The sequence below is a fragment of the Arvicola amphibius genome, chromosome 13, assembly GCF_903992535.2.
Source record: "Arvicola amphibius chromosome 13, mArvAmp1.2, whole genome shotgun sequence".
Taxonomy (NCBI): Eukaryota; Metazoa; Chordata; class Mammalia; order Rodentia; family Cricetidae; genus Arvicola; species Arvicola amphibius.
In genome coordinates, this window is record NC_052059.1 from 45,024,162 (window position 1) to 45,081,711 (window position 57,550).

Genomic DNA, 57,550 nt, shown 5'->3' on the forward strand with positions numbered 1-57,550 from the left:
TTTTTCCCAGACCAGTCACATGATCTGAACTAACTTTTGCAACTTTGTCATGGTAGAAGACAGGTAACTGCAGGTGTGATTAGGCAGGGTTCTCTAGAGGAACTATGGTGTGTGTGCTGTGTGTGTGGTGTGTTTGCATGAATGCTAGCAATAAAGGGGATTTATTAGATTTGATTACACGATGAGTATAGGATGAGGAGAAAGAGAGACAAGAGACAAGGAGAGGAGGGGAGGGGAGAGAAATGAGTATGAATCCTTGTTTGAAAGAAATACCATGGTTTTTCGGCTTTGGGCAACGGTGCAACTTTCTTCTACCGTCCTGAATCTGGGTTCATCTGACACCCACCTCCACCATGCGGCCCAGATTCAACCCCGACGTCAAGGTTGTGTACCTGAGGCGCACCTGAGGTGAGGTCGGCACCACATCTGCCTTGGTCCCCAAGATCGGGTCCCTGGGTCTGTCTCTGAAAAAAGTTGGTGACATTGCCAAGGCAACCGGTGACTGGAAAGGCCTGAGGATTACAGTGAAACTGACCATCCAGAAAAGCAGGCCGATTGAGGTGGTGCCCACTGCCTCTGCTCTGCTCATCAAAGCCCTCAAGGAGCCACCAAGAGTCAGGAAGAAGCAGAGGGACATTAAACACAGTGGAAATATCACTTTCAATGAGATCGTCAACCCTAAAAGTCAGATACGACACAGGACTTGAGCCAGAGAGCTTTCTGGAATTATTAAAGAGATCCTGGGTACTGCACAGTCTGTGGGCTGCAATGTGGATGGTCGTCACCTTCATGACATCAGTGACGCAGTGGAATGCCCAGCTTGTTATGAATCAACAAGAGAAAAAAAAATCTGATAACCAATTTTAAAAAAAGACGAAGAAGAAGAAAGAAAAAAGAAATACCATGATCAGAGGTCAAGAAGATATTTCATAGCACCACCTAGTGGAAGGAAGACTACATAACAACATTCGTTGACCACCAAGGCTGTTCTTCCAGCTTTTGCTAGAACAACCTGATCTTCACATTTTCCCCTTATTATTATTGTTGTGTGTATACGTGGATGGGGTATGTGTATGCTCTTGTACCATGGCACAAGGGATGGACACATGTACGAGACAGTCCTGTATGACGGGGGGTAGGGGGAGGCAGTGTAAGGTTTTTTTGTTTTGTTTTGTTTTAAATTTTAGAAAGTGTTCCTTAGGCAAAGTGTCCCTAGAATCCACTGTTAAAGTGACAGCAAACAGCTAAGAGCTGACGTTGTATTTGTGCAGAATTCCTAAAGACCACAGTCACAAAGCCAAAGCCAGTTCTTGGTTGTAGCAGACCACTTGGGTGCTGTGTGCTGTGTTAGGGGAGGGCTGTGGCACTGTGGCAGAGTGCTTGTCTGGCATTCCAGGGGTCCATCCTCAATACTGAACACCAAATCGAAACCAAGACCCCCTGCCCTACCCTACAACTATGCTGGGTTATTATTTGGAGGAAAGTATGTTCTTTTAAATTGAACAAATTATAAAAACATAAATATTTTAGGGACCAAAAGTTCTGAGTTCATTCTTTCTTAGAATTTCATTTCTCTGAGACTTCAATCATGTAGAATACCAGGAATTGTATTTTAGCATTTTAGCTGGGGATTAGGTTTTCAGTGTATGAACTTTGGGGACATATTCAAGTCAGAGTAGAAAAATGGCTGGCCAGAGGGGTTTAGAAAATTCTATTCTACCATAACCAGAATAAAAAGATTCCACAAAACTGAGTAGAGTTCATTAAATGTTTAAGAGTCAGAATCTTTTTTTGGTTCTAAAATCTGGGTAATAGTTTATGGTGAGGGAATATAAACTCTTTAAGAAAAGAAAATGCTCAGGCTGGTTCCTGGGGTTCAAGGCCTGGGCAAGACAAAGCAAAGCAAAGACAGGGCGGGCAATCTTTTCAGAACGATCTAGGGCAACAAGGACAAAAAGTGGAATTCTCACAGCCAGTGGTAAACCTGAGCTAGTTGGGATTTAAAAAAAAATACAGTAAGGGCCAGTGATATGGCTCAGAGGGAAAAGGCACCAAGCTCGAAGACTCGAGTTCCATCCCTGAGACCTACATGGTAGAAAGAACCAACTCTCCCGAGTGGTCTGTAATCTCCGAGTGTATTCTGTGATGTGTGCACACACCCACACTCACATCAATGTAATCCAAAAATTATAATTCAATAAACATCAGCCCTTTGCTAAGAACACCAAAGATGTCCCTTTTGTCTTTCGGGAACTTTGTCACACATCAATGTGTCCCTTTCCTGTCAGTCAGGGTCACTTGAATTCCCAGCTCCCAACAAAACAACATGATGCCTAGGACATTTATCAGCTGAGTGGCTGGACAGGAAGGAAGCCCTCTCCTTCACCCTCCATTTGGCTGAGTTTATTGTTTAAACAAAGAGTGTGCCTTTGAAACCTATCAACACTGTACTCAGTACGGAGCTCTCTGAACTTTTCTGGGGGTAGAAACCCCTAAGGCCTGATTTGTTGTTGTTGTTTGTTTCAGTCTCTGACATGTTACAGACCCAAGCTGTTGATGGAAGTGTTCAAGTGGCCGTGGAAGTGTGGAGCCCAGTGTGATCCCCTTGCAGACAGGATTGGGAGGGGAGGGTGAAGATCAAAGACCAGAGTGGCCTTGCAGCAGGCCTCAGCCACTCCTAATGGCTCTTTTCATAGAAAGAGGGGAGGCAGAAGGTTGAGGCCATCAGACCCCAGACATGGTGAGCTGGCGAAGACTCTCTGTGGTATTGTGTTTCCAAATTGCCTGCCTAAGTTGTGCTTGGGGATTAGCAGGGCAGCCCTTTGTCTTTTGATGGCATTTCTGAAAGAGGATTTGCTGACAGGTCGGGCAGGAACTTCTGGACTCCTTGGCCAGCGTGAGCCACAACTCCCCACCCTCCATGCAAACTCTTAGCCTTTCAGGATCTAGAAGAACAAAGCAAACGATGAAGCAATAAAAACAAGCAAAGTATAATTGAAAGTCATAGGACAAATAGAAGAATACTAAAACCAAGCAAAAACCCAAGGCTCTGTGCTGTGATTTGTTAGCGATGTTAAAGGTTTTGGATCTGGCACCTCCCTTCTACCCAAATGAGTGACAGACACATCTTTACTTACATAGACATTTCTGGGTATTTATCTTTTCATTCGTTTGTTTGTTTTCAAGACAGGGTTTCTCTGTACAGCCTTGGCCTTCCTGGAACTTGCACTGTAGACCAGACTGGCTTTGAACTCACAGAGATCCACCAGCCTCTCGAGTGCAGCGACTGAAGGTGCACGCCCTCACCACCCAGCTGATTTCTGTTATTTACCTTTAAGCACCAAGCACTGTGTTTAGTGCATGGTCTCAAAACGGGTTGTCTGTTTTCACAGTCTATGCTATTCTTCCCAGCAAAGGCTTGGGCACCCTGCTTTAGGCTGTTCTCCCCACTCCTATTCCCTTTGCTTTTCCCTTACACCCTTTCAGACAAACGCCTTAGGCTTTTTTATCTGTAGCTGCCATCAACCAACCATCTGTCTCGATGTCTATTTTAAGTATGGCTCAGGCCCACCCTCCGCCTTCAAGAAAATCTGTTTATATAATTCTAAGAACGGCTGAAAGAGGTTTAGCTTCTAATTCGATTTTTTTCTGGCAGTTGGTGGTTGGAACTGCAGTTCTCTGAGGAAGCCACATGTGTGGCGAAGATCCGTCAGACGGACTGACTGACTCCAGATCTCCGTTGCAGATTCAGAGGCGGAATTATCCTGTACTCTTTAGCACCCTAGTCTTCTCGCTAGCCTCTTACTACCAACCTCCACATCTTTGTGACTGTTGGGTAAATCTTTGGGAATGCACTGTTAACCTTCACCAACCCTACAGTTAATACAACTGGAAGAGTCAAAGTTAACCTGTAAGCGCCACTGGCCCAATGGTAAGGTAACTTCCTGGAATGCTGGGGGCTGTAGTTCCTGGGAAATAACAAGCACATGCACGTATGTGCGTGCATGCGGGCGTGTGTATGTGCCTTCACTCCCCTAAACAAGTTTGTTTGACCCATTTGCACGGGATATGCTTGATCACATGTGGGTAGGGAGAATATTGGAAAAAAATACGTCGGAATGTATGCTTGTCCCTGATTAGGATCTGATGGGAAATACAATGAATTGTGGGGTTTGCCTTTTCAAGTCCCTGCAAAGAGTGGGTAACTTGAGGCCATTTCCTGGGAACCCAGGGGGGGACCTGGCCAGAGTCCATGAATCTGGTATTTAAATAAAGTTTACTTCAACTTTGGCTCAAAATTGTGGAACTGGTTTTCCTCTCAAGAACCCTAGGATTAACAATAACATCTGAATCTTTCAGGAGAGGTTTTCCCATCCTGCTGTAACCTGTGTATCTGATGTTGCCACCAACATACAGTTCAAATACACTGACTTGTGACTTTTGTTCTCTAACTATAAAAGGTTATGAGATCACTTCAACAACATAAGGTATCGTCCAGAGTAACCCGAATCCATGCTTCCAGGCTATAGCTGCTCATGTTTAGCTCACAGCACACTCAGAGCAAGTGATTCATTCTAATTTCACTTCTGTTGCTATGATAAAATACCCTGACAAAAAGCAACCCTGGGGAGGGAAAGAGTTGATTTGGCTTGCAATTCTGGGTCACAGGTCAACCACTGAGGGCAAGTCAAGGCAGGCACTTAAGCAGCTAGACACATCACACTGCCAGCCAAGAGCAGAGAGAAACTAATGCACCCCATACCACCTGCGTGCTTTTGTTCTCAGCTAGCTTGCTCCTCTTTATACTGTTCTATACCCAGACTTAGGGAATGGTGCTGCCCACTACGGGCTGGATTTTACTTCATCAACTAGCAAGACAATGTCCTACAGCCATGCCAACCTGATGTAGGCAATTCCACAATTGATACTCTCTTGGTGATCCTAGGTCATAGCAAGTTGACATTTAAAATCAGCCAGTGGCTGGAGAGATGGCTCCACTGGTAAAGGCTGGGCTCATAACCAAAACCTAACCAGCACAGTAGTATTTTGCATCCCTGTTAGCAACAGTAATATTAAAAATTCTCTAGGAATAGCGCCCTGTTGGTTTTTCTTGTCACCTGGGAAGAGGGTGACAATTCTATGGAAGAATTGCCTTGATTAGATTGGCCTGTGGCCATGTCGTTGAGAGACTGTTTGGATTGATGCTCAGTGTGGAAGGGCTCAACCCACTGTGGGTGGTACCACCTCTGGGCAGGTGGTTCTGGGCAGTATAAGAATGCCAGCTGAGCACAAGCCAGAGAGCAGGGCAGTAAGGAACAGTCCTCCAAGGTTTCTGCTTCGATTCCTGCCCTGACTTCCCTCAAGAATGGACTGTGACCTGTACAGGTGTAAGCTGAAACAGATTCTTTTCGCCCCAGAGTTGCTTTTGGTCATTGGGTTTTCCATGGCAACAGAAAGCGAACTAGAACACTTAGAACCCCGAAGTGGTAGGGTGGAAACTCACTCCATTGGCAAACCTGAGGGGACAGCCAGAGCCCACTGGGCATCTCTTAGAAAGGATACAGTGAAAGCTGGATCCATACAAGGAACTGAAAAGGCATTGGCTGTTACTAATATGGATACCAACTAATAATAAAATCAACCCAGTGAAGAACAAAATTATCTATTTTTAATTTGGTGCTAATCAGGCTTCTAACTCAAAAGGCACAAATTCAGTCTTGAAAATGGTCTCTGTGATGCTCCAAAATCGTGGCTGTATTGATAGCTTTGCTGACAGGGCAGCTGGAAATTACACTGTTTGTCAAAAACTATGATAGATACTGGAAAAAGCCAGGCTGTCTTGTAGACATGGTTTTGGGGGCTCTCTCAGTGTCTGTGTAGTTTGGTGGAGAGGTCTGTTGTCTGGGCAGACAGTTAACCATGTCTGAGGTAACTGTTGCTCAGGTCAAGGCTTTACTTTCAGATGTCCAAGATTGCATGAACCATGGCCTCCAACACCATGTTATGTGCCCAAGCCAACACTCTTCCATTTTGACTTTTCGTTGACAATACATACTAGTTATTTTTTTTAAAAGAAAGATTACCTATATGTATATATACCACATGTGTGCAGTGCCCATGGAGGTCAGAGGAGGCTGTGATTCCCTGGAATTAGAGTTACAGACAGCTGAAGGTGATAAGCACTGAACTCGGATGCTTGGCCAAAGCAGCAAATGCTCTTCACTACTGAGTCATCTCTCCAGCTCTCCAGTCATTTCTTTTTATTGTCTATATGTAAATAGACATGTCAAAATGGAAACCTTACTTTCGTGTGTGTATGTACATGTGTGCCCATGTGGGGGAAGATCAGCCTCCCATATTGTCCCTCAGATGCTGTCCACCTTATTGTTTGAAGCGGGATCTCTTACTGGCCTAGTTTCCCAGGCGGGGCTGGCAAGCTCCAGGGATCTGCCTGTCTCTGCATGTCATGCTGGAGTTAAAGCATGTGCCACCATGTCTGGCTTTTTCACATGGTTTCTGGAGATTGAGTTCAGGTCCTCATGACTGCATGGCAAAGCACTTTACCAACTGAGCTCTCTCTCCAGACCATAGAGACCTTACACATAGCCACCTCAGTCTGGTTTAACATTGCATGTTTGTACGAATCGCTTCTTGTGAAACCTGATTTCTGTGCTACAGAACACAGTGCCTGCAACCCTTAGAGTTGTTCCTTGCTGTAAGTTCAACAGGACAAGAACAAAGTGTGTGCAGATTCAGCTTATTTTGCTGAATTTATTCATTTGAACAAGATACAGACATCAGAGAGAAGTCTATTTAAATCACAGTGGGACAAACACATACGGCTCTGGTTCAGTGGATGAGCCTCTATTTTCAACATCCATCCATGCCCATGTGTGCGACAGGAGGCTACCTAACCTGGAGAGTAGACGTACACATGTTTCCCCAAATAGTAATTCTTACTCTGAAAGAAAAACTGTCATTTAAAAAACAAACAAACAAATAGCAAACAAAACACTTAAAGGTGTTCCCTTAGGTTTGTAATCCCTAAGTGTAAACTCAATCACAAAGCATTCTCCCAGGTTGGTCAGATCACTTAGAGCAGTGGTTCTCAGCCTGTGGGTCAAGATTCCTTCGAGGGTTGAACAACCCTTTCATAGGGGCCGCCTAAGACCACCCACACATCAGATATTAACTTTATGATTTGGAACAGTAGCAAAATTATAGTTACCAATAATTTTATGGTTGGGCATGCAGTGGCAGTGCACGCCTTTAATTCCAGCTCTGAAGGCAAGGCAGGTAGATCTCAGTGGATTCGAAGCCTGCCCGGTCTACCAAGTGAGTTCCAGGCCAGTCAGGACTATTACACAGAGAAACTCTGTCTCGAAAAAGGGTTGTAACATTAGAAAGGTTGAGAACCAGTGATCTAGAGGGCTACTCAACACTGGACGGAGCACTGAAATAAATGATTTATATAAAGGCAAGACTTGAAAGTATAAGTGGTGGGTTTTTTTTTTTTTTTTGGTTTCTTGTTGATACATGCTTCTCATAAGGAACACTATCCTATGTTGTATGTTGGCCTGGGTTAAAATGAGTTGTCTGTTCAACAGCTAGTTACACTATGGCCCACCGTGGTGGGTACCAGTGAAGCATGACCTACCTTCAGGGTGGTCAAGCTGAGACTTATGATCCTTGCTGCATAAGCCACCAGCTTCTCCACTGCCTATGCCTAAGATGGAAGAAAGCTGAAGCCAGAGGTTTGGGGATAACCTGGATAGTGCAGATCTGTTTGCCTTTTTCTGTGCAGTGCCCCAAATCTGTGAACACCCCCCGAGTGGTTTTAAATATAGCTTTGAATAGGCTATGGTAGGTGTGTGTTTGCTGCTGGGTCTTTTAGGTGTTGATGAAGAGTTTGATGAAGTTTCCTAGCAACTTCCCAGCTCAGTGTTGTCTGCTTTCTACTCCAGACACACAGTTCTGGCTTCCTGGACAGCTACCAAGTGACAGGAATCCTTATCCCAAATCACCTTTATCTTCAGCTGTCTCTCTGTCTCTCTGTCTCCCTCCCTCTTTCTCTGTCATCTTCAGAGAAGTACTGGGTGGCCTTCTGCACGGTATCAACAGCCGTGTGAAGCTGCAGGCCACCTCCGAGCAGGGATTGCTCTGACTCAGACTCCCTTGGTGCCACATGAGCTTTCTAAAGAGCTTTGTTGTTTTTATATTTGGGGAAGAGTAGTTTTCCTGATTTGGTAAAGTGGACCCTGGGAGTAATCTCCATGTGAGGAAGTGAGATGGATCTAAGCAGGTATTTTAAGACTGATGTGTGTTCACTTCCCATGTGGGAATTGATGGTAACTCACAACACCGCAGCTCCCTTGGAGGAGCAGGTTGAGAGCCACAGTTGGAATCTGCAATGTCTCCAAAAGCTCCTGTGTTAGGGGCTGGTCCCTGGCTCTGTGTTAGGGGACGCAGAGGAACTTTTAAGATGGGGTTTGGTCAGGATTCTCTCAGGTCACTAGGGGTGTGCCCCTGAAGGGGAGCGTGGGACTCCAGCCCCCTCTCCTCAACCTTTGCTCTTGGCTGACCAAGACCACCCCACCCCCCTTTGCTCTTGGTTGAGAAGCCAGTGGCTCTGCTCTAATCCTTGCTCCTTCCTGCCATAGCGCGATGTCTCAGCACCAGCCCCAAACAGCGCCAAATGACCACACAGAAACCCTGGAAGCTGTGAGATAAAGAAAACCTTTTCTCTTCGCAAACTGACTGTCTCAGAAGTTTGTTATGGTAACAGGAAACCCACATGGCAATAGTCAGCAAACTTTTCTATAAATGACACTGTAAATATTTCAGACTGTGGCGGCCACATCTACACTTCGCCATTACAAGATGGCGCCGAGTGCTGAAGTAAACAAGTATGTGGCGCGAACTTCTCGCGCCACATCTGCCTAGCAACAGGTTTCCACCAATCCTTTTCTGCCTCGTCACCTTATCAGTAGACACGCCCCGTCCTCCTGTATATAAGCCGCCACCCAGCCCGGCTCGGGGGCCCCCTGCTTCCAGCTCTCCCTCAACCAAGCAGCGCTTCAATAAAGTGTGATCAGAGAAGGATCCTGTGTCGGTGGTGATCTTTCCCTGCTGGTCGGGGCTCGCTCGCTGCAGCTGGTGCCGAAACCCGGGAACTTCGGCGGACACACGCGGGGGGCCGAAGAGGATTCAGAACTCTACACACGAAGCGGTCGGCGCCGGTAAGTATCCTCAGATATGCTTCTTGGAGGAATTAGTCCTTTGTGGTTTGCACTAGCAGTGGTTGTTTTTGCTGTAGTGGTTTATGCCTTTTGCATTTTTATCCGTTGTCATAGACCAGGAGAGGAGTGTCGCTGCTGCAACATCTAAAGCGAAAGTAAGTCCGTGGCAGATAATGCGACTTTTCTGCCCTTTTGTAAGCCTCTTGTAGAAAAGTAAGCAAAGATGGGCAGCGATCAGTCTGTCTCCGGTGCATGCGATTTTGTAGATCCTATACAGCGGTTACTACAGGAGAGAGGATTGAAAATCTCGAAATCCACCATAAAGGTGATTGTCGGGGATATTGATCGCACGGCGCCGTGGTTTGCGGTGTCTGGGGATCTAAATCTGCATTGCTGGAGAAAGCTAGGCAAAGATTTGGAGGCAGCAAAGGAACAGGGGCAATTAAAGAAGGGAACTTATCCTTTTTGGAGATTAGTACACTCCTGCTTGAAAGACGGAAGAAATGTAGAGGAGTTAAGAGAAGGAAGGAAAATGCTGGCAAGACACCAGGACAGCCTTTCAGAAGCAGGTTCAAAGACAGAGGAGGATACTGAAGAAAAGTGCACGGTAATAAGGAACAAAAAAGGGGAAAAGAAAGATATAAAAGAAAAGGAGGATCCTAAGATAAATAAACCTTCAGCACCTCCCCTGTATCCGGTGCTGGATGAATTCGCAGCCTTGCGGCTGGCTGAAGAGGAGCTGGTAGAGGCAGAGGAGGAGAGCTTAGAGGAGGAAGATGCACATTATGAGGAGGAGAGATATGGGCCAGCTCTAAAAGTGCTCACTAGAGAGCTTCCCCCTCCTTACGTGCAGCCCAGGAGTAGCTGCCATTTCATCGACAGGGGCACTCTTGCGCAGTTAGCTGTGCATTATCCACCTTCAGTGGTGGTATTTCCTGTTTTTGAGGATCAAAATCAACAAAGATATCATGAGCCAGTCCCTTATAAAGAGTTAAAAGATTTAGTGGAAGCGGCAAAGACTTATGGAGCTAATGCGCAGTATACCCGCACATTACTGACTCGGTTGACCACCAGAGCTATGACACCAACAGATTGGTGGGAAATTGCTAGAGCATGCCTTTCTACAGGTCAATATCTAGATTATAGATCTATAGTGGTAGAAGCTGCTCACACTCAGGCTCGAGTAAATGCGCAAACGCCAAATCGAGCTCCCTGGAATGCAGACATGTTATTAGGGCAAGGGCAATGGACGGCTAATCAAACAGCCTATCCAGTGGAGGTTTATCAACAAATTAATGAAATTTATACAAGAGCATGGAAAATGATACCAAAAAGAGGTGAAGTAACGGGCAATCTTACGAAGATTATTCAAGGCCCTACTGAACCATTTTCGGAGTTCGTAGCTCGCATGATGGAAGCCGCAGGGAAGGTGTTTGGTGAAGCCGAAGAAGCCATGCCTTTGATTCAGCAGTTAGTGTTTGAACAGGCTACTAAAGAATGTAAGAGAGCCATCATGCCGTGGAAAAATAAAGGACTGGATGCTTGGCTTAAGGCCTGCCGAGAGATAGGCGGCCCTCTAACTAATGCTGGTCTAGCGGCTGCTATGCTAGCAGTCTCCAGGGGGCAGGGAAGATCAGGTACCTGCTTTAATTGCGGGAAGCCGGGGCATGTACGGAAAAAATTGCCCCCAAGGCACACATAAAAAGAGCCAAGGTCAGAGACAGCCGGGCACATGCCCGCGGTGCAAAAAGGGAAAACACTGGGCGAATGAGTGTCGATCCGTAAAGGATATCAATGGACAGCCCATACCCAATGCCACATCAGCCATGTCAAAAAACGGGCAGAAGGGCCCACTACCCCAGGGCCCGAGAATTTATGGGGCAATTCAGGAGCCAAACATGAGACCACCCCAGTCATCAGAAGGGCCACCACAGGCTCCGCAGGGTTGGACCTCCGTGCCACCACCGGATTGGTACTGACTCAGAGTATGGGTGTTCAAGCTATAGACACAGATATGTCAGGACCTCTGGAGGAAGGAACAGTGGGACTAGTCTTAGGAAGATCCTCCAGTACTCTTAGAGGGTTATTAGTGCTACCTGGAGTGATCGACCCTGACTACAAAGGCATTATTAAGGTAATGTGTCATTCTCCGTTTGGCATCATTTCGATTGCACCCGGAGATCGTATCGCACAATTGTTAATTCTTCGATCAGACCATGAAAAATTTCCTGCTTGTGAGAAAGAGAGGGGCGAGCGAGGGTTCGGCTCCTCTGGGGTTGAGCTAGCATGCTTGTCTATAGGACTTGATGATCGCCCCATGTGTACCCTAGAAGTAGAAGGAAAGCTCTTTACGGGCCTGTTGGATACCGGAGCGGACAGAAGTGTGATGCGTAAACAGGATTGGCCGAAGAGGTGGCCGTTACAGACGGCTGCACAAACCTTACAGGGTCTAGGATACCAAAATACTCCAGATATGAGTGCTAAGCAATTGCATTGGAGGATGGAACACAGTCAAGGCATTTTTCAGCCTTTTGTCATAGACCTTCCTTTAAATTTATGGGGAAGGGATGTACAACAACAATTAAAATTGATAATTACCAATGATTATTCTCAAGTGAGTAAAGATATCATGAAGGCACAAGGCTTTGTACCAGGAAAAGGGCTGGGGGCTCGCCTTCAAGGACGAAGTGACCCCGTGTTGCCCACTCCCAAATCTGATCGGAAGGGCTTGGGTTTTTCCTAGGGGCCACTGATGATGCGTTACGCATCCCCTGGGGCACAGATACACCCGTTTGGGTGCCTCAGTGGCCCCTGTCTATGGAAAAGCTCCAGGCCGCACACATATTAGTTAAAGAACAACTTCAGCTTGGTCATATTGAACCTTCTGTGTCTCCTTGGAATTCCCCTATTTTCATCATAAAAAAGAAGTCAGGAAAATGGAGGCTGCTGCATGACCTTAGAGCAGTTAATGCACAGATGCAACTCATGGGATCTGTCCAAAGAGGGTTGCCTCTTTTAAGTGCTTTACCAAGAGATTGGCCTGTTTTTGCCATAGATGTTAAGGATTGCTTCTTTTCTATACCCTTGCATGTTTTAGATAAACATCGTTTTGCATTTACTGTTCCCTCTATAAATCATGAACAGCCTGATGAACGCTATCAATGGAAGGTTTTACCACAGGGTATGGCCAACAGTCCCACCATGTGCCAGTTATACGTGGATCAGGCGTTACAACCAGTGAGACGTAGTTTTCCCAAAGTTAGGCTGATCCATTACATGGATGATATCCTATTGGCAGCAAAACAAGAGCATATGCTAGAACGGGCATTAGTTGCCCTGGAGGCATCCTTAAAACAAAAGGGGCTGATTATTGCCGCCGATAAGATTCAAAAGACAAGTATTATAGAGTTTTTAGGAGCCCGTGTTACCCCAAAACAGATTTTTCCACAGAAAATTTGCATTCGTACATCACATTTACGCACTTTAAATGATTTTCAAAAGTTGCTCGGAGATATAAATTGGCTGAGAGGATATCTCCCCATTACCCGTGAAGCTTTGCAGCCATTGTTCTCAATATTAGAAGGAAATCCTGATGTAACGTCACCTAGAGAGCTTACACCCAAAGGAAAAGAAGCATTAAAGATAGTGGAAAAGGCCATAGAACAAGCGCAGGTTCTTCGGTTTGATCCAGAACAACCATTATTGCTTTGCATTCTGCGCACTGTTGGTCATCCTACTGGAGTATTGTGGCAGACAGGCCCGATTTGGTGGATACATGGTCATACACTTGGTTCGCGCACGTTAAGCTATTATCCTGATTTAGTGGCACAACAGGCATTATTGGGAGTGAGGTTCAGCTTGACCTCCTTTGGAAAAATGCCAGAGAAGTTAATATTGCCCTATACCAAAGATCAAATTGAGGTTTTGACAGGGACTACTGATGATTGGGCCGTATTGATTTCCTCATATTCAGGCGTTATTGATAATCATTATCTGTCTGATAAATTGCTGTCCTTTATGGCACAGAATGTTGTATATTTTCCAAAGATTACCAGTGCTTCTCCTTTGAATAATGGCTTGACTATTTTTACTGATGGGTCCAAAACTGGAATTGGAGCCTATATGGTATATGGCTCCCCGCCTGTTACTCTGAAATTTCGCTCTGGAGCACCCCAAGTCGTGGAGTGTCAAGTAGTGTTGGAGGTCTTTAAGGCCTTTCCCCATCAGCCTTTTAATTTGTATTCTGATTCATGCTATGTAGTTAATGCTGTAAAACATCTGGAAGTGGCTGCATATGTTAAACCTAGTAGCATGGTTGCATCTTTGTTATTACAAATTCAGAGTTGTATAGTTCAACGTGCTAAACCATTTTTTATCGGTCATATTAGAGCTCATTCCGGTCTTCCTGGACCTATGACTGAAGCTAATGATATGGTTGATAGGGCTACCAGGGAAATGGCTTTAGTTGCCCTGGATCCTATGCAATCGGCTGAACAATTTCATAGAAAGTTTCATGTGCCTGCAAATACCCTTCGCCTTAAGTTTAATATTACTCGCGACCAAGCACGTGAGATAGTTAAACAATGTTCCTCCTGTGTGGTTTTTCATCATCCGCCTCATATTGGGGTTAATCCACGTGGGTTAAAGCCACTTACCCTTTGGCAGATGGATGTTACTCATGTTTCAGAATTTGGCAAACAAAAATATTTGCATGTTTCTGTGGACACTTGTTCAGGTGTTATACATGCCACCCCGTTATGTGGTGAAAAGGTCCTTAACGTAAAGACCCATTGCCTAGAAGCCTGGGCTGCTTGGGGCAAGCCTTATTCTTTAAAAACTGATAATGGCCCGGCATATGCCTCTAAAAGTTTTCAACAGTTCTGCTCTATTTTTGAAATTAATCATATTACTGGTTTGCCCTATAATCCACAAGGACAAGGCATCGTGGAAAGGGCTAACCGCACCATTAAGGAATTGCTTCAAAAACAAAAAGGGGGAATAGCCGAGGGCGCATCCCCGCGAGATAGAATATCTCTCGCTCTCTTTACATTTAATTTTTTGACCTTGGATTCCAATGGCCGTTCAGCCGCGGAAAGACATATGGACCACAGACACAGAAATACAGAATTAGTAAAATGGAAGGATGTAATTGATAATAAATGGTATGGACCGGACCCTGTGATACAGAGGTCCAGGGGAGCTGTTTGTGTCTTTCCTCAGAATCGGCCAGACCCGGTGTGGATCCCTACCAGACTGACAAGAATCGTGACAACACTGGAACAGCCTGACGAAGAGCAAGGAGATGTTGCTGCTCCTGATCCTGTTGGTGAACCTGCCGGTTCCAGTTGAATCTGAAGAATCTTATTTCTGGGCTGTGGCCCGTACATGGCCCATTCCAATTCCTGTTCACAATGAGTCCACAATATTGCCACAATTTTTTGTTGATAGTTGCCAATTGAACTTAGTTTGCAAAAAGGTGGATGCACAGGAACAAAAATTTAATCAAACTGTAGTGCCCCTAGCAGGAACTTTATGTTTTACCACAAATCAGAGCACTTCTATCTCAGACTGCATCTTGCTAGATGCCATGAATCTTACTGTAGCTAGAGATCCATTTTTAGAAGATACCCCCAATTTTTTGAGAAAAGCCATTAGCGTAGCCCTGCCTCAGGTTAGATCTGGAGCTAAATCTGGATCTGGCTCCTATTCCGGTTCCAATGATACTGTTAATGTTACCACTTATGGGATCAGTTGCAACCTTACAACGCCCAATTGGGTACAGGTTAGCAAGATTAATAATAGTGATTCACAGGTTGGCAATAGTAATCATACTAGTAATAATATTTTTTCTTGGTCTGTCCCTAGATGCTCTGGTAATGATTTGAGCTATCCCCCTGAATTTGTGGATTGCAGAGGACGATATGATAAGTTTTACAATAATTCTGGATGGGTTCTTAGGAATCTTAACCATTTTAAGGTTAAAAGAAAACTTATGATAAAGGTTGGATCACCCTTTACTCCGTGGATACTTATGAATTCCAGAGGAGCTATAACTGAGTTGTCTCCATTTGCTACATTTGTTCGCTCTGGAATAATTATGTTAAATAATTATACAGGGATTATGAATCACACTTCTAAAGAAATTAATATAACTAGTGTAGAGAAAAAACATAATACTACTCTACGGCAAACCAGAGTTTGCCTGGATCCTCCCTTTGTCTGGCTTTTGTTTAATACTACAGGGAGTTCAAATAATACTGCAGTTGATTGCAAGAAGGATAATTGCTCTCTGTCACAATGTTGGAATTTCTGCCATTCAGGTGCGATTGTTATGCGCATCCCTACCTTTGTGTTTTTGCCTGTAAAAGCCAATCCTAAGAACTTCCCATTAGCCACCCTGGTTCGCCGGAAAAGGGATTTTGGCATTACAGCAACTATTGTGACGGCTATTGCAGTGTCTGCTGCGGCGGCTGTTACTGCAGGAGTAGCTATGGCCAATCAAGTTCAGACAGTTACTATTATCAATTCCGTGGTTCAAAAAACCTCGGACGCTATGTATATACAAGAAAAGATTAACCATCAATTAATGTCAGGTATTTTATTGTTAAATAAGAGAGTTGATTTGGTGGAAAGAAATATGTTAGAAATGTTTGATATAGTTACCTTTGGTTGTGTGGATCGTACTAAGCACTTGTGTGTTACCCCCTATACTGCTACCCTTAATGAATCCCGAGCGATTTCTCAATATCTAAATGGCAATTGGACAAGGGAATTGGAACAATTGCAAGCCAATTTTAGTTTGAAGATTTTGGCTTTGAATCAAACCCAGGCGACTATGGTTTCGCTGGGGGAATTTACAGATTGGCTGGTAGATACCTTTTCATATATTAAGGAATGGGCAGGGGTTGGCGTGCTAGGATTAATATTAACTTCGGGAGTGATATTGGCGTTGTTTCTGATTCTAAGGCTGATTCGGGTAAGGAAACGGGAAAAGGTGGCCATTGCACGTGCCCTCGCAGCCTTGGAGGCCGGCAACTCCCCCCAAGCTTGGATCAGCATCTTACAGGACTCCTGACCCTAATCCCTGCTTTTGCACCCGAAGGCCATTGAGCCATTGCACTCGGAAAGAGGGATCGATGAGGTTCCCCTGAATCTGGGGATGTGTTGTCCTGGACAGGAGGTTTTGCACCTAAGAGTGCACTGAGTAGATCCACTCAGGAGATCATGACCTTATGCATATGGGTAGTCCCGCTTATTTTTCCCATCCCTGAGAAAAACGGGACATGTCTACATTTTCAGGGTAAGGTCCTCTGACCTCAGCCTTGACTGTCTTTTAAATGTCATAAAATTAAAAGGGGGGAACTGTGGCGGCCACATCTACACTTCGCCATTACAAGATGGCGCCGAGTGCTGAAGTAAACAAGTATGTGGCGCGAACTTCTCGCCCCAGCCCGGCTCGGGGGGGCCCCCTGCTTCCAGCTCTCCCTCAACCAAGCAGCGCTTCAATAAAGTGTGATCAGAGAAGGATCCTGTGTCGGTGGTGATCTTTCCCTGCTGGTCGGGGCTCGCTCGCCGCATCAGACCTTCCAAGGCCATGTAGAGTCTCTCTTGCACATTCTTTAACTTGTTCTGGTGGTGGGGATAGGATCTATGTAGCCCAGGCTGCCTTGAAATCTTCATTCCTTTGCCTTAGCCTCCCTGTGCTGGGATTACAAGTGTGTGCCACTTTGCCTAACCTTTTCTTTTTCTATTTTTTAAAATCCTTTTCTTTTTTGAAATAGTGATGGCCTGGAACTCCCAATGTAGATCAGGCTAGCCCTGAACACAGAGATTTGCCTGCTCCTGCCTCCTGAGGAATTAACATCAAGTTCAACTAAAGCAATCCTTTCAAAAGTCTTAGCTCGAAAGTCTTCTAGATTTCCAATAGTTGCTAGGTCTTGCTCTGGGAGCCACCACAGAAACATGGGTGGTGTGGCCTTGGGAACCCTATGCTGGGGTTGGGGTTGGGGGCTGGGGATGTGGGGTGTTACTTTGGAAAGTAAGGTTGGTCATTGCAGCAGGGATCCTGTTATAGGCTGAGAATGCCTACTTCCATCCTGTCCCCAGACTGCAGGAGCAGGACCAGACCAACACCCTCTACGTGAGGACTGGCTACGTAGGGGTAGAAGTCCTGAGGAAGGCAGATTTTAGTAAGTTCTTATACTGGCTTTTCCTTGCCTTGATTTTAAAGGCAAATCCCCCCAATTCGAGGCATTTATGGATTTTCATCATACAGATTATGCAGCCTCACCGTTCCTACGGCCCAGCAGTGGGAGAGGGGTGCAGACTGAAGTCTAACACACTCCTCTTTAGCACCAACGCCACAGATAGTTCACAGGGCACCGCCCCCTGCAGGAGCTCAAGGAAAAGATGCCAGTGTGATGACTGCTAGAAGCCCAGTGGCGGGCTCACCTGTGCTGGGCCTGAAGCTGCCGCTGCCCAGCTCTTCAGAAAGCGGCCCTCTCAAATATTCATTCCGGGGCAAGTCCTCTGGGGCACGATCCTCACAGGGACTGCTCAGCACCACACCGTCTACCTCTCCGCTAGGGCTTCATCTAGAACAGTCACTCTGCAGAGATGAGGAATCTGCATGACTTTCATCAGCTTGAAGTCTTTTAAGTGGTCAGTGCAGCGTGCACCACATCTTTTCTCCAAAGGTAACAGGGCTTTGGAAGCACCGTTCTTCTCTCATTTTAGAGTTTTAAAGTAGCTGAAGGTTCTCAAAATAGCCATCTGCTACCAACTCTGTCAACTTAAGTGCTGTGGAGCTGGGACATATGTGCTGCACCACCACCACCACCACCAAAACCACGAAGAACACCACCAAAATCACCACCACCACCACCACCACCACCAAAACCATGACCACCACCACCAAAACCACCACCACCAAAACCACCACCACCACCATGACTACCACCACCAAAACCACCACCACCACCACCACCACCAAAACCACCACCACGACCACCAAAACCACCACCACCACGACTACCACCACCAAAACCACCACCACCACCATGACTACCACCACGACCACCACCACCATGACCACCACCACGACCACCATGACCACCACCACCACCAAAACCACCACCACCACCAAAACCAATGCCTTCTAAAAATACCCCCCCCATAGAAATCCCCTGGATTTCAACTAAATGAACAACATAAAAACAAACGAACAAATGACACCCCACCAGCCTCACCTGTGTCCCCCTCAATTGTCCTGTTCACATTTCTGCTTAAAATGCCAGATAGGTTTTCAACGTATGCATTTATTTCTTGTTTTAAATTCAGGCTCTCCCATGGTATGGGCTCACAGTGGCAATGCCAACGATGATGCAACCACAGGTGACAGTGAGAACTGTCACGCAGTGTGTGGAGTGTCCCAGAGAAAAGCACTGAAGCCATCTGAAAGTGGAAGAGAGCAGCCCAGCACAGGTCTGCTTCTCAGAAGCGCTGGAGCACCCGCAGCGGACACTCCAGTTCTCAGACCACTAAACCAGGGGAACTTTAAAAACTTTCTGGTTTAAAAACAAACAAAGAAACAAAACAAATAACCATACAAGCAAAACCCCCAATGCTGCTATAAGAGGGCAACAGTTTCCTGAACCCAGGGACAAGAACGGCAATTCACAGGCATGTGCTTCAGCTGCAGCCAGACAAGGCTCTCCTCAGGGGTTCGTATCCGTCACAACCCTTCATTCAGTAGTACTTCCCTGGGCCAATATTTTGTCAATTTTTGCTATGAATGACTGAATTCTTAAATCTGCAAAGAAAACACAGGTAGTGACGGACCTGAGCAACAGATAAATTCAAATACCTCTTCCAGGCTTGTGATTTCAGAGAGGAGACAGAAGGCCTAACTCACTTCTAGGTTCCATCCCAGGCCCAGCTGAAGTCCCATCCTCACTGATGGGAACTTGCCCACTGCCCTCCACTATCCAGGTCATGCGCTGAGAATGCAGCCCGTCCCAGAGACAACCAAGAACCTTACGAATGTGTGGCAGATACTGTGCAGCACAAACTAGGTGAATTCCCTTTCCCCACTCCTCCAGTTAAAGCTGTACTCAGAATGGCAACACCTCTACACAAAAGGGTTTACAATCAGTGGGTTTTGTTGTAACAGAAAAGAAAGGGGTCACAAAACCGTCTGAGCATACAGAGAAACCCTGAGGCAAAAATGGCTTTTCCTGTAGAGTCCTCCTCAAACTGACACAGTGTCACAAGGGACCAGGGCCCTTCTGGGAGGGCAGGCCTTCCTCCATCCACAGAGAGCCAGTTCGGGGTGCCCTGCGGTGGATGCGCCGCAGTCGAAGCAGGTAGAGAAGGATGGACAGCAGGACGACCAAGAAGCAGCCAGAGAACAGATAGTGGTTGTAGACGAAGGACACACCCCGCCAGTGCCCGTGGCCAGCCCGGAACACCTCCTGCCGGATGTCTCTGCAGGCGTGGAGACAAACAGAAGCAGTGAGAAGGGTGCAGGCCAGGGCCTGCTGTTCCTTACCTCTGAAACAGGGGAAGTAGCCCCAAGTGAGCTCCCTGCCAATGCTATGCTCTTCATGCATATCCATAAGACCCCAGCATTATAATGTCATGAATGTAAGGGCCAGGGTTTGCTGTGACAAATTAATGAAACAAACACGTTCACATAAAAATTATACATAATAACAGCTACTGTACAGAATTTCTGGAGCTGACTCAAATAAGATATCAGATAAAAATAGTTTTTAATGTGGATCAGCCAAGCTGTGAACTTGAATGGGGAAATCTGTATGTTTATTTGACCAACAGTGGACTGGAATTTAAAATTTCCTTTGGACATGAATCTATGTAGACAATGTCATAGTCTTAAAAGTAACTGACACTTCAATAGTATGGACAATGGCTGATGTTTTTAGTCCACTATGCTAGCCAGTGCCTCAGCTGTCAGTCATCACGCTGAAGGGACGGGCATGATGGTTCTGTTGCCAGACACTACAGGTTAGTGTGTAAATAAAGACATCCTCCCACATCACAAATCTGTGTGCTACAACAGTGCCATAAATGCATTTCAATATAATTTCTTCTGCAATCCTAGACACTATAAGATCCAGCGAAGGGGCCCAAAGCCGTAAGGGTCACCATGGAGCAGACCCTCCTGCAGGGTTGGGACGCAGAACAGCACCAGTGCTGTGTGCTGTGGGATGGGCTGCCTGAGAGAACAGGACGCACTTGGGGAGGAAGGCAGAGAAGACCCACGTTAAGTCTGGCTGGGCTCACAGCTCTGAAAACACGGCCACAAAATGCAGTCACCAAGAGGCACCACGCTTTGGAGAAGCATCTTTTGTGACCCTCCCAAGCTCCTAGCCTACCTCAAGGGCAAAAAGCGGGTCCTGTAGAGGATCGCCCCCAGCGTCCACTGCACTTCCTTGTCATACACCTGCAAGGCTGTCTTCAGGTTTTTGTATGTGACAGGAAAGGAGAAGCCCCTGTGGAACACCTCAAACATCCAGGCTGATTTGAAACACTGATACCTACAAATGCCAAGCACAGGCACAAGTCAGGTAGGCGCCCCTGTCCGAATGCACCAGGCAGACTGTCTCCAGGTCTGAGCAGACAGCTGCATATGAGCTCAGGTTCACCCACACACAGGCCGCACACCTGTCAAAACCGGCGAGCCGGAAACAGCGTCAATTCATCCTGATGTGAGACCCCTCCACGCACCTTCTCCATCATTCTACCCTCTCTATAACAAAGTGAAAAGGTGGGAGGATCCTTCTCAGCTCTGATATCGCCTACTCCTAATGCTCATTAGAGGTGGGTTTGTTGTTGTTGTTTGTTTTACAAACTACTGGACTCCGTAAGTAAGTGATGAGCAGTGGCAGTAATAATAAGATCCAGTCGCCGCACTTGAGTGCCTTAAACCAAAGGGAATTTTATAAACCAAACCAGAGTGGCTTCAATTATCAGAGGAGTATTGTGAGTGTTGTGGGAGGGATAGATCTGGCCGAGGGGACAGATGGAAAGGGGCAGCAGCCCACACAACTCAATGTCGTCAGGACATGAGCGAACAGGTGCAAAGAACTTCAAAGCTGAGCAGAAAGCCTGTAACGAGAACTCGTCCCACTTGAGGGAGGCCAAGGGTAGAGAAGGACAGTGGGTAAGGAGGGTCAGCCGGCAGCTCAGGACTTGACTGTCCACTACTTACTTAAGCCGATGGAGGTCAGCGTGAGAGGCATACAGTCCTCGGTCAAAGCGTTCCCTCAAGATTGACCACTTCGTTGCACAGTAATCCTAAAAATAATTTCACCCTAAATAAAATCATCCCTGAAAGTTTATTATTAAAGTACTTTTCCTACTTACAAATGGCTTACCACATTCACCATCATAACAAGCACAGGAAACACACAAGCAGAACGAATGTCTGTACAGTTAACGTGAGACTCAGGTCTCTGAGTTCCTGGCAACCAGCACACTTTGTACTTGTTCTGTGTCCTGAAATCCTGCCCACGCAGGATGCACTGACCTCTTCAAGCCCATTTAGTTCTTCCGTCGTCACTGCACCAGAACAAATGTGGGCAGAGGGAAACAGCATTTGCTGCTCAACTGAGTCCTCGGGTCTGGGGCAGCTTAGCCTTGGGTGAGGATGGCGATTTGGAGTCACACTGACTGCTCACAGCCCTGAGCACTAACACAGCTCCTCTCCTCACCTCTCCAGGGTGACAAAGCTGGGCTGAGAGAAACAGTGTGACAGGGAGCACAGAGGAATGTGCTCAGCCTGGGGCACGAGTCAGGAAGGGAAAACATCAGGAATGAAGACACAGATGAGAGAAGGCGCACAGCATAGAGGATATACCCCGGCTGCTTTCCATGCTGAGAGAGCACTGAGCTGGTGGGAGGAGGAGTGAAGGCTAAGGTCAGTGGATTCAGCCTGTGAAGCTGCAGAAGACTTTAAACAGCACAGCAAGGTGACAGCGTGAGAGCTCAGACAGAAGAGGCCCTGGACAGCATGTGGGATGGACACCAGAGATAACAGACACAGGACCAATTGGACAGCTTCTGGTGAGCTAGAGACCTGGCGAGGACAATGACAGTAGAACAGGAAGCAGGGATAGGCAGAAAAATACTCATGAGAGAAACTATTTCTCATGATTATATGGGGTGAAGCATATTACATGGAGCAAAGGGGTTGAGGATGCAACTCAGCGAGACAGCATTTGCCTGGTGCACACAAGGCCCTGGGTTTTATCCTCAGCATTATAAAGAAAACATAAGAGCCCTGCCTGGAGGTAGGGACAGGATGGTTGGCAATACTGTCAACTAAGATGGCACACAAAAGAAAGGAAAGTGAAAAACTGCATTTGTTTGGAATTATGAAACTCAGTGGGAAAAAGACAGGGGTTAAGATTAGAGACGGAATGTCAGCAACCAGACAACTATGGCATGGATGGGGCAATCTATGAATCTATGAACCTGGAGGGCAATGGGCTGTGGCTGGAAGACAAGGGCCATCAAGACTGAAGAGGTATGGCAGGGAAAACTTCTGACAAAATGGGAAAGCAAAGGGACTCTGCTGGTAGGAGTCATGGCTGCTATGTGGTGGGAGCCTGCTGAAAGGGTTCTGAGATATGGCAATCATAAGTCAACTTAAGACTCTGGTCTGTTCGTTCCTGGTAACCAATGTGGCTAGTAGAACTTAGGTCTTCTGACGACTTCCCTCCCACAACGGAAGGGAAAAGCTATCGCAGGGATGCACTACAACCACCTTTCCCTCCGAGTATGATGGAGGCTAGACCTGCAGCCTAATGTCTCTATACAGCATGGATTTTCTTGGCTTGTTACCTTGGCAGCTTTAGTAAATTTAGCAGCATTGTAGTCTCCCCCCATTCGCAAGACATCCTCGGTGCAGTAGTAGAATTCAGAGAACCCATAGAATTCACTGTTCTGGAAGTGGATTGGGGGCTGGTAGACTCCATTGAGGGAAGTCTGTGTCTCATTGGTTTTGTTCATAAAAGGCTGGAGGGTCTCCCGACACAGGTCGAAGTCTCCTGTCCCCCGGAGGTACAGGGTCTGCCCATTTTGCTGGATCTCATCCTTAATGTCAAGAGGCAAGCAGGGGTCCAGGAACGGAGCATCCGGAGTCAGGCCAGTCTGCTTACCCAGGAGCCTGTGGCACAAAGAACCATTTACCATGAGACCTATGCTACACTGTGCAAGCCAGTATGCTCCTCACATGGATCCACAGAAATGTGTGCGGGAACACAAAGGGTTCCAAACCAAGTTAGGAAAATGGTCACCCAGCCCTTTGAGGAGATCCACAATGACACACACAGGGACTGCTGAGTCCAAGTAAACAAGCCATGACCTGACTCATTTATTTACTGTGTGTCTACACCACAACACGTGTGTGGAGGTCAGAGAACAACTTGTAGAAGCTGGTGGTCTCCTTCTACATGTAGGTCTCAAGGATTAAACGCAAGTCATCAGGCTTGAGCACCAAGTGCCGTTAGCCACAGGACCATCTCAGGGCTGACCTGACGCTTTTGATTCCCCTCAGTACAGATAGGATGCCTGCTGAGGACCCAGCAACCATGTGGCCCACATCCCCACTCTGCCACTGCTGCTTGACTTTAACTGTACAGAGCTTGAAGTAGCGTGACTGAAAAGAAGTACCTGGTCCTGGAACACCAGGTTGGATGTTTCAGAAAAACAAGCTACACACTGCTAGAAAGCTACCATCAGGCTATGCATGGAAGATTAGAAAACTGGGGAAAAGTAATTCTAGAAGGAGGTGTACCAAACTGCTTGACAACATGTCATTATCTTGCTGGTATTCTTTAAACAGAGCCAAACTGACAGGTCAATGAAGATGCGGTGTGTGCAGGAGGAGATGGATGGAGTCCAGGAAGGCAGTATCATAGCCAAAGACCACCCAGTGAATATGGGCGCGAGAACACAACGTGTAAGGCTTGAGCCCCTTCGTCCAATTTTATTATGTCCACCATCATCTCTGTGAATCAACTACTGGCCTAGACTGTAGTGGGTATTATTATTGCTATTGTTATTCATGAACTATTGGCCTAGACGGCAGTAGATATTATTATCGTTGTTATTAATCAACTATTGGCCGAGATGGCAGTACGTAGTAGCTGTTTTTGCTGCACTACAGGCTCTGAGAAGCCCTGTGAAAAGAACTGTTAGCCTTGCTGTAACTCAGATACACCAGGCTTGTCACATCCCAAATAGATACCCTGATAAACTAACCCCTGTCCTCCCAATGTGTGTGCATATTCAAGTAATCAATAAAAAGAAACCAGAGTTCTGAAAATGGAAGCAATGTTCATGTTGGATACCATGACTCCCAATCTGACTGCTAGAAGCTGAATGCTGCTGGAGTCCCTCTCATTCACTGACAGTCTTTCCTGCCAAGCTGCACATTCTTTAAATCAGGGTGATTCAGAATGGACTTGAATGCAATCCATAGAACTATGTGCTCTAAAGAAATGAAGCACCACTCTAAGTGGCAGAGATAGGTATGAATTTCAAGGCTCAGTTAACAACATGCGTATAATTATGAGGAATTCTGAGCAGTTAAATGTGTAGCTCACACTTCTGTCTCAGTTGTCCTACACCTAGCTAAGGAGTGCCACTGGACTATACATTAAGCAAAGCTTTTTCTTTTAAATTGGTAATAAAACCCAATTAGTAAAACTCAGGAGTCAGAAGAAAAGTGTTGAGTAAATCTAAGAAAGTGAGATTCAAATTTATATTTTTATTTAAAAATTTTAAGACTATTATAAAAATAGCTATCACAAAAAGCAAGCATCATGGGACTACTGCTGTTGTAATTAACATTTCTCAATTAGCTTTTAAAGTAGTCAGAGAATCACTTCCTTCTTATGGACGTGAATTCTGGGTAAACTTATACCAAGTAGCTCCAACTTGGTCTTCATTATGTCTTAGGCCTTCATGGATACATTAAGATTGAATAGGTCAGGGCTGGAGAGATGGTTCAGTAGTTAAGAGCACTGGTTGCTCATCCAGAAGACCTAGGTTGATTCCCAGCACTCATACGGCAGCTCACAACCATCTGTAACTCCAGTTCCAGGGCACCTAATGCCCTCTTCTGTTCTTACACATGATGTACAGACATACATGCAAGCAAAAACCATGCACATAAACACAACTAATAACAATTTTGAAAAGGATTAAATTGGCCAATGAAATATACTATTACTTAGCTCTAAGATCAGCATTTCTCCTAAAAAATGTTCTATCAAAACAAACAAACCAAACGCAGGAAGATCAAGGTGTCTTACCTGCCAGATGCTGCTCTTCTGCTTCCAACCCATTCCCCATTCTGATGACATATTTCAGATAAGTAACACCCCAGGTGGCCTAAAACCATGCAGACCAGGCTAGCCTCAGACTCACAGAGAGCCACCTGCCTCTGCCTCCCAAGTGGTGGAATTAAAGGTGTGAGCCACCACACCCAGCTAAGCTTACAACACTCAAGCTGATAGGAGTGGTGCCCTTCTTTCACCTATTTTTCTATACCAGAATTTCATATAACTCATTTTTAAAAATTTCATTCATAAAAATAGAAGGGGTTAAAAGCAAGGAATGATCTTTACTCATCTGATAGAATGGAAAACTCCCCATCACTCCAGACTAGTTCTCGGATACTAGTCTGGATACTGCGGCAGATTGCAGAGGCCTGGGAAAGCTCAGATAGTGACACAGTGCTGCTGGTGCCCCACCCTGAAGCTCACACTCAGCAGCTGCCCTTGACCTCAGAAAGTCTCCAATAAGGAATAGTCTACAGACACTGGACACCAGTAGATGAGAACCATAGTGAAAGGGGTTAAGAGTAAGGAATGATCTCGAAATGATTTTAGTGGTATTAAAATATTTTTAGTCAGGCATTGGTGGCTCAAGCCTTTAATCCCAGCATTCAGGAGGCAGAAGCAGGAGGATCTCTTTGAGTTTGAAGTCAGCTTCATCTATAAAGTAAGTTCCAGGATAGCCAAGACTATTACACAGAGAAACCCTGTCTCAAAAAACAAAAGCAAAAAATCAAAACAAGAACAGTGTGTGTGTGTGTGTGTGTGTGTGTGTGTAAGCTCATTATAAAGTACATGCCTGTGAAGATCAGGCAGAGAGAAGACAGAAGAAGAGGGGAGGGAGGGAAGAAAGAGAGAATATGCAGGCACAACTGTGGGACAGGGCTGGCAGCAGGACCCTGAGGGCCTCTCAGTCCTTCCAGCATAGTGGCAGTTAATAGAAGATACCTGGCCTGGATCTAGTTTTGCTGAGGAGCGAGCTAGCCCGCAGAAGTTTGATGAGGAGCAGCAGGTGCTGTACCTGTTTTTCTGAACCGTGCTGGCAAACAGTCTGTCTTCATATCTCTGCCGAGCAGCATTGCCACCGAACCCGAGAAATGTGGCCACATAGACTCGGTACACATGTTCAGTCTGGTGGACATCACACCCCAGGTTGAATTCAGCTAGCAGGTTTTTAGCTACTTCCTCCTGTAGGCACAAGGACATTTTAGTATTTTAAAGCAACTTTAGCTCCAGTTAAAAAAGAAGGGTCTAAAAGGAGTTACATCTGAGAGCAGCAGACTCTGTCTCTCTACCTCCCAAGGACGCTCTGAGTGCTTTCATAATTCGGTTCCTAATTCTAATTAGGGCCTGCAGATGCTGCACATGGGGGTGTCAGGGCTTTCTGAAAAAGAGGTCAGGGCTACAGTTCCTCTCCTCTGACCCATAAGCCTATGTACGGTACCCCCTGCTGTGGAAATAGACCCAAATGCAGCAAAGTCCTGACACGCAAAGACGCTTTTATAAAAACAAATAAACAAACAAATAAAAAACCCTAAAAGGAAAGGCATCTGAGTATGCACATTAAGGGAGGGTTAAATTAATTAATGGCAGTAATCAATAGTTTGTAGAGGAACACACTATGAACTTTAAATAAAAGGTACAAAATCATATAAAAGATAAAAGCGTAACAACCACATTTTGAAACTATAACAGGAATAAAAATAATGGAAAGAATTTCTCCAAAACACTGACAATGCCTTTTTTTAATTACTAACAATGGTGAATCTAGGGGGAATTTTTATTCTTCTATTTGCTCTAAGCTTCCTTTGTGAGCTCTTAATACTTTTCAATGAGGGGGAGAAAGCATGAGTGGTAGTCTCTAGAGGCATATCTGGAATTGGAAGTGGGAAACACAGGCTCAAATACTTGAATTTCCAAAGCGCTTTTCCAAGGACTTAATAAAGACAGCAATAAGGCCCACTGAGCACACACTAAGAAACAGAGTGCTAGTCTCTCATCAACCATTCAATGACCCCACGCTATAGGGCTATTGTTGGCATTTTTTTCCAGAAGAGACTGGCTCACAGAAGTCACAGGACGTGCATGAGATCACATAGCTAGGAGGAGCAGGGTGATGCTACCTGCTGGGCTTGTCCTGCTCCATGGCCGACTCTGAACCACTATCTGGTACATGATCCCTACTTTGGGGGGAACAACGTAGGAGACCATAGTTTGGTGTCAATTTACATCTGGACAGAAACAGTAACGAGAGATGTGGCAATTCTGGGACACATAAGGAAATGGCTCTGGTGTTCTCTTTGCAAGGACCGCTGAGGACCGCAGATCCTGACTGACAGCACTGAAGGGATGGGAGAAGACGGAGTGAACCAGGTGTGGAGTAACGGGTACCAACAGCAATGCTTTCCAGAAGAGCTCAAAATTATTGAAAAACAACGACTCTCCTGATTCTAAATTTAGAAACCTGACGCTATACTATTTTTTAAGTGACCGAAGAGAAAATGTAAACAAAAGCTCAAGCATGCGACTGACATACACCAGAGAAGAACTCTAAATTCCAAAAACAAACCAGCTAGGCTCAGTGTACAAACGTAATGGGCTTGGCTGAGGCCTGCCTCATTCTCCAGCCTCCTTCCTCCTGGGTTGAGAAGACGGAACCTCAGCAAGCAGAGTAAGGATGTGTTCAGACTCAGGAAACAAAACAAAAATGGATGGAGACATGTTAAATGAAAACGGAAGCAAACACGAGGCAATCTGTACAGATAATAACCTGCTGTGAGGAGGCAAAGCTTACAGTTTTGGGGACTTCGTACGCTATCTGAGTGGACACGCCTCCCATGTCAAGAATACCGGCTGTCCTTTTCCGAACGATGGCCTCGCTGCTCTCACTGCCAGGAACGTTGACCTCCACGACCGCCTCGTCATCTGGAGAGAGAAGGGTCCACTCAGCAGGCGCTCGGGAGGCACTCTGCTTTGAAGACATGCAGTCCATCCTCCCGATGAGCTCAACTGCTCTGCCCGCCCGGCCCCCACACTCGGCCTTCTCACAGCACTCAGCTCTTCTGCCCTTGGACACGAATCATGATGGATTGTAACTTCCAACCAGAGCACCTGACGACACAAACAGGCACTTACCCTCCTCAATATGCTCAAACCGTCCGAGGACAAAATTAATGCCAATCCAAGCATACACACCTAGACATTGCAGAGCAAAATTAAGAAAAATCAAGTTTTAAATCTCTGATCAATTTGGTCTGCGCAAGCTTCTCACTTATTTTAACCCCTGACAGCCTGAGACAGAATCACCAAATAACATATTTCTACTGATATTTTATCTTCTTAGTGGTTTTACAAGAACTCTCTTTAATACTTATATCAGGTGTATCTGTTGAAAATATAAATTCTACGGGAATTCTACACTAACTTCCCCTAATCTTCCCTCTATCTTTCTTACCCATAACAGCTGCCAAACCCCAGCCTATACATGTCAGCATTCCCTACAGTCTGTTTTTATCCATTCCCACTGCTACCTTGACTTGTGTCTTTATGCAGTGGAGACAACAAGCTAATCAGTCTTCCATGGCAACCTGCTCCATTCTATCCTGTTGGACTGGCCCACAGACAAAGTACAAAGTAACAGGCTGATAATTCAAGATGTATCCAGTGTTCAGCATCACCGCCACCTTTCCACAGAGCCACAATCCAGCAAGCGGAAACCCAGTGGTCCACAGTGGCATCCCCTCCCACCTGCAGTAGCAGTGATTGTTTCTTTTCATCAGGCCATGCTTCCTCTACCTGCTCAGGGAACTTCCTCTGCTCCTCTCCTAAGGGTTCAACTTAGAACCATTCCTGGACAGGGGAGGAAGAGACGCCTTTCTCTTTCACACTCTCAGGATATTTTTTTTCCTGTATCTTCCTTTGTATGCCTAACGGGACCTCTTACAATTCCGAGGGCCTTCTTTGTAAGGTGCTCACTGCTGATTGGCCCATTCTGCATTTCCCGATGCCTCCCCATAGGGAACACCTGCTGGAGCAGTGAGTGATCTAGGAACAGATCCCATACTTCTAGGTCTCTGCTCCTAGCAAACCATTACACTGATTGGTTGTTTCTTATTCAAGTGAAATAATTTTTCGGAAACAGAATTAATATTTTCTCAGTTTATCAAAGGCAAGAAATCCTCCTTACTAGAAGTCAGAGGTTCATGGCCTAAGACTTTTTACCAGCTAGTCTTCCTCTATCAGTTTGTTCAAAATACAGTCCCTAAATGTGGTAAGGACAGATGAGGTATGTTTAGCAGCTTTAGGGCTGTATAATAAAGATTGGCTATATAGAGCACTAACTTAGTCATTGAAGTGTCTCTCAAAAATATGGTCTCCTAGTGGTTCAATACAATGCACAGTGGGGAGGGGGCCTCTAAAGTGGGGGCCCCTCTCTCACTCTGTGAACTGAAGGTCTGATACCAACCTTCTTGTTTCCCTGAGATGACTTCAGCATGGGAGTCAGAAAACAGGAAGTCAAAGTGCACAGGGATGTCGGTCAAAAGGTCCTCCAGGATGGCTTTCTGCTGGCTTCAAGGCAATCCCAAAATTTACATGTCAAAATCATATGCTTGATTTTTTTCGTTGTTTTGAAAACAAAAACAAAAAACCTTATGACTCTGTTATATCCTATATGAAATAATTAATTGTAAAAATAAAGTGATTCATTGAAAAAAATTGCTTATCTCAGGAATGTTCTTTTCCAAATGAAAAAGCTGTGTAAATCATGTGATTCTTGGCTTACTGGGAAGAATGCTTGTCTAGCATGTACCAGGCCCCAAGTTCCGACACCAGCACTGTATAAACTGGGCAAAGTGATAAAAGCCCATAACCCCAGCATGCAGGAGGTGGAAGTAGGTAGAAGGCTTGGAAATTTAAGGTCAAACACAGCTACATATTTAGTTTGGGGCCAACCTGGGATACGAGACTGTTGTGGGATATTTGTACACTGTGTAAAGGTGGATTGCTGTGATTGTTGAAATAAAAAGCTGAACAGCCAGTAGCTAGGCAGGATGTATAGGTGGGATTTCCAGGGAGAGAAAAGAGGAAGAGGAGGAATCTAGGCACGCAGGAGATGTCAGGAGACGGGGAAAACAAATAGGAGGTACAAGACTGAAGAAAGGTAACTCCATGTGATAGAATGTATATTTTAATATGTAAAAGGATTTCCAGTGTCTGATGATAACAGTTATGGAGATGAGAGCCGCCCCTCCCAAGGTCCACCCTCCAGGCAGATCACCTTTCAGGAAGGACTCTCATTCCAGCAGTGCAGAGAATGTAGAGAGGTGTCTCTTTGTGTTTTGCCCGTGGCACATGTTCTGCAGCAAAGTTCAGAAGTGGAGAAATGTAATCGCTGACTTTTTCTGGAGAGGTAGCAAACTCTGAGATGCCTGCAGAAAGGGAGAGTCTGCTTAGCAGGGACATGGTGGAGCTAAGAGTAAATTTCTTCAGTGTGCTGAGTCTGTATTCTAGTTTTGCCTGTTCTTCTGCTTCCCCACACTCTGCTGAGGCATGAAGGGTTGTTACACTTATCCAACTAGCATCTACTACGCGTCCCACACAGGAGCATATTCTTGCCCTTGAGAAATGTGTTCCTTTCTCCTCAAGCAAACTCCAATGGCTGCAACACCATCCACACACCATAGGTCTTCAGACTGTAGCACCAGCCCCCAGTGCGCTTCCAACCTTCAGGTCAGTTCACAATGGCTGTCTAATGCACATAGCCACTGCTTGTCCTCAACGACACCCCGAACATGACACATGTTCTGCAAGTGGTCCTACAGATCTGTCTCTGCTGCTTGTTCTACTTCTGCTCTCCTTGTTTCTTTGGACACTACCATCTGCTGCTGGCCTAGTGTAGCCAACTACCTTCTAGGCTCCACTGACCCCTCCATCTCCTACCCCAAGGATGTTTCGTTTCTATTTTAAGACCTTCTATGGCTCCTCTAACCAACTCAGACAAACTCACACAATGGCCCACCTTGTTTCCTCCCAAGTCCCTTTCTCCCATCTCAAAGCACTGAACTAACACTTCTGGCAATGTAACCTACTGTGGCCTTCAGGACTCTGAGTCCCCAGCAGAAAGAGCCCTCTCTTCCCCTACCTCCTTTACCCAGCCAGTTTATACACGGCTATTCAGCTCCGTCTTCCACAGAAGTCTTACTTAGTAGAACCCCGATGGAGACTAGCTGTCCTGACAGCCCGTGCTCACCCTGCTGCCGGCTATCTATCTATTCACCACACCAAATTACTCACCTGTCTCATTACAACTGGCCAAGGCACACACTATGTCTTGTTCAGTTCCTATCCCAGCACCGGACAGTGCCTGGCAAGTGGAGTGCTCAGGAACATCTCTTCAATGCTTACTACTAAAAAAGTGGGAGCTGGAGAGACGGCTCAGCAGTGACAGCATGGGCTGCTCTTGCAGAGGACCTAGGTTTGGTTCCCAGCACCCATATGGTAGCTCACAACCATCTGTAACACCAGCTCCAGGGGCTCCACTGCCCTATTCTGGCCTCCCTAAGCACTCACATATAAACATACATGCACTCAGACACACACATGGTAAGCAAATGCATCTTTTTAAAAAGCTGTCACTGACCCTACACTATCAAAACGATGGGGGCCTGAGAAGTCCCCCAGTTTCTTACTTCACACATTGCAGAACTGCAGAGCCATAAAAATGGTGAGTGAAAGGAAAATGGAGTAAAAGGCAAAACTTTGACTCTGCACACAGAGCTATTTCAGTAGAAAACCAAATCCCAAACTAACCAGAACCTATTTTTAAAATGCTTAGAGCCTTGTTTATATTAATTCTCAAAGACTGGGAGTCAAGACAGAGCATTGCTATAAAAAGGCACACTGAGGTCTACTTGGACAAGGACGGTGCTAAGCCAGACTGGCTGAGCTCCTAGCGTACACCTCAATGGGGCAGCGTCGCTCAGCTGATCCTGTGTGGCAGAACCATGCTGAGCCCGCTGTGACTGAGATCCTGGTACACCTCCATGAGGACATGGTTTCCTGCTCTCCACGGAGGTGTTCAGTTAGTGCTGGGGCTGTCGTGTGAGGCTTGGAGAAAGGCAAAGTGTTCTATTGAGCTTGAGTTCTGAGTCTCTTGGTAAATTTTTTTTTTCTTTTTTCTTTTTTTGGTTTTTCGAGACAAGGTTTCTCTGTAGCTTTTTTAAAGCCTGTCCTGGAACTAGCTCTTGTAGACCAGGCTGGCCTCGAACTGATTATACTTTTCTTACGTTAACCCTGAAGATGTTTCTTTATTAAGCATACATACAGAGCAATGGAAAATTAAAAGTTACTACTAAATATTAAAATCTCTATTTATGGAAATTCATGGATATTATTTATGCTTCTCAGATGGAAGATAATAAGCTTTATTGATTATTACTTATCAATATTCTACTTTAAACTTTTTATGTCCCATTACAATTATCTGTACTGATGGGGTATAGCGTGATGATCAGATACATGAGCCAAGTGCAACAATCAAAGGGAACAACTAGCATGTCCATTTCTTTGAACACGTACCATTTCTTTTTGTCTTTCTAACATTTAAAAAGATAATTTCATTGGATAGTCTGCATTTAATATTTAGGTACACACTAGTGAAAGATAGATGTTTCTATTACGTTCTATAGCCTACTGTCTTAAATCAGATCTTATTAAATATTGGGCATGAGATAGCGCACTTGAAAATGATCCATTCCCAATGCTTCTGACATGGTGCCAACAATGGGCAAGGCGGAGATCCTGAGAAGGTGAGAGACTGCTGCTTAAATCATTCAGTGAGGAAGTCAAGACTCGACTTCACAATGTTACACTGGTTTAGAAATCTTAAACACTGGGTGTATTTACATTCACTTTTTTAAATCCCAAGGTTACCCTTATGAGTAATCTAGGACATAAAAAATACATCTGGGTAAATGGAGCCTAGTGACCTGAGGCAGAAGGACTGGATGCTGAAGGTCAGCCTGGGTATCTTAGTAAGATAACATCTCAAAAAGAAAGAGTGGTGGGGATGTACCTTGGACTAGAGCACTTGTCTAACATATGTGACTCTTAGTATCAATACCACAACCAGAAAAGAAAGAGAAAGGGGGCAAGGGAGGTAGGGAAAGAGAGGAAAGAGAAGAGAAAAAGGGTAGGCAAGGAAGGAAGATAGATATCTGGGCAGTAATTTTTTTAAAAAAAAATCACTAATACATAGCAATATTTAAACAAATAATATGCTAATATTTAAAGTACAGATTGTTAGAAGTTATTGAAAATGTCTATCTTTACGGAAGAACTAGCAAATAGGAAAAACAAACAACAAAACCTCCACAACAATGTTAGCTAGCATGTGAGCAGACATCGTGGGGCTACAATGATGATGGTCACAGGTGACCAAAAGGACACTGACTGTGGAGGTTTGATCAAGATGCTGGTCACATACACAAAGCAGACAGAAAAGGAAATGGAAAGGGAAACAAAGGCAGCCATTAGGCTCTGTCTTGAGCTCAGAAGAGGGCAAGGCAGTGTGGGATGAGAGGGGAGGAAGTGAGTGGTATCACAGGATATTGGAGCCCAGAACCCGGTGCCAGTCCTCAGCCATTCTTATCCCGTACCAGGTTTAATTTTCATCACCACCGGCTTTCGGTTTTTGTCCCTCATCTGTCTGATGTCCAGCAGATCATGAGGATTGCCATTGTGCCGGGGCCAGCAATAGACAAATATCCGAGAGCCGCTACTGCCACAGTCCACCACAATGCCGTAGTTCACGTTGGGGTTGTTGGTGTCGGTAGCCTCAACGTCTGTGACTCGGGCCAAGTACCTTGTTCAGAAACACACAAGTGCTGTCATTTAAACAGAGTATCGCCCACTCTAACAGAGAAAGCGCCCTACAGAAGCACCACATCACGACCGCCACGTTGTGTAATGAATGATCTCTCTCTGACACTCTCTTCATGGCCAGATGAAGACCAAATAAAGGCTGCCCACAGGGAGCCTCTCATTCAGGTTTGTGCTAACCTCTCCTTAACACAGCTATAGGCTCCAGAGAGAACTGTTTCCAAAGTACAACAGGCAGAAGGAGCTCCTGACTGTCCTATCCCAGGGCCTTCCCTGCAGCTAGCTGTCAGGTACATCCACTCAGGCTAATTTCCTAGCAGGCAGTCAGCACAGGGCCCGGTTCTCACAGCCACATGTTTCTTATATGCCAGTCCAGCCATAACAGGACTGTGTCAGAGCTGACGGTTCCTGTCCCTCTGATGTTAGTTTGCTGTGAGTCTAACCATGAGTGCAGCACTGTCCTCTGGGAGGCGGTCAGATCGGGAGGAAGGACCTCAGAGCTACCCCACCCCTTCCCACCATGTGAGCTGGGACATGGCTTTCACCAGATACAAACTTTACTGAAACCTAGCTCTTGGACAACTCTGCAGCTTATAAGCTGCCCTGTGTTCTGTTACAGCTGCTGGAACACAGTCGGCCAGAAGGTGTGAATTCCTTCTAGAACAAATCTTTATCTCTTACCTTTGAAACTTCTTGTCCTTCGACAGCCACCCATACTTGCTTCGTATGATGACAACAGAGAAGTACAGAAGGGACACAGCTGCAGCCAGGATGCTAATGACGAGGACCTGGCGTAAACTGGTGTTTAGGAATCGAGGACAGCCCACTGGAGAGATGCTAAAATGCCAAGAAGCAGGAAAGAGACAGGAAATGCCGATCCTGAAATTCCAAAGAAACAGATTTTACAACAACATGCTTGGATGAGACCTGGCCTCACCTGAACAGGTGTTCAGCACGAGCTCCCCCTGCTTGTTGTCTGCTGGGGCCTGCTCTTCCCATGCTCCAGGCTGCTGTTTGGTTATGGAGCACATTACTATAAAATGGCATAATGAGAACGACACCCTGCAGGTTATGATATTCTGCATGTCCCCTTTCCTTGGGAGTATTACAAAATTTCCTGCCTTTTTCCAAAAAGAAATCCCGTTCATAAGTTTAGCCAGACAAACACAGAACTCTATAATGAAACCAGTTTAAGAATGAGGACACCAAGGGAGACTGAGGACACAGAAACGGCAAGCTGCAAGCTATCCCATAAATGCCAGCAGCCTAGTGGATGACACATTGCGCATTAATGAGTCAATGGCTTAGGAGAAGTGAGATTTTCTTAACAAGCAATTCTAGAGTAAATTTCTCCCCAATGGCCCAATAATGGGAAAGACAGTATTGCCATAATGAAGTCAATAAGGGAACTCTGATTTTAGAAAGAGTCCCCTGAGACATGTTTTATAAACAGGAAGGATTTCAATTTATGTCATGAAAAAGAAGCGAACTGCAGAGCCATCAGCAGGCACTGCCTTTAGGGTAAATTTCATTACTTCATACTTTCTTTGTGTTAAAAAGTCCTTTATGGACTAAAATCTCTTGCAGAAGGAGGTACACTGCCAGCCCACTGGAGATTCCCTTCCTGAGAGTTCTGAGGACACTCCATGGCATCTGCCTTCCTCTTCTGCACCTCAGAGGCTCTAGACAGCTGTGCTATGCTAATATAACATCCCAAGATGCCATGTGTATACTGAGACTGCAATTTACACTAACCCTTACAGAGCTCACCTGGCTCCATTCTTTCTGTGACAAGGGCCGTGTTGGGCTCTGCAAGACCAATGGTTTTAGAGCAGTATAAAACAACTTCAAACACTTCTCTCTTGGGATTTATATTTTCTTCTCTCTTAAGACCTATTATTTCTTCAGCACCAAAATCTCAGGGTTTACAGGCTAGTGACACAAGGCTCATCACTCACCTTCCCATACTGAAAGGCCGCGGACCAGGCAATGTTGTGGGAGTCAGCTCTTGTCACGCACAAAGACAGAATGAGAGCTAGGGTCTTCATGGAGCCAGAGCTTCCCTGTTTCAGGGTGAGAAAAATCAAGAACAGTGAAATCAAATAAAATGTCTGTGGTTCTACTAAGTACGTGGTTAAACTCAACCATACATCATCTGACTGTGATCCCTATGTGGAGACCACTGCGTTAGAGCAACATGTTTGTATAATGCCTCCGGCTCAGCTTCATAACCAGAACACTTATCAGATAACTTGTTTCTTCAACCCAGCTCCTCTTCTGAGTCATGTACACATCCACCTTCAATCGCCAGGATCTCCATCTGGATGCTGCATGACGATGATCCACATTGCTAAGATCATACTCCCCATTCTATGTAATCCTAGCCACTGCTCTCGTCTGTCCTGATTCTCATTCCAGGCTCCTCTAATTCCCAGTATCACCATATTCCCCATCCAACTTCTTAGAATCCTTCCCTGAACTCCTGCTTACCTAAAACCTGTCCCTTTCACTTATGATTCCAGTCCAGGCTCTCTCCTTTTCCCTGTACTGTTTTCTACCTGAAGACAGGCCAGGACTCAAAATCTCCCAGTGGTCCCAAGTTCTTCAGACAAATGCCAAAGGTTATCCTGTGACTTCCAGCCCTGCAGGCTCTGGGCAGCTGCTCTGCTCTGACCTCATCACCTGCTCACCTCTTTCCCCAGCATCCCAGATGTACTAGCAGCCCCCACCAGCTTCTAGGAGCCACTCACTCTGGCCTGTGGCCTCCCTGCCCTCTGCTTTGGAGCAATCCTTGCAGCTTAGCACCTGGCCGCCTTCAGGTTTTTACTCAACGCCACCGTCTGAGGGCTCAGTAAGCACACATCACCTTCCACCCAGCTCTCACCCTTGATTTCTCTCCTTTACCATTTACCTTTTTGGTGATTTTGTTTGTTTGTTTTTTGAGACAAGGTCTCTCTACACAGCCATGGTCATCCTGAAACTCACTTTGTAGATCCCGAGAGCTGGTATTAAAGACATGCCACCACACCTGGCACAGTATTGCTAAATACCCACAAGAGTGCTCACGGTTACTCAGTCTCCCAATGCTCCTTTGGATAGGGAAGGCTACTGTGATGTTTCACAGGTGAGGCTGGGATTCCAGTGTGTGACTCACACTGCCGCCCTGTCCTCTAACACACCATGCATGTGGTGTCTCCATTTCTCTTGTGCCGTGATTCACGCTCCAGAATGATGTCACAAAGGACCCTTAGTGCCACATTCAAGTCACCCAGCTCTGGGAAAGGGCCTGACAAGGTGGTAAGGGTCAGAGTTCAGGGAAGAAAAAGGCTCTTTTCAAATCAAAGAGAAACCACTGTACCCTATGTTTCTCTCTCACTGAGGGAAAAAGTCCTAACTCCTTAGATGTGGAAGAAGGTCCCCAAGACCTGTGTGGCTCATAAAGCAGCTGCCTGCTATGTGCGGCTATTTAAAGAACTAAATGAAACATTTCATCCAGACTTGGCAGCACAGGCTTGTAACTCCAGCTGTCTACCTGGGCGATGGAGTGAAGGCAGGAGTCGCCTGGGGAAGCTAGAGAAACCTGCTTCCGATAAAAAGTAAAAAGTAGGCTGAGGATATAGCACAGCTGTAGTGTTTGCCTAGCGTGGGTGAGGCTCTAGGTTTATGCCCACTAGAACAGATAATAACAATAATAACATTTAATATGAAAATGTGAATATAAAATGGTTGAGATCTTCATTGCACGAGCCTCATCCCAAGTGCTCATCCCAGGCACACATGGCTTTCTGCATGGTCTGTGCAAGCACTGGACGCGGCCATCACAGCAAAAAGCTCTTCAGACAGCATCACAGGCCCTAAAGGACCCCCACACCAAACGCAAACTGTGGATTCCTCAGCTTCTTTAGAATATCCCTCTTTGGGGCCTTCGGGTTGGGATTCCTGCAGCCCTGGGGCACAAAGGGAGCATAAGCCTCGAGGAGCCCCTCTAACCCAGCAGGGGACTCTGGGGTTACACTTGTGTTGACTTCTCCTTACAAGGCCATCCCAGGCAAGGACAAGTGTCTGTTACACAAGCAATAACAACTAATGGCTAGGAGTGAGAACTATAAAGAAACACACACACACCCCATTTGCACTGTGCAAACAAATAAATGTACTTAAAAACATTTTAAAAATTCATATAAAATTTAAAAAGCATTTCAATTAACCAGACTTTAAAATTAGTTTTAATGTATTGCTACAGAGAAACCCTGTCTCGAAAAACCAAAAAAACCTTTAAAAATCATTTTAATGTAGTGAGAAATTCAATGCCCTAAAGATTTAAATATTTAAAATACCGACTAAAAGGAAAAGTGATAATATAAGCAAATATTGACAGAATCTTAAAAGAATTAAGGCCTTTCTCCAAATGATAGCAATACCTCATACCACAAAAGAGAGAAAATATAATTTTAAACCTTCCATATGTTAAAACAACGACAAACCCTTCTCACACATAGCTTGGGAAGATAACATGTGTCACTTGAGATGAAAAGGTAACCTTTTTGAGGCTGGAGAGATGGCTCAGTAGTTAAGAGCACTGGTTGATCTTTCAGAGGACCCAGATTCAGTCCCAAGAACCCACATTGAAGAGTCTGTAATTCCAGCTCCAGGGGTCTGATGCCCAGAGTTCTGATGGCAGAAGCCTCAAAAGGCACCCCCATTCATGCACACATACCCACATGCATACATACAGGCATAAATATATATAATTAAAAGGAATAGAAGTAATTTTTCTTTTTTATTAAAAAAGGTAGCCATTCTTTACTTATAAAGCAGTCACATGAAGTAATAAAAAATGCACTAACACAAAAACAGGTAAGGATAATAGAAGTTAACATGAGAAACGATGCAACTTCAGGGGTATCCAGAAAGACAGAAGGAAAACAAGACCTGACAACTATCAGACTCATTAAAATTTTAGAGGTAAGGAGTCGGGATTATAAAGTACAGTTGGCTAGAATCTGAGCAGGTACTAATCTTGGGGCATTTGAGTGACATATATAGATAGGCTCAATGTCTATATATATGTCTATATGTCTAGAAACTTACCCTTGGGAAATTTGACTGAAACATGTATAAAACATTGTCCTGGTGTCTACTGCAAGGCTGGAGATGACACTCTGTGGATGTGTATATGCCTTGCAAGTGCAAGACCCTGGGTTCCTTCCCAGCACTATAAAAATACATGGAAAACTAATGTGACTTATGGTGGTGAGGGCATGTTTACATACGGGACAAAATAAGACTATTAAAGGTGATGGTGTCACTCTATACTTGACTGGCAAGAGCACCACCATGTACAAATGAGAAGACTTCACTACACAGAGAAGAAACAAGAGAAACAATGTTAACAGTGTTGTTTATTTCTGAATAGCAGATACCTGACAATCTGTACTTTTTCCCCTAGACTCACCCATGTTTTCAAAGTGCATATATTATTTTCATCATCAGAAAAACCATGGAATTACTTTTGACAAACTACCTGTGACTGATGCCTTCCCTCTTTTGGAAATATGAAGAAAGATTACTTTAAAAACTCAAGAGTAGGGCTGGAGAGATGGTTCAGCAGATAAGAACACTTGTTTCCCTTGCAGAGGACCTGGGTTCCAGTCCCAACACCCACATGGTGACTCCCAACCACCTGTAACTCCAGTTCCAGAGGATTCAATGCTTTTGACTTCTTCTGATCTCTATGGGCATCAGACATTCATGTAGTGCAGACATAGATGAAGGGAAAACATTCACAAACATAAAAGAAAAATAAATTTAAAAAACTCAAAAAAAAAAACCCTTAAGACACAGGAACTGAAATCTGAGTACAAAAGAATTGATGACAGTTGTGTGATAGTTGAGCTAAGAACCAACGAAAAGAACATTGCTAAAGCTTCTATTAAATTAGTCATGGGAGAAGAAGTCATTAATGGCTCAGCATTATGAACATAACCATAAGGACAAACAAACCAAATTCCAAACACTATTTATATCCAAGAAATGATGGAGAAAGCAACTAACAGCAATGTTAAATTCTATGGACTCTTGGCTATGTGCACTCAGAGCCCAAGAAGGCTGGTACCAGCAGGAGGTGGAGGTGGAGAAGAATCTGGGTGGGGTCAAGAAAGGAGAATGTATTTCTAAGAACTCTGCATACTTAGCAAACTTTATGACATGTGGTATTTGTCTTAGGATTTTCTTTTTCTTTTTAAAAAGATTTATTTTATTTTTCTTTATGTGTATGTGTACACGCGCCTGTGGCAGTCAGAAGGGGGCATGAAATCCCTTGAAGCTGGAGTGGTTATGAGCCACCTAATGTGGGAACTGACTGAATTCTCTGGAAAAGCAGCAAGCACTCTTAATCACTCAGTGATTGAAACTCTTCATCCCCAGGACTTTTTTTTTTTTTTTTTTTAATGCATGAGAGGATTTTAACAAAAATGTCAGTTCGTAAGTTACTTATTACTTTCACTTAGGACACATGTAAGGCTGACTGTTGCCAAGAAGTCACAATCCTGTAACTTGATCTTAAGATGTAAATTCCAACTGCTGCTTCAGCACAGGAATCTCTGCACCGGAGTTCTGGCACACAAACACCTAATAATGCTATTTCAAACAAGTTCTAAGTTGCACCATTACTTTTGTGATTTTAGCTTCAGGGTCCTCCCAGGCAGAATAAAGCCTGTGGTGGTTTGAATAACAATGGCTCCATTGTATTTGAACGCTTAATCATTAGGGAATAGCACTATTTGAGAAGGATTAGAAGGTGTAGCTTTGTTGGAGAAAGTTTGTCACTGAGGGTGGCCTCCAGGAGTCTCAGCCTCAACTGGAGAAGCAATCTAGGAACAAAAGCCACTGACTGCACCAGGAGGAACACCATCTGAGTCGCTGGCTGTGGGCAACTGGAGGAACAATTACAGAAGGCTCTGCCCTGCTTACACCTGAAGGAATGATCAAAGGAGCCACAGCTCCCAACTACACCAATTGGAGAGTTAGAAACACCTCTGAAACACAGGCTCCATCTGTTCCAGTTGGAGGAAGAGATGGGTAGACAACGGGGTAACAATACACTCAACGGCATAAGGAGCAATCCAGCACCACCAGAAACTAGTGGTTCTACAACAGCAAGACCTGAGCATGTTAACACAGATGAAGCAGAAAAAAATGACCTTAAAAATAATTTTATGAAGATGACTGAGGCCTTTACAGAGGAAATAAAAAATTCCCTTAAAGTGGAGGAAAAGACAAACAAAAAATTGGAAGCAATCAACAAATCTCTTAAAGAAAATCAAGAAAAAGCAATCAAACAGGTGAAAGAAATAGTTCAAGACTTGAAAAGGGAAATAGAGGCAGTAAAGAAAACACAAAATGAGGGAAATCTGGAAATGGAAAATCTGGGTAAACAATCAGGAACTACAGAAGCAAGCATAACCAACAGAACACAAGAGGTCTCAAAAGAGAGAATCTCAGGTGTTGGAGATATGATAGGTGAAACAGAGACCTCGGTCAAAGAAAATGTTAAATCCAACAAATCCTTAATACAAAATATTCAGGAAATCTGTGACACCATGAAAATAAAACAAACAAACAAACCTAAGAATAGGAATTGAAGGAGATGAAGCCCAGTTCAAAGGCACAGATAATATACTCAACAAAATCATAGAAGAAAATTTTCCGACCTTGCTGTATAATAAAACACTAAACATACAGAATAAAGAAGGAATATAAGACCTACAAAGAAAAAAGGCCAAGTAACACATAAAGGCAGACCTATCAGAATTGCACCCAACTTCTTAATGGAGACAATGAAGGTTCTGTCAGGAGTCATGAAGACATTAAGAGACCACGGATGCCAGCCCAGACTACTATATTCAACAAAGCTATCAATCAATATTGACAGAGAAAACAAGACAGTCCATGACAAAACCAAATTAAACCAATACCTAGTCACAAATCCAGCCCTACAGAGAGTACTAGAAGGAAAACTCCAACCAAGGAAGTGAGCTACACCCACAAAAACACAGGAAATACATAATCCCACACCAGCAAATCCCAAAGAAGAGAAACACACACAATACCACCACCACCAACAACAACAAAATAACAGGAACTAGCAATCACTGGTCATTAAAACCCCTTAATATCAATGGACTCAAACCACCTATAAAAAGACACAGGCTAGCAAACTGGATACTAAAACACAATCTATCCTTCTGCTGCATATAAGAAATATACCTCAACTACAAAGACAGACATGACTTCAGAGTAAAGGGGTGGGGAAAGACTTTTCAATCAAATGTATCTAAGAAACAAGCTGGTGTAGCTTTTCTATATCTAACAAAATAGACTTCAAACTAAAGTTAGTTTAAAGAGATGAAGAACACCATTTCATATTCTTCACAGGAAAAATACACCAAGATGACATCTCAATACTGAACATCCATGCCCCAAATGCAAAAGCACCCTCATTCATAAAAGAGACATTACTAAAGTTTAAATTACACATCAAGCCCCACACATTAATAGTGGGAACTTCAACACCCCACTCTCAGCACTGCACAGGTCTACCAGACAGAAACCTAACAAAGAAATAAAGGAACTAATAGATGTTATGACTCAAATGGGCTTAATAGACAACTATAGAACATTTCACCCAAACACAAAAGAATATACCTTCTTCTTGGCACCTCATGGAACCTTCTCCAAAATCGACTACATACTCGGTAACAAAGCAAATCTCAACAGATATATAAAAAAAATGTAATAACCCCATGTCTTATAGTATCATCATGGCTTAAAGTTAGAATTCAGCAACAACACTAATTGCAGAAAGCCACAAACACATGAAGGTTAAACAATGCTCGAATAAACCACCTCTGGGTCAAGGATGAAATAAAGAAATTAAAAACTTCCTAAAATTCAATGGAAATGACTGCACAACATACCCAAATCTAAGGGACACAATGAAAGCAGTGCTAAGAGGAAAGTTCATAGCACTAAATGCATACACAAAGAAGCTGGAAAAATCTTACACCAGCGACTTAACAGAACACCTGAAAGCTCTAGAACAAGAAGAAGCAAACTCACCCAGGAGGTCTAGACGACAGGAAATAATCAAACTGAAAGCTGAGATCAACAAAATAGAAACAAAGAAAACAATACAAAGAATCAATGAGACAAAGAGTTTGTTCTTCGAGAAAATCAACAAAATAGACAAACCTTTATTCAAACTAACCAAAAGGCAGAGAGAAAATATCCAAATTAACAAAATCAGAAATAAAAAAGGGAACATAACAACAGATACAGAGGAAATTCAGAGAATCATCAGGTCATATTTAAAAAAAAACCTGTACTCCATAAAATTGAAAACCTTAAAGGAAATGGACAATTTTCTGGGTAAGTACTACATACCAAAATTAAATCAAAACCAGATAACCAAATTAAATAAACCTATAACCACTAAAGAAATAGAAATAGTCACCAAAAGTCGTCCAACCAAAAAAAGGCACCTGTCAGAATGGCCAAGATCAAAAATACTGATGACAGCTTATGCTGGAGAGGCTGTGGGGCAAAGGGAACACTCCTCCATTGTTGGTGGGAGTGCAAACTTGTACAGCCACTTTGAAAATCAGTATGGTGGTTTCTCAGAAAATTAGGAATCAATCAACCTCAAGACCCAGCAATACCACTTTTGAGCATATACCCAAAGGATGTTCAATTTTACCACAAGGACATTTGCTCGGCTATGTTCATAACAGCGTTATTCATAATAGCCAGAACGTGGAAACAACCTAGATGCCCCTTAACCAACCAAAGAATAGATAAGGAAAATGTGGTACATTTAACACAATGGAGTACTACTCAGCAGTAAAAAAAAAAAAAAATGACATCTTGAAATTCACAAATAAATGGACGGAACTAGAAAAAAAACATACTGAGTGAGGTAACCCAGGCCCAGAAAGACAAATATAGTATGTGCTCATTCGTAAGTGGATATTAGACATAAAGCCTATAGTCCACAACCCCAGAGAACCTAAACAACAAAGAGAACCCTAAGAGAGAAAAAAGACAAGATCTCCTGAGTAAACTGGGAATGTGATGGGCAGGGGAAAGGGAGAAGGGGAGAAGAGAGGAAGGAAGGAGAAATGTATAGCTCAGTAAAACAATACAAACAATTGCTTTGGTCATAGTGTTTCTTCACAACAACAAAACAGTGACCAAGACCGAGCCCATCTGGTCCATGCAGCAAGTTTTTGGTGGGTCTCTCCCATTATGTCTACGGGAGGCTGTCAGATCCCCTGGGACCGGAGTTACAGATGTGAGCTGCTATGTAGGTGCAAGAAATTGAATCTTGGTCCTCTGGAAGAACACCTAGTGCTGTTAACTGCTGAGCCATCTCTTCAGCCCTGTGTCCCCCATTATGGGAAAAAAAAAAAAGAAGATACACATCAGCCTTGAAGCTTATTTGGTGAAAACCACAGACATAGTAAGCAAGTGTTATGGTACTTGGGTTAGTCTGACTCTTCATCCCATGATAAGCCCCTGGGAGAAAGCCTTTTACAGTGGAAGGACTTATTTTAGCTCACAGTTTCAGAGGTCATGGAAGAGCAACACAGCATGGCAGCCAGGAAGTAGAGAGAGGGCACAGAAAGAGAATGCTGAGCTAGCCTTAACTGGCTTCCTCCTTTTTCTCTTCAGACTAGCCTATTGGGTAGTACCTCAGATTCAAAGTGAACTAATCTGCTCTGTCAATCCCCCTCACCGACGTGGCTGAGAGCGGCATGCCTTACTCATTTCTGAGGCATTTCTCATCCAACCAAGTCAACAACAGACACTAACAATCACAGCGCGTCTGAATATGACCAATCAAATCCAGGTTAGGCTAGGAGAGTCTAACTCAAACAGAATCATTTAAATATCAAAGGATTAAAGGAGAGCCTTGAACCAGTGCAAACACGGAAGAGCTTGTAAGAAAAGACTGTCTGCCAGGGCTCTCGGAGGTGGAGGCTGCTGTGCAAAAGTGACTCAGCTGTTGGCGAAAGGCACAGCAGAACACTTGATGATGTACAGAGCTGCACACATGTTCTGTGGTCCTTCCATACTCACATCCAACGGTCATTTTAAGTAGCACGTCCTGGTCAATCTTTTCCTACTACGGTCTTTCTCCTACTACTCACGTACTGCTCTGGTCAGCACTGTGAATGGCCTTCTTCAGACCACACTTTCCCTGCACCAGCTCTGCAGTCTCCACCAGAATGATTTTCCTCTAGTCCCAGGTCCATATATCCAGTTTATTAAAGCCCTGAGACCTTAAGCTCAGTTAAACCAAGTGTGGGTAAAATACATCAACTTCTGAATTCTCCAGTTGTAAGAGAGGTATCACCACTAACACGCTTACCTGGTCGTCAGCTTTGAGTCTCACTTTTCCTGTACCAACATTCCATCATCCACCAAGTTCTGTTAATTCTTTTGTATCTGTATGTTCACATGTGTTTGTGTATGCATGAGTGTGCACGTGCACACAGGCCAGGCCAACATCAGAAGTCTTTCTCAATCTCCACTTTAATTTCTGAAACAATGCCTCTCATTGAACCTAGAGCTCATCAATCGGCTGGCTAGGCTGGTTCCCAATGCTTCCCATCCTCCCCCAGTGCTGGGATGTGAACTTGGGTCCTTACACTTTCACAGCAAACACCTTACCAACTATGCATCTCCCCAGCTCCAGGACCCTCTCAATTCTTCATCAGGCATCCCACACATCTAAGGTGACCACAGCAGACAACGTTACTTCAAGACAGATAGATCTGTGGTAAGCTGCTCTGCTTTTACTGTAAACACTCTTTATGAAACGCTACCTCCAAAGTATGACCAAAGAAAAACCTGAAAGCCAGCAGATCAATAACAACTTCTGTGTAGTACTTGAAATCCTCACTCCATCAACAGTTCCGATACTGCATATCAGCAACGTGTTCTTGCCTCACTCAATATCTCTTTGCTCTGGCAAGGTGGGCCTATTCCACGCAAGCTCTTCTAATATTGGTCTCTAGCTTTTAATAACACTTCTCCCTCCTCACATCCTGCTTGCACTATTACACGTCTTTCAAGGCCACTGGGTATTATTTTTTAAAATCTAGATTTAGCTTGCTATACTTTCTAATTGTCTTCCAGCACTTCAAATCTCATGATTCAGGTGTAGCCTATTTTAAATAAACATACTAAACAAATACATAGAGAAGACAGAGCCTTAGATCAATTCCCATGTTTGTCTCCTCTCAAAGTCTCAGATCACACATTCCCTGATAGGTCTAAAAGAATGTAAGCTATTGCCAGACAGTGGTGGCGCACACCTTTAATCCCAGCACTCGGGAAGCAAAGGCAGGTGGATCTCTGTGAGTTCGAGGCCAGCCTGGTCTACAAGAGCTAGTTCCAGGACAGCCAGGGCTACACAGAGAAACCCTGTCTTGAAAAACAAATCAAAAGAATGTAGGGTATGAATTCAATGAGCAATTAAAACAGGTGGAAGAGGCTGGCAAGACAGTTCAACAGGTAAAAGTGTTTATTGCTCAAGCCTAACTATTTGAGTTCATTTCCTAGAACCTCTAGAAAGTTGTCATTTAAACTCCAGACCGGGGTGAGAAATGTGCCCCCCCTCCACACACACACACACACACACACACACACACACATCATCCAGTCACACAATATACAGTCATATTACTTTGAACACAGGTAGTAAGTCAACATTAAGATAAGCAAAAAATAAAAAAACCAACCTACTTGTATAAATTAGCACAGTTCTACAACTATGTCAAACAATTAGCAAACCAGAAACCAGAAACAAAAGACAACTCACACATAACACCATGCCGATGTTAGGGCCCTCTGAGAATAGCGATTTAGGTAATTTTCCCTCACGAAAGTTGAATACATTAAAGACCGCACCCTAACGTTAACTGGGTGTATAATTTAGAACTGTTATTGACCTCTCGTTCACTGTGTAGCATGCAGGTCTTGAGTTATAAAGCATCTCTTGTTTTCTAGTGGCATATGGTCTCTGAACCTGTGTTCACCTAGCTGGGGTCTGCAGCACCCTGCAGGTTCTGGGGTCATAGTCCTGAGAAGGGGAGACTTGTCCCTTAAAAAGGAGTCCTCGCATGGCTCAAGTTGAGGACCACAACCGTGCACCATCACTCTTCCGGACAGCTCCATTTTTCCACGGGGAAATCTAACAGGAAACTTCCCCAAATCGCAGAGCAAAGCAAATACATGCAAATATATGCGTCAGTGACAGATTTCGGGCGGCGGACCGGGGTCATCCGGCCCCAGGAGCGACAGCCCTTTTCCCTCAACCCACAGTCGCCAGGGGTTCAGGGCTCTCCGGAGATCCGCCACGGTGTCCGGGGGGTGGGGTGAGGGGGGAACAAGCACCTGTCACCGGGGTCACGGGGCTGCGGCGGGGCACCCGGATGTGGCGGCGGGGTACGGCTAGACAGGGCCGCGGCCTCCCTTTGCCCTAGCTCCACGGGACTCGGGCCTCACCTGCTGGGCCGGCCGCGGCTCCGGGGGGGCGGGCGGCCACGAGCGCACCGCATCCCGGCCACCAGCTCACCAGCTACCCCGAGGTTCCGCTCCTTTCCGGGAGACACGCTGCGCGCGCCCGCCAACGTCACGTCACAGCTCGCGCCGGCGCGCGCACGTAGAGAGCGAGAGCGCGCGCGCTGGGGAAGGTGGGAAACGGGCCTGCGTGGGGCGGGGCCTGTCGCATGATTGGCACCGAGCACTGGGCTCCCTCAGGGCTGAGGAAAAGAGGTCCTAGAGGCTCCTGGCCTCCTCTCGCTAGCCTCGTCGTCCCCAAGACGCAAAGTGATGGTGAGACCGCGGTTTATCTTTCCTTCGTGTTGTGGAAGATTCTAGGAGCAACACAGCCTAGCAAGGCCTAGGCATTGTGGCTCAACCCAGGACGCTATCATTCATTCATTCATGCATGCATTCATTCATTATTGTGTGTATGATGGGCGGGGGGGGGGGAGAGTGCACTTGTGCCTCAGTTCGCGTATGGACATGTCAAGGATAAGTTTCTGGACAAGGTCCTCTCCTTCTACTCCAAGTTACAGGAATTGAACTCCCGCTCCCAAGGCTTGCACGACAAGTACTTTTGCTCTCTGGGGCTCTCAACAGTCCAGCTCTGCATGTTTTTCCATTCTGCCAGTAACTTCTTGCCTTACAAAGAAGAAGGTAACTCTTTCTGAAGGGTAAAAGGGCCAGTGAAAGAAACCCACCCTGGTTTTGAGACCCGAGCCAGTGAAAGAAATGCTTTAGCCCTGAACCCCCGAGCCAAAGAAATGACACCCTGACCCTGAATCCAGTGCCAAAGAAACACACTTTTGCTGGGCAGTGGTGGTGCATGTCTTTAATCCCAGCACTCAAGAGGCAGAGGCGGGCGGATCTCTGTGAGTTCCAGGCCAGCCTGGTCAATAGAGTGAGTTCTAGAACTGTTACACAGAGAAACCCTATAGGAGGCGGGAGGATACACTTTGGCCCTAGAGTCAGAGCTAGTGAAAGAAATATGCCCTGGCCCCAAAACTAGGGTCAAAAAGCTAAAATAAAATAAAATAAAAACAAGCCAGGGAAAAGAACACAGTTTAACCCTGAAACCAAAGTCAAATCTGCCCCTGACCAACTAAGCTGGAAAGCAGCCAGTTCCTTTGCAGGGAAATGAATCAATCCCTGATCAGAAAATCAACTAAACCCTGAGCAGAGGTCTGGCCAATCTGGACTCAAGGGACTGAAATGTGACCAATTCCCACCCTGAAAATCTTCTCCCTGGAAAAACGCCACCCCTAAGGAGCCCTATGTAAGCCCTGCACCTGTTCAGTTTGCAGCTGCCCTTTTCCACCCTGGCAGAGGCAACCACTCTCCTGGATCCTTCCTTCTCAATAAATCTCTTGAATGAGGTTTGGGTGGAGAGCTTTTTTCACCAGAGAGGGAGGAGCCTGGGAGGCCTTTCCCTAGCAGAGTGGAGTTGTTAGGCTCTGGGGCACTTGGGCTGAATTGTAACAACTTTGCTGGGGAAGCCCTCTCCTGCCAGAGCAGAGCTGTTACAGTGGGCAAGCCTTACCCTACAGAAGGGCTATAAGGGGCTATGCTTACTGTGACCTGTGCTAGTCCCTGGCTCACGACTGCCAGAATGCTCTTCCACCCGAGCTGTAACACTCAGTATTCCCTGGCCCCTGACTGCTAGAATGCTTTCCCATCCAAACTGTAACGCTCGCTCTGTATTCCTTGGCTCCTGACTGCAGGGGATCCCTTTCCATCTGAGCGGCGATGCTTACACAATAGTGAGTCTCCTGTCTTTCACAAGCCAATGGCCTATTCCGTGCCCTGGTTATGAGGAGAAATAAGGTAGAACTTGCATGCTAACTTCATGATGTGGGGATGCGTTCCAAGCTCAAGGTCTCCCCATCACTCATTGCTTTGAAGTTGCAAAGCTGTGTCCTTGAGAGCGGAGACCCGGGAATGAGGGCGTAGACCACAGATGGGACCATCCTACTAGACACCAGAAGCTATTTTTATGTTTAGAGCTTTATAGCGGTCTATTTATCAAGTAAAACATGCAGGCACAGAATGAGTAGTTCTCCGTCTTAAAACAGAATCCTTGATCTAGCACCAGCTTGGGTCACCTGCCCTTTCTGGTCATGTTACGCTTGAAATTCTGTTAAATAAGAAATTCTGTACTGCGGACAGAACAGTGGAGCAGTCCTGCTTAGAGCCTCACGGCTTCTTCTCAGATTCTGCTGGCTCCTTGATGTCCTCCACAGAAAAGAATTTCAGGGTAAGAGTGGAGCAAAGTCAGCCGATTTAGAAGACAGGGCAGGAATGCACCTCAGGATCCCAGCAGCAGCTGCAGTGTGACCCTGGGCTTTGAAGCTACGCCACATGCAACTAAGCTTAGATTTTAGGCAAAGGATATATATATATATATATATATATATATATATATATATATATATATGCTGGTATATTTATTTTTGTTGCCCTCAGAATTCTATCCTTGGAGAAATAACTTTTTAAAGGTTTATGATGGGGGCTTGCAGGTAGAGAAGGGAATGCTGGTACAGATAGGAACCCGGATTCAAAGGACCCTCATTTGTACACAGGTCGCAGGAAGGTTGGACTGCATTTTCACAGGCTTGTTTGTGATGATTCTCCAAAAGGGGAGGGCAGTTCTTTTGCAGGTGACTGGTTAGTTATGGAGCAATTCCTGGGGCTTTGGACAAAATAAGACCCAGGGATGAAGGGGGCCCTTTCCTACTTCATGTCCCCTTTTATTTTCTAACTACTTATCCTGCTTCAGTTCCCTGCTCTGAGAGTTGGATCTCTTAATCTTGAGTTAACATCTGGGTGTAGCTTCTGCCTTCTAGGGATTGTAATTTTGCGTGTGTGTGTGTGTGTGTGTGTGTGTGTGTGTATACAAGGATGGATGTATGCCTGCAGGTATGTGTAGAGGCCAGAGGCCAACTTCAGCCATTGTTTCTCAGGATGCTATCTAATCTAGCTTGTTTGTTCATTCATTTATTATTTATTATGAGACAGGTTCTCTCACTGAATGTGGAACTGACTAATTTGACTACCCTGGCTGGCCACTGAGCCCCAGGAACCTACCTGCTTCTCTGCTTTCCCTTCGCCAGAGCTACAAGTGCACACCACCGTACTTAGCTTTTTAATGTAGGTTCTCAGAATCAAATTCAGGTCCTGTGTTTGCATAGCGAGCTCTCTGGGTTTGGAAGTTTTCCCATGTGTGACCTAAGGGAAACATGAGAAGGTTAGCTTAGAGATTAGAGGATCACTCTTTGGGAAACTGAAAAGATGTCATCATCTGTGACACTGGACTATATAGACCATAAAGCATAGAGCATATTGTCATAGCTAGTCTTAAGGTCAATGCTAAAAGAAGAAGGGCATTTTTCACTGTGTCAGCGCTGTGGGACAATGGTCTGTACCCTGTCATTTGCATTTTAAATAAGCATTGATTGGCCAGTGACCAGGCAGGAAGTAGAGGTGGGGCAATGACAATTCTGGGAAGAGGGAAGTTTCAGATTGCAGTTTTCACCCAGACAGAGCAAGCAAGATGTGACTGCCTCGTTGATAAAGGTACCAAGCCACGTGGCTAGCACAGACAAGAATTATAACATAATTATTATTATAAGTTATAAGAGTTAATAAGAAGCCTGAGCTAATAGGCCAATCAGTTTATAATTAATGTAGACCTCTGTATGATTCTTTGGGACTTAACGGCTGCAGGACCAGGTGGGATGTAAGGGCGTGATCGATTGGCAGTTAAAATTAACCAGACTAGCTTTAATAAAGAATATTCAGCTTTAATAAAAGGGAAGAAGGGGAACTTACAAAACCAGGGTTCCAGCCAATTAGGAGCACAGGAAAACAAAGAGGAGGAAACAAACGCACATGGGTGTTTTATAGGCCCAGCGGGGGGGGGGGGGGGGGGGGGGGGGGGGGACGTACCTTATACAGCATGCGATTGGCTGAATTCTCCCATCAGGACAGAAACCTCAGTCAACATGTTGTATCTGAAAGCCATCATGATAATCAACCATTGAAACTCAAAACAGAGTAGGTCGTTTTAGTATAAGTCTTATGGGGTGTTATATACACAGCATTCCACAGTGAAGATGGCACAGGTTCCCGCTTTCACTCAGTCAAAATCAGTTTTGTAGGATGGCTGCAGCATCATTTACGTGGTGATGCACACATTTGACCCCAGCATTTGGAAAGCAGAAGCAGGTGAATCTCTGTGAGTTTGAGGCCAGCCTGGTCTACAGAGCAAGATCCAGAATAGCCAGGGCTATGAAGAGAGACCCTGTCTCAAAATGAAAAAAAAAAGAAAAAGAAAGAAAGAAAACAAACAAAAAGTTACCTTTGAATTTAGCAGTAAGATCCCTTGAGGTGGATCATTAAGGGTTTTTGTGTGTACTTAGTGGTTCCCAGATGGCATAATATATCTTCTGATCCTATTTGAGGGATATAATTGGAAAGTAGATGATTATGCCAATGAAAGTCAGATTTCTGTGTTGTACAGTGGGGAGATTTGCAGGAGGACTTGCAGTTTCTATCCAGCATCCTTGCATCCACGGGTCCTAAAGTCCTTTGCCAATACATTCTGGAAGTAGCTGTCAATGGACAAAGGTTAATACCACAAAACCACTTGGAACCACTAGAAGCAGCCCATCTAGTTCCAGTTCTCCAAATCTATTTGATATCAGAGAATCAATTTCCTTTAGTAATATGGTTGATTACAATCAGCATCAGGAATCCATTTGAATTGCCGGGTGAATCTTCCATAGTCTAGTTCACAGGAATGACTTCTTTGTTCCTCTGGAAAAGGGAAGTCTTCTGTCTGTAGTCATCCCAAATCTGGAAATCTCCTGTATCCGTGATATTTGATCAAATAAGAGTAGCTGTGGAGAAGTTATTTAATTGAGGTTGAGCCAGACTGTGCTCAGAAGTTAGTCTCTACCAAAGAAGAAACATTCTCCGGCATCGGGAAGCACATCTGTCAGGAAGCACAATGTCCTCCCTAGCATAAGGGAAGAGGATGCAGGAGGACAGGGCATCAAGGTCAGCCTCTTGGCTACACAGCAACTTGAAAGCCAGCCTGTTACATGAGACATTGTATCAATCAATCAATCATCAATCAATCAATCAATCATCAATCAATCAATCAATCAGTCAAAACCCAAACAGACCAACAGATAGACACACACACACACACACACACATACACAACATGCTTATGTATGTAGGTAAAGTTTTCATAATCTGGTGGATGAACACTGTTGCACCCTTGACTTGGTATGTTAAACTAGAACTATGACAGACTCTGGCTTGAGTTTTTTGTCTTTTAAATATTTCATATTGGAGCTGGAGCAATGACTTGCTGGTTAGGATCATGGGCTTCTCTTCCAGAGGACCAGTATGGCTGCTCACTACCATTTGTAACTCCAGTTCCCAGTTTTGGGGGATCCAATGCCCTCTTCTGACCTCCAAGGTCACTGCATGTGTGTGGTACACAGACATACACTCAGGCAAAACACTCATATACACAAAATGATAAAAATAAAATAATTTTTACAGATTATATTTAATGCATATGAGAGTTTTGTGTGCATGTATGTCTGTGCACCACATATGTGCCTGGTGTCCATGGAGGACAGGAGAGGGTGTTGGATTTTGTGGAACTGCAGTTCCAGACAGTTGTGAGCCCCTGTATGTGCTAGGAAGGGTTTTCTGCAAGAGCGGCAAGTACTCTTAACTGCTGAGCTGTCTCTCCAGCCCCATCTGCCTTGTGGTTCAGTGATTCATGGCTAGCGTTCATGTTTCTCCAGCTTCTCATGTGGAAAAGGTAGTTTATTTTGACTATTGATTTTGGGCCTAGCCATTACAATCTTTATAATGCTTTATTGTTTATACAGACCAATGTACCAGGAAATTTTATCATTTTTTCTAGAATCCCATGGAGCGATGATCCTCTACTGTCCAAGATCTGCTCTTCTCACACCCTTCCTCCCTTCCATTAGGTAGGTGGAGACTTTCAGTTCCTGGATAGTTAGGGTCGGTGTCCCAGCCCCACACTCAGGCTTCAGAAGGCTGATCTTCAGCCATAGTCACCCCTGAACTTTAAGGCCTCCAAGTCCCACAAGGGGGGATTGACATAGGATAGTTTACAGGAAGTAGAGGAGACATAGGAAGGAAAGATCCCCTGGTTCTGATTTCTGTCTCTACCTATCTGAACCCCGGGAATTTCTTGTTCTTTGGTGACGCTGAAGTGCATTCCTGTCCTGATGCCTGCACCTGAGTCTCTTCAACTGAGTCTTATTTTTCTATTTAGTCAACAAACTCTCTGACTTTGCTCCACTCTGACTCACTGTGAAATACTTTTCTATGAAGGATATCAGGGAGCAAGCGGCATCAATGCAGAAGCCCCGAGGCTCTGAGCAGGACTGTTTGAGCTTGCCCTATCTGCATCCTTGAATTCCATTTTCTGTTGCCAGAGGCAGACAGAGCTGTTGTTCATAGCAGTGACGGAGGTTTTTGTTCTTTAGGTTAAATAGCACTTGTCCCTTAGGGTCTAGGGAGCATTAATTCCTCAGTTATCAAAATCCATATATCTTGAATAACTGATCTCTAGATTGCTTATAAGACCTAATATGATATAAGGTCTGTGCGTGTAGTTGCTATATTTTGTTGTCAGAGAATGAGGAACAGGAAAAGTTTGTACATGTTTGCTACTGATGCAATGTATAAGAGATATTTTCAGTTCATTGTTGACTGTAAATTATGAATGGGGAGCTGAGTGCACCAACTTTGAACTATTCCCCTGTAATTGAGTCAAAAAACCACATTAGAATAAAGCCAGAGAAGGAACAGCCTCCTCCTTTCTCATTTCCTTTAACAACCAAGGAACTGAGAAACTGGGGAGGTTGGAGTGACTTGTGTGAGGTCCTAAGGGGAGCTCTGGGATTCCAAAATGAATGTTTCCGATTTCTACTTTGGTGCTATTTGTTGACAGTCTGGGGCTATAAAAAAAATCACCAGTTTGGACAATTTACACAGTAGAAAAATCCCATGATGTGCATCTAAGGCCAGCTGGGGTGTTCAGACACTGAGCAGGGTGGCACTAGGGTGCTCTGACTTAAAAACTAGGCTACCTCAGAATGTTCTGACTTTTAAAATTCTCACTATTTGAGGAAGTGGTTGGGATTATGGCAGTATCTTTGGTTTTTCGAGACAGGGTTTCTTGGTGTAACTCTGGCTGTCCTGGAACTCATCCTGTAGACCAGGCTGGCCTTAAACTCACAGAGATAAGGGATTAGGGAGTATCTTTATTAATATTCTAGACTAGTTTGCGTGATTCCACCACACATTTTAAGAAAAATATAGGAAAAGGTGCCACTGTATAAAGCCCTCATGTCTTAGAGCTGCCTTTATAAGTTACCCTGCACTGGATAGCTTCAAGCGACAGAAGTCAAGGCGCCAGTGGGGCTGTGCATCTGCTAAGGATTCTAGGAGAGGATCTTTCTGTTGTCTCTTCTAACCTACAGTGATCCTTGGTCTTTCTCAAAGACGTCGACGTCACTTCGGTCCCTATCTCACCACCGTTTGTTGTTGTTTTTGCACAAATTTCTCTCTTCTTTAAAAGTTATGTTTATGTGTATGCATATTTATGTGCATGTTTTTGTATATGTGGGCACAAGTACATATGTAGGGCATGTGTGTGTGTGTGTGCATGCACACACATGTGTGCGTATGTGATTATAGAAGTCAGAGAACAATCTTATGTGTCATTCCTTAGGTTCCTTCTTACTTTTGTTTGTCATTTTGTAAGTAAAACACACACGCACACACACGTGTGTGTATATATATATGTATATATGAATGCTTTGAAATATCATACAGTGTATTTTGATTATACTTGCCTTCCATCACCCAACTCTTCCCAGCTCCACCCACTTCCTTTCCCACCCAGTTTTGTTCAGTTCAATTTGTACTTGATCGAGTGCCTTCAATTAAGTGCTACACTCTTTTTTTTTTTTTTTTTTTTTTTTTTGGTTTTTCGAGACAGAGTTTCTCTGTGGCTTTGGAGCCTGTCCTGGAACTAGCTCTTGTAGCCCAGGCTGGCCTCGAACTCACAGAGATCCGTCTGCCTCTGCCTCCCGAGTGCTGGGATTAAAGGCGTGCACCACCACCGCCCGGCCAAGTGCTACACTCTTAAAGCAAATCTTAAAGCGAACTGACCCTTCTTCTAGCAGCTAACAATTGCCAATAGCTTCCTCGGCTAGGGATGGAACTTTGTGCTCCCCTCCCTCTTCCTGCTGGGATTTGGTCTGGCTTGGGTTTGCACAGGTCTTGCACATGTTGTCGCAATTGCTGTGAGTTCATACGTGCAGCTGCCTGGCTTGTCCAGAAGATTCCTTGTCATTACCGTCTCTGGTGCTCACTCTCTTTGAGTCCTCTAGCCTGCAATGGCTCCTGAGCCTTTGGAGGAGAGTATGTGTGTACACTCCCCTAATCCTCTGCGCCTGGCTCTCTTTTTATAAAGACATTAGTCGTGTGGGATTTAGTTCCCGCTTTTACCCAGTATGACTTTGTCTGACCTTGACTGCATCTGCAAAGACCCTGTTTCTCATGAGATCACATTCATAGGCTCTGGGTGGACATAGACTTGGGAAGGGGGCACTAACCACCTCAAGACACTAGAAGAACAATCTAATGTGAGTTGTCGGGGAAGACTTCCTTGAAGAAATTCCTCATAGTTCCATGGTTGTCTAAATGTTCCTGGTATACCCAGGCTGGCAGAAATGAAGATGTTCCGAAGAGACACTACGTGCTTCCGTTTGACTGTCTGCCTGTTGAAACAATGGACCGGAAGAAGCTGCTCATTAAAGGCTGGACCAGCCAGAGAGGAAAGTCATCCCCTGGAACTTAGTAAACTACCCTCCACTTAAACTGTCACGTCTGCTCAGGATCCTGAAGATGGACTTGGAAGGCTGCTGGGACTCAGTCTTTCTTCCTTACGTGGCTGTATTGAATTAAAATCCCCTTTCTGCTTTTACTATTAATTTAGCTCTATTAATCTCCTTACCTAAGACAGGTGACTGAACCTGGCTTGTTGTGGCACAGGCTGTGACCTTAAGTCCAGCAACACTGGTGTCTGCATCATCATGATGATGTCTTTAGATCACAGATGCTCACGATGTGTCTTTAACTGAGCTTCTTCTCTGTCAGTCTAGCACAGACACTACAACTGCAGTTCCCCCGGAAGCGTCACACAGGGAAACTGAGGCCTTTCACAGATAGTAGCACAAGAACTGGGGCAATGTGACACATCTGCTTTCACTTAACCTCCTGGAAGCTGGGGAGACAGATCTGGGACAGGTGTGGCTGTCCCTCTGGGCCAGGTTTGATACAGTAAGAGTTTCTCCTATACCCAGAGAGCATCCGTTCAGGCTCCAG

The 57,550-nt window shown here is 44.9% G+C and overlaps 1 protein-coding gene across 2 annotated transcripts; it reads right to left on the bottom strand.

Annotated features, from left to right (window-relative positions):
- Nucleotides 1-18,536: 18,536 nt before the first annotated feature.
- Nucleotides 18,537-48,200, bottom strand: Entpd4 (ectonucleoside triphosphate diphosphohydrolase 4). 2 transcript variants are annotated; one of them, XM_038310424.1, is made up of 13 exons: nucleotides 48,059-48,200; nucleotides 36,445-36,549; nucleotides 35,168-35,365; nucleotides 34,264-34,469; nucleotides 30,885-31,035; nucleotides 30,072-30,175; nucleotides 28,742-28,801; nucleotides 28,401-28,531; nucleotides 26,628-26,794; nucleotides 23,106-23,430; nucleotides 21,472-21,557; nucleotides 20,636-20,797; nucleotides 18,537-19,724 (listed from the first exon to the last, which is right to left on the bottom strand). In XM_038310424.1, the coding sequence occupies exons 2-13, from the start codon at nucleotides 36,450-36,452 to the stop codon at nucleotides 19,505-19,507; spliced, it is 1,818 nt and encodes a 605-aa protein (XP_038166352.1). In that variant the 5' UTR covers nucleotides 36,453-36,549; nucleotides 48,059-48,200; the 3' UTR covers nucleotides 18,537-19,504. The 2 variants fall into 2 exon arrangements, with proteins under 2 accessions (XP_038166352.1, XP_038166351.1); XM_038310423.1 differs by having other exon boundaries at nucleotides 28,377-28,531.
- Nucleotides 48,201-57,550: the final 9,350 nt, after the last annotated feature.

Bases quoted from the DNA above. Each gene is read 5' to 3' on its own strand.
- Entpd4 (XM_038310423.1), bottom strand. The intron at 28,802-30,071 runs GTTGGTATCAGA...TGCAATGTCTAG, and splicing joins CATCTCAGGGAAACAAGAAG to GTGTGTATGCTTGGATTGGC. The intron at 26,795-28,376 runs GTTATTATCTGT...TTGTGCCTACAG, and splicing joins GCTTTGCCTCCTCACAGCAG to GAGGAAGTAGCTAAAAACCT.